Source organism: Rhododendron vialii, chromosome 9a (assembly GCF_030253575.1).
Source record: "Rhododendron vialii isolate Sample 1 chromosome 9a, ASM3025357v1".
Taxonomy (NCBI): domain Eukaryota; kingdom Viridiplantae; phylum Streptophyta; class Magnoliopsida; order Ericales; family Ericaceae; genus Rhododendron; species Rhododendron vialii.
The window spans coordinates 38571550-38632444 of record NC_080565.1 but is presented as its reverse complement, the minus strand read 5'-3'; the positions used below and the strand labels follow the sequence as shown (position 1 = coordinate 38632444).

The following is a 60895-nucleotide window of genomic DNA, read 5'->3' as shown; positions in this document are numbered from 1 at the left end:
GATGGGATAATCCCTCACCATTCTAATCCCAAACCAATATTGGCCCTTCCCTGTGACAGTGTTTTAACTTTTAACCTTAATTAAACGAGTAGGAGTATTCGTATAACCTTACTAGGGAGTGTTTCCACTAACAAAAAAATACTAAAAACTTAACGCATTTTACCATTTCGTTTTCACTGACAAAAAAAGTTGTCAACAAATTTTTTTTTTCTACAGTAACTCTATTCACAAACACATCAAGAATTTATCCACTATTACTAAAAACACTTAACAACTTCTCAAATATAAATAAAAATCTACAAATTTTTTACTGCCGAAACTCCCTAACTTGTCTAGAATCTTGAGAACAACAAGAGCCATGTGAATCTACGATGAGGTTAAGGGCCGTTTTCCAGTTGAGTGTAACTTCTCCATCATCAATCTAACTAAACTACCAAATCTTAACAAAACACGTTCCATGGGCTGCGACTAGTCTTGTCTTTGAACTAATCAAGGAAGACAGCAGCAGCCCTCCAAATCCCATTGTGGACTACAGTAGTAATTATTCTCGAAGAAAGGAATCTTGGCCAATGATATTCCACTCTCCTTATGTCTTTTAGTTAAATGAATTTACTAATTTACCCTTCAATGCAATAAATTTTTACAAAATGCATGGACTATTGTGTAAATTCATACACTACAAGATAAAAAGGGGAGTGGTATTGGTAAATGCACAGCACCGTGTTGTGCACCTCCGAGCTGTTGGATCGTGGATCCGACGGCTCAGATCCCATCTCGGCAACCAACGATTGAGAGTCGTTAATTGTCGAAATGAGATCCAAGCCGTTGGATGCACGATTCGACGGCTTAGAGGTGCGCAGCACGATGCTACGCCCATCACCACCTCCTAGTAGGTAAAAAAGGGTATGGCATTATCATTCCCCATCTTTAAATTGGGGGGATTGGATTCTCTCTCATATCTGAGACGCTGAAGTGACTAAACCGCATGGAACCAATTCTAATCCGTAGAGCTCATATTGTTCGAAAAAGTTGATATTAGTATAAAATTTCAAAATTTAAACCAGAATAATTCAAGTTAATTGAAGAATCGTAATCACGAGACATCTGTAAAGCAATAATTTGTGACAAATGTAATTTTTGAAAACAATTGAGATGACATACAATTCTCGAATTAACCTCTCTTTTTCACAATGATAAATTTGCACACGTGAGTTTATACAAATGAAATTTTTTTTATCATCAAATTGAAATTGGTGATGGCTACACAAATTTTGACTAGACTTTTCTCTGGTTTTAATTGGAACCTTCTTAAGTGGACAATATGATTGTGCGCGGCAGAATTGATCTGCCTAATTAGTCGATGCACACGTAAGCTAACCCGAACATCTGAATTGCTTAAAAAACAAAAACTCGAGTAGACCTTCTAGTCCGAATGCTGGACTTGAGATATTCTTTTGTCTCTGAAGGGAAATAGGTATCACTAATGGGTTCAAAGTTAGGAGAAGAATCTAAATGGGAGAAATTCCTTTTTGACTAAATTATTGTCTTTTTCCCACTAATTAAGCCATACTTTGATTTTGTCTCTTTTTGATTCTTCCCCACATAAAAAACTAAAAAGCCATTCCCATTACGTTTGTTGGGTGGGTAAGCAGCATTGCTATCCACACAAATGTGAAATAAGCATGTACTTGCAAGTACATATTCGGTTCGGACCCGTTTTGGGTCTCCAAAATACATATTCAGTTTGCACCCGTTTTGGGTCCCAAAAAAGATGATCCGAATTTTTCATTTTGGTTAAAATATTTTTTCTGGAGTTCTTGTAAGAATTCATCTAAATCGAAAATCGATAAGATTGTTTATGAAACATCCAACTTTAATTATCCCAAAATTCAAGTCTTTAAAGCAAAATTGGATGTACCATAAACAATTTTATCGATATCTAATTGAGTTAATTTTTAGTTAAAGCCTTAGATAAAATATTTTAAATAAAATGAGCGGCTCAGTTTTTTTTTTTTTTTTGGACCAGGAACGGGTTCAAACCGGATCTGTTCTTGCAGGCACAAATTCAACTCATATCCTTTCTAGAGGGGAAATGGGAAATATTTTTTTGTTAGCTCGTCGCACGTGCCGATTGATTGGAGGGGCTTTCCCACCGCGTGGCGTCTTTTTGCGGTCTGAACTGGAAACAGCCGTCGCAACTGGAGCCTACGATTACGAATGACTTGGACGGTGGATGATGATTGATGAAGTAATCGCGTGATTAACGATGACTCCCTTTGTGACTTTGTCCCAATTTAATTCTCTCTCGTTTTATTCTAACCGGTTCAAAAATTAGTATATCTTTAAATACATAATGAATTTCATATCGAATATAAACCTTATTTGATAGATCTTGATTAGTTCTATAATACAATGTTTTGGAAATTACATAAAACATTATAAATTATGAGATATAATCAATTTAAAAATGACACATACTCCCATAAAAGACAATTAAATTGAGATGGAGAGAGTAGTAATTTCATTAATTTGGTGACATCAATATCTATCAAGGGATATCTGGATCAACTTACACGCACCTCAATTAATTCTCTTATCGATCTGGTCAAAGGCAAGTCATCCACGCCGAAAATAAAAAAAAATTCACAAGAAATTATGTTCTGAATTCGATTGATTGTATGGGGAGCCCATTAAGCTTAGCTAGGTAGTCTTTGATATTTTGGTTGGAAAGGATGTCTTTTTACTGCTCTTTCCGTCCCATTTTCTTTGGATTTATTTATTTTTGATGTTTGTGCTGTTCTTTAAACAATTATATCTTTCAATACGAATCTCAAAAAATATGCAGTATGAATCTTGTTTGATAGTTCTCGATTAGATCTATAATATAAAGTTTTTAAAATTATGAAAAATGTTATAAATTAAAAGATATAAGAATTTAAAGAAAGGCACAAATATCGAAAAAGACCAAAAAAAATGGGACGGAGAAAGTATTTTTTTTGTATTCAAGAAAGGAGAGTAGGGGTTGAGATTTGAATCCTCACCAAAGCGTGTATCAGTTGGTTGATGTCTGATAGGGGTGATATCAGTTCGATCGGTTCGGTTTTTTTGGATTTTAAAAACCGAAATACCGGTTTGGTTCTCCATATTCAGCTACTGAAAACCGACCGAAAGGGATATCGATTTTTTCGGTTCTGTCGGTTTCTTTCGGTTTTGTATTGTGGGCCTCATTTGGGCCTCTAAAAATGAAACAAAGTAATGAAATAACAAACCCATTTGGGCTAAAAATGCAAGTTTTATAGTCTTAACTTGCCCTCATTTGGGCCAAAATTCAAACAAATTCCATACCTTTTAAGCACAGTATATAAATATCGGCTATGATTTCCCCCGACCTTTAGAGATGGACGGGTAGGGTTAAGAATCGAAGCACAGTACATAAATATCGGTTTGGTTTTTTCGGTTCAACAAACACGAAAATCAAACCGAAAAAAAATTACCTACAAAAACGAAACCGAACTGAAACCTATATCAAAATCGAACCGAACCGACTATTTCAGTCGGTTTTTTTTGTTTGTTCGGTTTTTAATATCAGCCCTAGTTGATGAACTAAGCTAGAGGCAACTTTGGCCTGAATAAAAGAAAATAAACGTTAAACAAGTATGGAAAATCAGATAACATATAATCCATTTGAGTAGATATTTGTTTGGTTGCTAATAACATGGAGTATATCAAACTTTTAGATTATGAATTTTTTCCTAGATTATAATGAGAATATTTAGAAGTGTTTGAATTATATGTTTAGAATAAATTTCGCTGAAGAGTTTTGTGAGCAAAGATACGATCAAAATTTAAAAAGCTCTTTTATGGATTGCCGAATGATTGGATGGTTGAGATTATGCAAGATATTGTGCAATCCGCAGTCCTTAGAATGTATTTTGACATAATGCCCCGCGGTCCTTAGAATTCTGCAATCTCCAGGTCATTTCTGAGCTAAGAATGTATTTTGACATACTGCCCCGCGGTCTATAGAATTCTGCAATCTCCAGTTCATTTCCAAGCTGAGAATGCAATTGGACATAATGCATTTTACAATCTGTAGCCAAATACCTAAAATGGAATTATGCACAAGACAACCACTTGCTTAAAAACATTATAGTTTAGAACTACCTGAATCTGATGAATTGCAAGTATGTCAGGCTTGCTAATAAAACAGCTATCGAGACAGCTGAGCTGAGTGTTGAATTATTCAAGTCCTGTTTTAAAAACTCATTCAAAATTAAGTTAATGTTTAAAACTTGGTGGGATATCTGACAAGATGATTTGAACTTGGTTTAATTCCCAAACAAGAAACAACCCCTATTGATAGCTCATTAAAACTATTTCCAGTTAACCCCTTAAGAGCATCCACAAAAAACAACCCCTACTGATAAGCTCTTTAGGATGAGTATCAAAACCCATCACAAAAAAAGGATTAGGCCAAAAGTCATTGGTCCTCCAAAACCAACCACCCCCTCAGCTACACAGAGACTTGCGCGAAGGAGCCAAATAATCAGGATACATTAAGGACTTGCGCGAAGTAGCCAAATAACCAGTTCCCCAGAAACTTCTTGAAAACAAACCAGTATCAAGTATAGAATCCAGACACAAACAAATCAGTTTCAATGTAACGACGGGAGCCAACTCTAAACACCTTTCTAGTCTTATAATCCCCTTACATTCAGAACCACAATCCTTTATAGCAACTACAAATTAAAAACAAACTAATACTTGACGTCTTCAGAAGCTTCTGTACTCGGTCACACCAGTCATAGTATGAATTTTGCAGATAGCAGCAACACATAATACATCCTTCAAGAACGAGATCTTTCCCGCTCCACAGGTGAACGACTGCATCAACAGTTGGGAAAGAAATACGTTGAGTACATAATAAAAGGAATAAAAATTAAGAAGATAACCAAACTCTAATTACTTTAGAAGTGAGTGCCACAGCAGAAAAATACAAACCTCCCATATCGCTCCTGCGTGGGGCTATCTTCTGCTTCATCAAATTTTGGACTATCCCTCATTTCATGCTTGGCATCCGGGCTTGGGCTACGCCGGTAGTCATCTGGACTTGCCTTCTCTCTTTGTGGGATTGGGCTACGCCGGTAGTCATCTGGACTGACCTTCTGTCTTTGTGGGCTTGGGCTACGCCGATAGTCATCAGGACTGATCCTCTCTCCTTTAGGGCTTCGGTTGTGGCCACGACCATAATCAGGACTAACAACCCTCTCCCTTGGGTTGGGTTCACGGCCATGATTATCAGGACTGGGTCTCACTCTTCGCGGGCTGCGGGTCCGACCATGATCATATTCGGAATCACCCCTTTCCCTTTTGCGTGGACTCGTAGTGGGTCCACCACGACCATAATCGGGACTAGCCCGGTCTTTGCGATAGGGACTTGGGCTACGGCCACGGCCATAATCTGGACTAGCCCTCTCTCTCCGATATGGGCTGGGTGATCGTCCCCTGTCTTGAGCCCTCCTTCCGGGCGACCTATCACGGCCTCTATCAGGACTGTATCCATTTCGCCTATCATCATCGTCTTTGATTGCAAACTCCACCGAAATAACACGATCCATCAGCTTGCTACACATCAGAGTAGCACACAAGTCACCCATAGCTACTTGGAAATTCAACAATAGATCCAATGGCAGAACATACATATCTAGTAGAAGTAGTTCCAAAAGATCAATCAAACCTCAACACTTCGTTTGGATTATGGAAACGGGGAGTCAAGGGAAGTGTTAAGACACAAGGGAAAGGGAAGGGAAGTCCCTTCTCTTGGTTGATTAACCAAGGGGGAAGAGAGAATTAGATTTACTTTCTTTAGTTTAGTCAAGCTAAACGAAAAAAGAAGGGGAGGTGCGTATATGCATTTTCACTATTGTATCCAAATAGATGACATTGCAAACCTTATTTACACTTCAAATGGGGGTATTCAAAAAGTAATTAAAAGAAAAACCTCACTTCCCTTCCCTTTCCTCCCAATTTTTTAGGGGAATAGAGACAGAAGTCAAGGCTTAAAATGCTTATTCTCTCTACCCCTCACAACCACTCCCCCTTCCCACCCTTCCCCTACGAAAAACGGAACTCCAAACATGCAAAAACTATTTCTTTCCATCCCAATCCTCCACTTTCCGCACCCTCCCTCAAATCCAAACGAAGTGTAAGGCAGAAAAGATCAAGTTACAAGATATTTACATACAGAGATGGTCGCAACAAGGAAATCTTAGATGTTTATAAAGATCAAAACACCTCATGTTTGTAGCCTCCAATGCCCGGCGGGCATCCTCCTCTGATTCAAATTGAATGAATGCAAAATTCTTTCTTATCCTCACGTTCAGTATCTTCCCGTATGGATCAAAGTGCTTTTCCAAGTCCCTTGTCCTAGTATGATATGGATCAAAATTAATCACAAACAAGGTCTTCGAGGGTCTCGAATTCGTCGAAGATCTTCTAGAATCCACAGGCCTCCTAATGCCGCGTTCTTGCTGGAACCAAAGAAAAATACAACAAGATGTGTAACAAAGATGATAAAACCATGTGTGTGTGTGAGCGCGCGCGTGCATATGTATTATGTACAGACACAGAGAGAATCCACAGGCCTCCTAATGCCGCGTTCTTGCAGGAACCAAAGAAAAATACAACAAGATATGTAACAAAGAAGATATAACCATATTGTGTGTGTGCATATGTATTATGTACACAACACACGCACACACAGAGAGAGAGCAACAAGAATGATCAACAATACTATTAGTGAAGATGCAATACCTTTGTCCATTCCACACGAAGACGGCGCCCCTTCCTACCAAATTCAAATCGGTCAAGACCTCGAATCGCATCCTCTGCATCTCTCTCATCCTCCATGTAAACGAAAGCAAATCCTATTCACAAATACACTATAAAAGTAAGAAAGAGTACTTCGATATTTGGCGGAGATAACAGGTTAAGGATCCCCAATTGCAGGGATTCTTTCATATGAGATCGAATTTCTTCTCCACAAAAGTGCAAATGACCTAGAATTGTACCAAAAATGATTTTGTACCCTTGTGAAATCTAGTCCCCCTCCCTCCAACCCCAAACTAATACCCAGAAACCATTAACCAGTAAAATCAGTGACGGACCTTCGCAATGATTTAATTGATGTCAAGAACAAGAATCCAAAGTGGATGTCACATGCTAGGCTAACGAATGAAAAGTGTGCCTTCTCCATCTATTCTGCTGCCTCTGCTTTGAGGACGGCATGGTTTTTACGTGGGAACATGTCTGAAAATGGAGACTGGGAAAATTCGTGAGGAAATGCAATGGTGTCTGAGGCAAATGTGGGATGGCGATGCCATAGAGGATCAGAGTGGCTCTTCTGTGGGGAAAAGAAGAGGAAGCTCGTCACAGCCAGAACATGGAATGCTGAAAAGCCATCCATCAGATAGAGGAAATGTATGAACTTTCCGAGGTGATCCTGCACCAAAGAGTTAGTTACGGGGGTTTAACACTTTTTAAAATATACTTCTCTTTCCGTCCTCAATATATATCTCCACACCCCTACAACATAGCAAGGGAAGAATGCGGTGCTGATGAGGTGGTCCGGATGATATCCCAATCATAGACATGGAAAGCAAGGAGAGCAATTTTTCCCAAGCAGAATGACATTGCTGCGACAGCATTCACGTCCTTGGATGATATACGTTAGATAACTTTATAAGGTAATTTTTTCTCATCAACGTGACCTCAGAAAAGCAAATAAATGGTTGAGCATATTACCTGTCAAATAGTAACCATGAACAAGGATTCAAAACTCTTACCCTAATATCACGGCCCATAAGTACAGCTTCATTTTAGCATCACACACAAAAGGTGAATTCTCATCTATCAAACCTTTGAACTTGAGATGAGACTACGTCGTACTATCTTGTTTTCCAACAAAATGATTCTTCTCTTGCCCACTACTCCAATAGATTTGGGGATCAGTTGCTATCTGTAGGCGAAGTCATAGTCATATGACCCACATGCACAAGGTAATCCTTTGGTTCCCAAAAGCTATTCTCTCCACAACTTATATCGACACGTCCTCATGAGTTACTACAGAGACCCATTCAAACATCAATGCTAAACTTTGTCGAGCCATATTTTTACTTAACTCATTAAAATGAGCATTAAATGGGAGGACCTTCGGCACTTTACTCACTTAGAATCAAAATACAACAATTACCTGATTACCACAAAACACAACCAGAATGTAAAACAATGTAGGTAACCATACAAGACAATACTTAACAAGTCACTAATAAACTTACTACAAAGCAAAGACAATCTAAGGGGGGGATTACAAGGATAAGGAAAAATTACCAGACTTCATATCAACTCTCTCAACCTTTCCATATTTCCTAAAGAGTCGCTCCAGATCAGACTGCCGTGCCTCAAAGTCAAAGTTTCCACAGAAAACGGGCCTCATTTCACCTACACAATGAGAGGAAGCATTTTGTAAACTTTGAATCACATCGAATAATGCACGAGTAAAAATCATTAAAAAATTAACAGGTCTGCCAAACTAGGATTATAAATGCAAGGGGTTTTGTTTCATATGAACATGAAGATTGAAAACTAAAACGAGTGGCATATGAAAGCAATACAATAAGAATCAGCAACAGCACCGGCCCCACAAAAATTCTATTCTGCATCCTTGTCTCATACCGCAACCAGTATAGGACTGAATGAGTATAGAAGGTACCATCACCCTTTCAACAAAACTTAGGCCACGTTGAAGATAGTGCTCTGGCTGTGCCTTAATGCTCTCAGGCAAGGGCATAACTTTTACCCTTCACCCAACAGAAAATGTAAAAGTCACAGCCGCAATATGTTGCTCATTGCCATCGATCTTTTGGAATTTTTTGAGGTAAAACCCAAAACCAAACCCAATAAATGAAATGTTTTATCTTTCAAATCTAACTTCAGAAACATGGACACCATATTATTCAATACATCCACCTAGTCAAACCCAATCAAACTAGGCCTCAAAAACTGTCTTTCAACTAGTTTCCCCCAAATTGAATTGAATATTTTCCGGGGCTTTGAATCTTTTGAACCCAATGCTAATCCACCTTAAACCAACGAAAACAAGACCCAAATCAACAAATTTACGTCACCAGACCTAGATTGCAACCCTCAACGTTCACACAAACAATAAGCAGCCCTATAATCACCGAAACTAGAAATGGAAACAAGAGATTAATTCACATAACTATGCACCCCAATAAAGCAAAGATCAAAGCTAAGTAAACAATGCACCCCAATAAAGCTCGAGCGTAAATAGGAACAACAAGGAAAATCAACAGATAAGAAACAATAACCTACGAATTAGAAACGGGATAACCCTAATTTTTAAGCTCAACCAATTTTAAGATCTCAATTTCTCTTTATTAATTCGTCATGTTTTCCAAAAAAAAAAAAAAACACAGATCTGGAAGGTTATCAAACAGAATTAACAAATACGGAGTAATTAAGATCAAATGAGCAAAAAAATAGTCAGATCTGGGGTTTACCTCGGGAAAAATGCGCTCTTTACCTTCGCTGAAACCCTAAGAGCGAGAGTTGAACAAAACGCTACGAGGAGAAAGTGACTGCAAGTGCAACCAAAAACTCGTCGGTCAAATTTATACTATTACGAGAAGCCGGTGCTCTGTACTGCACCCTCTTACAGCACCTCCCGAAAACTACACTTTTGCTCCCTAAATTTTAGTAGTCATCCACTTAGGTCGTATTCCGCTGAGATTCTTATTTTTTAAGTACTTATTGATTATTTTCCACTTTACTAAAAATTTCATTCTCTCCCTATACTTTACCTTTAATTCAAAAATTAAATATTTATTTAAAGAATAAGTACTTATTTCCATAAAGAAACAAGGCCTAGGCTATTGGTACATTTAAAAGTTGTCTAATTCAATTCGTAGTTTTTGTTTTTTAGAGTAGTCAAAGTTCCCTAAATTTTATTAGTCATCCACTTAAGTTCATACTAGTACATTTAAAAGGTTTTAATTTTGTTCTTTTACTAGTTACTCCTAGTTTTTATGTTAAGGATATGCCATGTTCCATCGACCAAAAATTTAACTAACCTTCTTATCAATAATAGTTCTTCTTATATCTTTTTAGGGGAATTTTTTTTTGTTATATTCCTTCGACTTTACACAAAAATTCAGTTTGGTCCTTTTAGTTTCAATTTGGACAATTCAAACCTTCGATTTAGGATTACGTTTTAATGTCAATCTTCTGTTGCATTCCGTCTATTTTTTGGACAGAAAACATGCATGTGCCTTTCTCATGACCAAATGGGAAGGACATATTTGTCCATTCCTTCTTTCAGCCATTTCCCTTTCCTCTCTCAAAATCCATGTCCTCAGCAAAAATTATCCCCTCCCAAATCAATATCAAACCTCCCAATGAAGACAAATTCATTTCAGAAGCCCCTATCCCCTACCTGATAAGCACCTAATAATGCATATTCTTGGTGCTTAAGTCCTCTAGTATGTTGTGTTTGTACATATATATTGTCGTTTTTATGCGATATTGCACGTAAGGTACGTTTTTGTGTATTTCAGGTAAAACGTGCTAATAAGGCGATTTTGATGCCGATAAACGTTCCGGGATGAACCAAGTGTCCAAATGCCCGCCGGTACTCATTTCATTGTCACCGAAGCCTAACGGTGCCATAAGAAGCCTCGGAGATTGGCCGGAGCTCAAGGTTGGCGAGGAGTGAGCCAAAGTGGTTCAAGCGAGCCTAATGCATCGAGGAGTGAGCCAAAGTGTATCAAATGAGGCAAACGCATCAATGATGGTTCCGAGGACATCCGTGGGACCAAGGCCACATGGCATACCTCCGCCAAGTCCCGTTGATCATGTAATGAAGCATCGGAAGGCCGTCGGGGCACGACAAGGCATGATGGCCCAAGCTGACCCTGTTCTGCAGTTTTCACACAGAGGTACCAATACCTCATTTTTTAGGTATTGGTACCATCATGCCGAATTAGAAGACAGTTGGATTGGTACCAATACCTCATTTTTTAGGTATTGGTACCAATGCCCTTCGGCCAGCACCTTTTTTGCTGAATATTTCAACCTTCCATAAATGGAAAGTTTCTACTTCTAGTATGTTTTTGGGATATTTTGGGGGCCTTTTTGTCCATTGTAAGGCTGATTTTGTAAGGCCTATAAATAGTCTTGTATGCCATTTATGGAAGATATGGCCATTAGTTAGTTTTTTTTAGGCCTAAGTCTTTTCTTTCTTCCTAGGACTCCATTGTTAGTCTTTCAAGCTTTTATTTGTGTTTCCTTCAAGAACTCCTTAAGGTAATTGTCTTATGTTAAATTCTCGTTTATTAATGTTGTAGCTATTGTATAGATCTCTATATAAATCAAGTTTGTTTTCAATTCTATCGGTTAATCATGTTTTCCTTTCTTAGCATGCTTTCTAGTCTTTTTATTATGAGTGAGTAGTTAATCGGTTCAGGCATGGGGTGAGGTTCACCCTATGGATTAGTCCATTAAATGGTTTCTCTTAACTTTAGCTTAATCTCAAGGTTTTGAATGAATTAAACCCATGATTTCTAGCTTTGATCATGGGGATTGGTGGCTTCTTTGATCAATGAAGTCTATCGCCTTGTGCTACGTGCTTGATAATCCTACGCGTGCGAACGATCTTTTTTCGTCTCTCACTTGCGTTAAATGAGTTCAATTTGAATTAGAGCTTTGAATTAAGTTATAAGTAGTCTTCAGCTTTTAATTCGTCTAGTGGATCCGGACGGTTTCGGTTCACTCATGAGTTAGATGAAGGAACCGTTTGATGGCTAAGTCGTGGGTAAATCAATCCCTTTGACTCGACCATTTTTAACTTAGTTTATTTCCAAGTTTAATTTCGTCAATCGAATCCAAACACCAAAGTTGGCTGCTTGAACGCCGCAATCTATAAGCAACTTCTATTCCAAATTCGCTAAAGAAGATTTCTCTGTGGGAATGATTCCGGTCTTACCGGTTATTATGCTTTCAACGACCTAGCCCTACGCTTGGGGTGTAAACCTTTCTAAGAGGTTAGGTTGCGACGAGAAGCATTTTTGGCGCCGTTGCCGGGGAAGTCTTATTATAGCTTATTTGGAGGTTCGACAAACCACTGTAAGTACTCCGTTTATTTTTCCTTTGTGTAATTTGAACTCGACTTAACGGATACCTCTAACCGAGCCACCAATTCGACTTGAGGTGTAACGAAGCTAGATTGAGCATCAATTGCCTTTTCTTTTGTTGTGTATATATGTGGCGGTGGCTTAACCCCACGAAACCATTTTGAGAAAGAGGTGAAGGCATAGCCCCTCTGGCCTGTTTACTTTATATTTTTATCTTTGTAATAGAATGGCGGCGGCAAATGAGGAAATAGTCCCCAATACTATGCGGGAGTACCTTTATCCCAATCAAATTTTTACACCCTCTTGCATAGTCACCCCTTCTGCCAATGTTTTAAATGTTAAGTCGGGCATGCTTCAAGTGTTACCCCATTTTCATGGCTTAGCCTCTGACAATCCATGTGCACACATCATAGAACTCGAGGAGCTTTGCATGAACGATAAAGAGGTCTTATTAAAGATATTTCCATCATCTTTGAAAGACATGGCTAAAAGTTGGTTTTATTCCTTGAACTCAAGATCAATACTTAGATGGCAAGATATGGAAGAACAATTTTTCAAAGAGTTTTCCCCAATGTATGAGACTCATATGCTACTATGTGAAATCGTAAATTTTTATCAATTTGATGAAGAGTCTTTTGCATGTTGTTGGTGGCGCTTTAGATCTCTCATGCTTTATTGGTCGCAACATAGCTATGAAACAAGACACCTTATTCTCATTTTCTATAAGAGTTTAAATTCTACAACGCGTCAGCTTGTAGAAAGGATGTTTGATGGTGCCTTTTTGGATAGAACCGCTAATGAGAGTTGGGATTACTTTGATAAATTAGCTGAAAATTCAGAATCTTGTCTTTATGATGTCAATGTTGAAGATGCCACCTTAAATGTTGGGGAAAAGAAAATAGAGCCACATATCTTTGTTGAAAATGTTAGTTTAGCTTATGAAAGCTCTGCAAAGTCTGAATGGAGTGACGAGCCGTATGTTGAACTTATTGTCCAGTGTTCTCCCTCTATGGATCCCTTTTTGTGTGACGATCCGAGGGAGAAATTTCTCATTTTTGAGGAAACGAATGCGGAGGTAGACTTCTTGAATGCTCTGCTGAATGAGCAGGATGGGAAGAATGTGAATAGACCTGAGAGTTTGTCTCCTTCCTTTGAGGAGATACCTTCAATAGAAATTTTGAACCATTCAATACTCTCAGGTCTAGACGATGCCACCCCTCCTATCGAGTCTCCACCAGTGCAAGAGCTTTTAAAAGTCGAATTGATTGATTTTGTAGGTGTTGATGAATTTGATTTGATTTACCATCCTTACATTGTAGATTTTGTCAACTCGTTGAAAATCAATCTAGTTTGGAATGCGCACTTGGTTGAACTTAAGTTTTTAAAACGAATTCGACAATTGCTATACTCTAAGTATCTTATCTTGTGGCATGGTCGAATTCAATTCTTGACAAAGAGTTTAGAGTTGGGTGGTATGTTCATTGTGATAACTTTTGATGATGTGATATATGTTCGGGGCCCACGTGTGGCTGAACACTCTTTCTTTCTCTCCCTCTCTTTATCTCTTTTCTTTTGCTCTTTTGATGGTCCGGTATAGCCACCCGTTTCGAACTTGAAGTTGTTGCATGACTTGCTCTACGATGCTTTGAGTGAGAAATGGGGAGAAAAGTAGTACCCGTTCAATCACGTGACGATTTGGTGGATTTAATTTTACTTGTCAGTTTTTGAGCCCGGATAACATGAGCCGGGTGGTACTAATGTCTTTTGCTTCTTAGTAGGTAGTTGGTTCTTAAGTTTTCTGCAGGGTAAGCATGCTACCACACCAGCCTTGGTGGTTTAGGTCTAAAAGCTATGGTGAGTGAGGCATTCAGGAGCCCTAAGCATGGGTGCGATTACGTGTCGCGGTTGTAAGACCAAGAAAGCCTCGGCGATGACCTTGTGTGACTAGCTGTGGTTCCGATGGAGGAGCCGAAAGAGTGAGCCTTGGAAGCAGTTCCAATGATGAAGGGAAGCAATGACAAGAAAGCCTCCAACTTGGTCGAGGTATATGGGGGTTGACATTCCCTCCGGAGGTACAATCTTTTGTTCTTTCCCCTCAATACTGTTGTTCTCCATGCTATGAGGACATAGCATCGTTTAAGTTGGGGGGAGGGATATATATGTTCATGAGACTTGTCTCATTTTTCTGTTTTTGGTAAAATTTTCAATTTTTTTGTGCAATACTCCCTTGTTAGTAGTAATTTCGCTTGTTAGATACTTTAATTATGCTCAATTGTGTCAATATGGCAAGAGTTGTGTATCCCATCGAATTTGGTTATATGCTTGAATTCATGTCATATGCATATACATGAACGTTGATGAACAAGTTAAGCCTAAAAGTCAAGTCAAGTGTTATGCATCACTAGAGTGGAGATTCGTTTCATAAGCATCCCATGCTTTTTGCTTTCATTTCCCGCACTTGCGTAAATAATACCTTTTGTTCATGCTTGAGTAGTGTTTATATCTTTCATGCATCTTGTTGGAGTTGCTAGCGTACTTAGGAAATGATTCAAGGCATTTTTGTTTGATTAAACCACATAAGAGTCTCATCGTCCTTGTTTTGAACCACAGTCCGAGTTTCTTCCATTGTTCAAACCTAGGCAACCGGATGTTTGGAGGGTTGTGTGTCAATAGTTTTCAATGTTTCAAGGAAGTTTGGAGTGGGGTGAAGATGATAGAAGTGGTTGGGATGAAAAATGCGAAAAAATGGTACGTGATTTCTTATATCTCCTCTCCCTCTCCAAAGCCCTAAAAATTGGCCCCTCAATCTCTCTCACTACAAATCTCAATTCAAATGACCCTATTCCTCAAAGAAAAGAAAAATCAAAGAAATGCTATGAAAGAGCAAAATCATATTCGAAAGAGGGTTGAATATTATGATGAGAGGATTGGTGTGACCTCTGGGTTAGCTTACATTCCGGATGAGGAAGAGTTCGATAGAAAGGGGGAGCTCGAGGCTCAATACTATGAGGAGCTGGATGAAGATGACGACTATGTGTTGTTGAGTCGGTGGTAGTAGTTTTTCTTTATTTCTTTTTCATAACTTTGTTTGGTGTTTGGCCGATATGTGGCCATGCCTTGGGTAGTTTAGGGTTGGTAGTGGCCAAGGGTAGATGAACCGTGCAAGTATATGGCCACTACATTTTTGTAGTCCCTTTCCCTTTGTATCCAAGGTCGTTATAAGCTAATAAAGTCCTCCGTTGATCTTTTGTACGCTAATTAACTCCGTTTGATGCATGGTCGATATCTATTATTACTTAAGTTGTGATATTCCTAGTTTTCCCATACTTGTCAATAATTAGCTTTCCTTTCGTTCTTAGCGCTCTTTTGATAGCATGCATAGCTTTTTATCTCTGGCTATTGCATTTACTCACTAGCGCTTGTCATGAGATGTATCTTGTATCTCACTGTGTGAAAAGTCGAATAAGAGCGTTATCCTTGTGAGTTTTGGAGTTGAAACTCATTGTGGTGCATGCATGCTTGACTATTCTAATATGGCATAACTTGTTCGTCTTAGTTCATGGCATGTTTGTGCGTGGATTGCATATGATCGGATTTGAAGGGGTGTTTTGGACTCTTGCCTAGTTGTAGTAGTTGAGCATAGTTTTTATATCTTGAATCTCGGGAAGATTGCATAGTTTAGTTAAATACATTTTGTTTTAGTTTGCTAGGGACTAGCAAAGTTCAAGTTGAGGGGTGTGATAAGCACCTAATAATGCATATTCTTGGTGCTTAAGTCCTCTAGTATGTTGTGTTTGTACATATATATTGTCGTTTTTATGCGATATTGCACGTAAGGTACGTTTTTGTGTATTTCAGGTAAAACGTGCTAATAAGGCGATTTTGATGCCGATAAACGTTCCGGGATGAACCAAGTGTCCAAATGCCCGCCGGTACTCATTTCATTGTCACCGAAGCCTAACGGTGCCATAAGAAGCCTCGGAGATTGGCCGGAGCTCAAGGTTGGCGAGGAGTGAGCCAAAGTGGTTCAAGCGAGCCTAATGCATCGAGGAGTGAGCCAAAGTGTATCAAATGAGGCAAACGCATCAATGATGGTTCCGAGGACATCCGTGGGACCAAGGCCACATGGCATACCTCCGCCAAGTCCCGTTGATCATGTAATGAAGCATCGGAAGGCCGTCGGGGCACGACAAGGCATGATGGCCCAAGCTGACCCTGTTCTGCAGTTTTCACACAGAGGTACCAATACCTCATTTTTTAGGTATTGGTACCATCATGCCGAATTAGAAGACAGTTGGATTGGTACCAATACCTCATTTTTTAGGTATTGGTACCAATGCCCTTCGGCCAGCACCTTTTTTGCTGAATATTTCAACCTTCCATAAATGGAAAGTTTCTACTTCTAGTATGTTTTTGGGATATTTTGGGGGCCTTTTTGTCCATTGTAAGGCTAATTTTGTAAGGCCTATAAATAGTCTTGTATGCCATTTATGGAAGATATGGCCATTAGTTAGTTTTTTTTAGGCCTAAGTCTTTTCTTTCTTCCTAGGACTCCATTGTTAGTCTTTCAAGCTTTTGTTTGTGTTTCCTTCAAGAACTCCTTAAGGTAATTGTCTTATGTTAAATTCTCGTTTATTAATGTTGTAGCTATTGTATAGATCTCTATATAAATCAAGTTTGTTTTCAATTCTATCGGTTAATCATGTTTTCCTTTCTTAGCATGCTTTCTAGTCTTTTTATTATGAGTGAGTAGTTAATCGGTTCAGTCATGGGGTGAGGTTCACCCTATGGATTAGTCCATTAAATGGTTTCTCTTAACTTTAGCTTAATCTCAAGGTTTTGAATGAATTAAACCCATGATTTCTAGCTTTGATCATGGGGATTGGTGGCTTCTTTGATCAATGAAGTCTATCGCCTTGTGCTACGTGCTTGATAATCCTACGCGTGCGAACGATCTTTTTTCGTCTCTCACTTGCGTTAAATGAGTTCAATTTGAATTAGAGCTTTGAATTAAGTTATAAGTAGTCTTCAGCTTTTAATTCGTCTAGTGGATCCGGACGGTTTCGGTTCACTCATGAGTTAGATGAAGGAACCGTTTGATGGCTAAGTCGTGGGTAAATCAATCCCTTTGACTCGACCATTTTTAACTTAGTTTATTTCCAAGTTTAATTTCGTCAATCGAATCCAAACACCAAAGTTGGCTGCTTGAACGCCGCAATCTATAAGCAACTTCTATTCCAAATTCGCTAAAGAAGATTTCTCTGTGGGAACGATTCCGGTCTTACCGGTTATTATGCTTTCAACGACCTAGCCCTACGCTTGGGGTGTAAACCTTTCTAAGAGGTTAGGTTGTGACGAGAAGCACTACCACTGCCCATATTAGAGTAACCGAAAATCAAAAATCAGAGCAAATCATTCAGCTTCCACATTCAGAGTTCACATTTCTTATCCTAATACTGAAAGCTCCGTGTAGCGTTCTTATTCTTAATGAACAGGAGTAGTCAATTGTAGAAGTAGAATAAACAACTCCTCTTTCGTTTGTTTTCTAAGCAATCAAGACGATTAAAAAGGTGATAGAAAATGGACGGAACGAAATCACACGTTCTTGTTTCCTATTATCCTCCTCTCTGCTTCCCTAACGCACTCAAGCACCACGGGTTTCCCGTTGTCATCTTGGTATGTAGCCTTTTTTTTGAATCACAAAATCTAGATCAGTTTCAGAGAGAGAGAGAGAGAAATCCATAAGAAACTTTTTTATCTTTCAACTGAAATAGCTTTTAAAATCAAAAGGAAAATGAAATTCCTATGGAGTGAGTTCTTTTCCGAAATAATAGCAGAAAACAAGTTTTGTAAACAGTCAACTACACGAATTTTTGGAAAACTATTCCAAACTGTGTAAAAGTAGTCCAGAGAGAAGAAAGCTTCAATCTAGTAACATTTCATTGTTTAGCCGAAATAGATTTTGAAAATCCTGCAAATTGGGTTCTTTGATCCGATTGGAAAAGGTGAATTTGCACATTTGAAGCTCTAAATTGGAGACTTATGCAATTTTTTTAGTTTTGATTCTGGTTTAAGTTATATGGTAGTGGTGGTGGTGGTAGGAAAGAAAGTAGGGAAAGGGTTTAATTTGATGGGGAGGTGGGTGGTGGCGGCTTTGGTGATGGGAGATTGTGGTCATGGTTGGAAATGGGTTTGGGTCGGAGACTTCGGGAGGGATTTGTCCCTCCGAGGGAATCTGGGGTGAGGGAGGGGAGAGGAGACAGGAGAGGGAAGGAGGGAATTGGCAATTATACCCCTCCCATTTTGTCATGTGAGAGGTACATGCATGTTTTCTGTCCAAAAAAGAAACAGAATGCAAAAAAAAAGAAACGGAATGCAACGGAGGGTTCACATTGAAACGTAATCCTAAGTCAAAGGTTTGATTTGTCCAAATTAAAACTAGAAGGATCAAACTGAATTTTCGTGTAAAGTCGAATGGATATAACAACAATTTTCCCTTTCTTTTAATATTGAATTGAGTATTCAATACTTATTAAGAAGCGTGTGTAAACCTCAATTAATTGTGGGGTCAAGCACATAAAAACAAGTGATTTGTTGTTGCTCTCCTTTGATTTTTTTAAGGGAAATTTTTATAAATGGTCCCTCTAGTTTGCATGAATTTTTATTTTCGTCCTTCTAGTATCAATTGTGTTACTTTTAGTCCTATAATTTGCATTCTATCTCAATTTCATCCCTCTTGCTTACGGCGTTAATGAAACAAACGGAATTGGAGGACAAAATTGTCATTTCTCCTCACAGAGAGACTAAATTGAGATTTCATGTAAACTAGAGGGGCTATTTCTATAATTTTGTTTTTTTCTTTTGTTTTTGTAAATAAATTTAAAATACATCATATATAATATATTTCTCATCTCATTTTATATTGAATAATAAAAAATATGTTGAAATTTTGTAAAGTTTTTATTATATACATCACAAAAAATATGAGAAAATTCGAAAAACAACCCTTATGATAATTGTCTTGGTCTTGTATTTTTTTTTTCAATTGAATTTTCACTATCGTTATTTTTTTGTCACATGATTCAAAAGAAAAAGTTGTTCAGTAGTATTTAGAAATCTTGTAATTGTGTTTAATTAAGCAATGAAACACTATTAAATATTAAGAGATCAAATACATTAAAATATGGGTATAAGTGTATTTATTTTGGGACTTACTCATAAGATCACTCATATAACAAATAAACACGGATTTTAAATATTTTTTTATTGGGTGAAAAAATAAGAAGATTACAAGAACATGATACAAAGACATTAGCTAAGGGGTTGATTTGTGCATTTTCTAATATTTTTGTAATGTGTAATGAAATATAAAATTTTCAATATAGTTTGATTACCCAATAAAAAATAATTCAGTTGTCAAATACATTACTTATGGTCTTTTTTATTTTATTTGCAAAAAACGAAAGTAAAATGTAAAATTTTAAAAATAATCCCTCTGGTTTGCATAAAATTTCAATTTGATCTCTCTATGAGAGAAAATGACAATTTTGCCCTTCAATTCCGTTTGTTTCATGGATGGCGTCAGGGAGAAGGACGAAATTGAGATGGAATGAAAACTAAGGGTTAAAATTGATACAATTAATAGTAGAGGGACGAAAATGAAAACTTGTGCAAACTAGAGGAATCATTTTTAAAAATTTCCCTTTTTTTAATCCTAATGGACCTAACCGAAGGTTTTTATCATTTAGTATACAAAATATCCTTGCGTCGGTCGGTTGCTTGCTTTTTGTGGATTCCTATTATGTAGACTTTATTAAGCACAGTCTCGTTGCATGCAGTTGAGTAGTTCGCTTTTTTATTGTCAAGTGTTGAATTGTTGGTTTAGTTAGGTATATTTACCTTGTAGTAGTTGTTGATTTCTTAGGTAATCAGAATAGGGATATTGGCTTGTCCGCTTTCGGCTGCAAAGCAGCAGTACAAGTGATCGTAACCGTCGCTTAGTGTTTTCAATAGTTCAGATTTGTTTTGAGACTTTTACCGGTAATAATATACTTTTACTGGTAAAAGATTCAACCGATCTGAACTATTAATTGTCAATATGAACGATCGAGATTGGATTGTACACACTTTCTCTGCAGTCAACTACAAAGAAGCCGGATCCAGTTAATAGTTACAAATTCAATCTTCTATTCGCATTTTAGATATTGAGATACAATTGGAGTTATCCGACCCCAAGGGGTTCACCTAGTGGTGAAGTTGTAAGATTTAGGAGTTTGATCCCAATATCCCATATTCTATCTCAGGTTCGAAACCGTCCATGAACTATTGACTCATTTAGAGCTAGTCTACACGGAGCATTTGTTTCAACTTTAAGTGGGGGCTCTCGCTAGTTATTGGTGGGTTTATGATCCTCAATATTAGTCGATACGTGTATAAGCGTTGGCTCAATAACTGGTTATTAAAAAAAGAACATTGGAGTTATCCGATGGGAAGGCTGATAAAAAAAGAAGAAGTTCCAATGACAGGGTATTAACGCCTTCTTTGTTTTTTCACTCGGCTAAAGCTATTAGTTGTAGTTAATTAGATTTGACCCCCTGTTAAATACTGCATGGGACTACAAGCCACCACTTGGCTACTACTGACTTTTTATTATGGTATCTTTTTAAGAGAAGGCAAATTCTAGTTCGCTACTAATATAAAGGAGAGGGGACGGAGGTGGTGGGGGGTTTTGAACCCTCACGTTATGCAAGGAGTGCATGTCTACAGCGCGTACCACTTGCCTGCGACTGTGCTGAGTCCATTTGTACACCACATATTAACAGAGAGAGAAAATTGCAAATCAACCCCGGCCACAGAAATGAAAAGAAGGAAAGAAAAAATGACTCACACCACACAACTGGCCCAGGTAACAGCCAGTATATGCTTAGCTTGCAATCGCACCCAAACCGCGTGCGTGCCAACCCCCCAGAGTCAGAGAGACCTCGCTTTCCAAAACACCCTTTTTTACGACCCGCCGAGAATAGGCTTCCAGACTCCTACCCAAAAAAGCAAAAAAATATCCACACGCACCCCCAAAAGCGGGGTACCCACGCTATTTCCCCATTGGGTTTTCTTTTCCCCTCTCCCTTAAAAGGCCCCAAAAAACAACCATTTTTATTACCCAATGCAAATGGCTGATCTTTCAGCTAATAACAACGCCCACCAAATTGACCAACAAACGCCCGCTCCTTCGACATCACATTCTGACCCTTCAAACCCCCCTCCACCCCTCTCTCTCTTCCCCCCACCTGACCCACAACCCAGTTTCCCAATTTCTTGCGAAAACCCATCTCCTACCCACCTCCTTCACCCGCCCGTTACCTCGCCGTCGAAAGGCGGCGGAGCGTCGGGGGAGCACCCGACTCCGAATTTGGCAGTTGCTGTTGAAAACCCATCTCCACAACTCCAACTGCCCGTAGCCACTGTTAGTGAGCAAGACTCGACTCCCAGTTTTTTTGATAATTCGAGTGTCCTGTCCAACTTACCCGCGGCTGCTCGGCTGAACCCGGGTCCCAATTTGACGGTAACTTGCGAAAACCCATCTCCCAAGCACCGTCAACCAGCCTTGGCTCCCGTTACCTCGCCGACGAAAGGGAAGCACCCGAGTTTTCGAGGGATACGGTGCCGTAGCGGGAAATGGGTGTCCGAGATACGCGAGCCACGCAAGGCGAACCGGATATGGCTGGGGACCCACCCGAGTCCTGAAATGGCGGCCGCTGCGTATGACGTGGCGGCGCTGGCACTTAAAGGCCCCGACGCCGTTTTGAACTTCCCCGAGTCGGTCCTGTCGTATCCCGTCCCGGCCTCTCCGTCCCCGTCTGATGTGCGCGCCGCGGCCGCTGCTGCGGCGCGAGCGGTGCGACATCGGAGGGCGGGAAGGGTGGAGAAGTCGGAACAGAGTGAAGAGGTGAAGAATGAGGAGATGGGTTGTGACGATACGTCGTCGTCTGGGCAGGAGTTTATAGACGAGGAGGCGATTTTCGGTCTGCCGAATATGCTGGTGGATATGGCGGAGGGAATGCTGTTAAGTCCGCCGAGGATCAAGGTGCCGCCGTCTGTTGACTCCGGGGAAAATTCAGATGTAGAAGGTGATCTATGGAGTTGATTAGGTGACTCTGTATAGGGAGAATGATTTTATAAACAGGATTATTGTTTACGAAATATGATTAAATGGATGTGGTTGCCATTTATGAAATTTTGATTTACAAAAGGGTGTTCTATTTGGAAACGATGAAACCTGGGATAGTAAGATGATCGTGATTACTACAGTAGTTTTTTCCTAATTTGGTTAAGTTTATGATAAATCATGAATTGTATGCCGTAAAACAAAACCACTCGATATGCAGCGGTCATTTTCGAGGCCACATCTTTGCGAAAAATTGCATCCACCTCTGTTTCCGTGCAATTTCAGCAGCAGGATTACACGATAGTCTCTTTCTGAAAAAAAGTGTTATGGACAATCCTGCGGCTGACGTTACAGGAAAACACAGGTGGCTTGAGGTGGTTATCTTCAAAAGACGCAATAGTTTGAAGGTTTTTTGTGTCTGAGTGGTAGCGGTATTTGGTTTTTTTTTATCATGTTTCTTTCTTCAGCTTCACTATCTTGAATTCTGAAGCTCATTAGAATGCTTAGATTGTGGTGAGTAATGATAATGTTTGTAATGAAGACCTGAAGACTGTGGTGATATGGAGTGTGAGTGATAGAAGAGGAAAGAATTCCGAATTTGTACTGCTGCTGCTTTTGGTTGGAATGAAAATAGTGGAGTACTACTGTATTATATTTCTTGTCTCTATTTAACCGACGTACGACAATAATTCAAAAGCCAAAAAGAAACAGGGGACGTGGGCTAAGCATATGCGAGAGTGCCAAGTGTGACAATTCTAGTGTTTTGGATTTGGATAGCCCAAATTCCTCTTGGTGGAAAAGGGTGACACGTGGGTAATTTACTACTCCGTATATGGGAAAGTGGCAAGTGTTATGATTTCGATTAATAAGGTAGTCAAAATGCCTCTTCTGGCAAACAATATTATTTCACTTTTTTCCCTTGTTGAGGAAACGGTCGATTCGGCACCAGACGAGAATAGTTTTCTTGGGACAATAGTAGTACTAAACAAACACCCACCACAAAGTGCTGCTTTTGACTTTCCTCCATCCCGTCAATCATGGTTCTGCCTGCCCAAAAGCCCTTACCTGAGGAACAAGGAACAGAATTTCGATTAATTTATAACCACATACCTTAAGCCGAAGAGCCCTTTCGAGAAATAAAAAAAAAGTCTTTATTTTTAAAAAAAATAATTTCAAGCTAAAAAATTATGAGTTTATTGAAATTTAAAAATATACAATATGAATTTTGTTTGTAAGATCTTTTATATGATGCAAAAAAATTAAAAATTTATTTTTTATTTACATCATTTTTGAGTTTAAAAATGTGAAATAAATAATTTATTTTTTAAAAAGATTTTTGGAATGGGGCCTAATAAACAAAGCTCTCGTTCCATTAAGAAAAAATAAGTACTTATTTAAATTTTTTAAATTAAATATGATGTATTATGAGAGAATGACATGTCTCGTAAAAAGAAAAATAAGTATTTAAAAAATAAAAAACCTCAAAGGAATGGGATCAAACTCCTTTCACATGAGGAATGGAATCCCAGACCGCATTTCTCATGTGAGAGGAGTTTGTGTAAGTGTGATGAGTGGTTGTAAAAGAGCAAGGGACATTTTATTCTGCTTTTTATTGGAGCTGTGAGGTTTCCTTTTCCTTTTCCTTTTCTTGCCCTTTACTATTTTTGTCGGGGTAGACAAGGGATAGTTTTGTTTGACAAATGGTGATGGTGATCAACTAGTAACACCCTTGGAAATGTGAAACTACGAGATTGTCTGAATAAGACAAGACATTCGCGGAGGCACGCGATCTGTGCCGTCCGTTTCAACTTTTGGACGGTCCGAATTTAAATGAATTTTTTTGGGGAAAGAGTTGAACTCTTTTTCTGAAAAAGTTTTATTTAAATCTGGACAGCCCAAAGCCGTAACAAACACACGTGATTTGCCTCCGTAAATTCCTATTCACAGAAAACATATTGTATAAAATGCTGCGCATCTCATACTACTCGTCCCTGTACGACATGTCAATAGCTATATTGGAGTAGTAGTATATTTGAATCACTCCAAAACCTCCCATTAGTCTCGTACCAGCAACCATCCAGTATGAGATAGTTCAAAGACCACAAGGGAGACAGCAACCATCCGGTATGAGATAGTTCAAAGACCACAAGGGAGACTGGATTATGGGATTCTATGGCATGAGATACTTCACTTCGAGCTTGGAAGCGGAGATATGGAGTATTCACAAGGGATTGGAAATCATCCAAGAAAGGAAGCTGGCGAATGTAACAATCGAATCAGACTTCCTTACAGCAGTAGACCTGATCACGGAAGGCAATCCGAACCATCACCCTCAAAGTGTGATGCACCTCGATTGGCCATACTTACTGCTTGGCCAACCAATGTGCAGACCACCTTGCAAGAATGAGAGTTGAACATACAGACGAGCTTGTGTTTGTCATGAACATGCCAATTGCTATTAGAGAATTTGTCCTGCGAGACAGTCTGAACATTCGGCAAGTGTTAGACTAGTGCTAGATTTTCTGCCTTATTTGTAAGACTATTAGCTATGTGTGTACTCCGTATGTCGTACTCTGTTTCGGAATCCTTTTATGAATTTCCGTTTGACCCAAAAAAAAAAAAAAAGAATCACTCTGCTAAGCATATTTAGATATTATTGGTTGGATTTTCTCCTTAACTTGATAACCCATCCTAGACAAGACTACATGTAATGGTCCCAGCATACTTTTACATTTTCCTCATTTGTTGAACTTTTTTTTTTTTGTCTTTCTAATGAAGGTTAAAGTATTAGGACTCATGTACAATTTTTTTGGGTATCAAATGAGACTCAATGCAGGTCTTTCTCTTAAAAATTCCTCTCCTAAATAAAGTTAGACTTGTATCTAAGATGATGACTATGGCATATTATGCAAGTTCCTAGACCTTATTCGGTTTTCATTATCTACAAATCTAAATCTAAAATCCCAAAACGAACGGGGTCACTGTTGGAGATTTTCAAAATAAAAGAGTCGTCGTTTTTGGTTTTGGAAAATTCCTTTGTTTCCTTAGAATGCTTGTTTTTCCTCTTTGTGAGCTTTGTCCCACATTGGTAAGCTGAGAGATGTTGGAGTGGTATATATTAGGAAACATTCCTAATGTAAGTAACTAATGATCTAGTGTGGTGCAGCCCTTTGGTGCTTTGCACCATACCGGTAGAGCCGGTACACACACGCGCGTGCGCGCGCGCGCGGCGTGGGCTGTGGTGCATTGTGGCGCCATTTCTTATTGCGAGTTGGCAGTAAGGTGGCGCTGACGTGGATGCCGCGTGTCACACGCGTGGCAGGTGAGTCACACGGAGCGGTTCCGATCGGGTGCAACTCGAGCCTACGGGTGCGTTGGTTCGTAGAGTTGCGATCTTAGCCGTCGGCTGCGAATGGGCTCGATCCAACGGATTGGATCAAATCCGATTGGGTGTGAGTGAAACAACACACCAGTTCGGTGTGACTGGGTGTGACTGATCGATCTGGACCATAGGATCTGATCCAACGGTCAGATTAGATCGGGTGCATACCCATTCTCAATGGGTGCGTAGTGGCCTATAAATAGACCACTACTTAGCAGAATCCAGTGCTGATAATTACACACATAATCCGAATTTCTCCCACATCTCTCTCTATATTTTCTAGCATTCATTCTGCGTTCTGTTTTGCTGCAGAAAATAGAACACAGTGGTTCTCGGTTCCTATATTCGTTCAAGCAGATATTCTGTCCGTTTCGTTAGTGTAAACGAAAACGGAAAGAACATCAAGTTCGGGCTTCGATTTATCTTGAAGGCTGGTTTGTTGTAACCTTTTGCATACCGGATTTGGTGGGGGCAAATACTGTCTTTAGGAAAGCGACATAGTCGTGACTCGAAGTGTATTTCAGCATTTGTGGAGGTTTCGCCAACAGTTCAGAATTGCAGCGGCCAATATTTCCAACAGTCACAATGTTTTCCCCATATCATTCTCTGTTTTCCCCTTGAAGTTGCCCTTCTATTTTCAGCTCTAGATAAAGGGGACTCATTACTCAACCAACCAATCCCTAGCAGGCTACCGAGCAGTGTGGTGTGGTCCAAACCACTGTCCACGGACGTCTGACTAGTCGTCTCCACCAGTTTCTAGTTTGGAGACCTTAAAATCTGAAAGAAAAGTCCACCTAACACGGAGGTATTGGGTATGACGTTGTAGTTTTTTTATTTATTTATATAACTCAAGTGTTTGGGTCAGTTTACGAGCACCAATCCTAGGGACCAATCTCACTGCCCACTTGCGGGAGTCCCAATTAAAGCCGAACAAAGTTTTGTATGGACTCGTCCCAAATGAATTGATAACACCTAAGAGGTTTTGAACCCGAGATCTTAGCTAGGAGGGAGCAAACCCCTAAGTCTTAATGAGGCCTACCCTGCCAATCCTCTTAGCTGTATGCATGACGTGGACACTTAGCAGTTCCACATCTTAGGATAGTACTGCAAGTGTTGATCAAAAAGAGCTGGCAAGTCTCCATCAGCTCTTGGCAGTTGCAACTATTAACTGTCTAACCGGTTTCCCCCCATAAGTTATTATTCAAGGGTCCCAAATGAAGGGTCATGGAGTTTTATAACCATATAAATGTGCATGAGTCTTGAGACCTCTCATAGTCTCATTGAGTTTGTAGGACTCACAGACATTGTGGGGTTACTTTTGGAATAGGGCTTTTGTGCCTTGGTCTCATTGAATTTGCAGGACTCAGAACTGTGGGGTTCCTATAGTATTGGTAGCCTGTGATGCCTACTAAATGGGCCTCATTTCGCATCCAAAAAGGTAAACACATAACTTCGCAGAGCTCAATTCTTAGAATTACCCTTAAAAAACTGAAGATTATCGGATAGTCAAGAACATGAAAGAAAAAAAAAATTTGCATTTTTCAAAATATTTTCAGTCGTTCATTTACTGTAGACAATTGATTCGTTGACTGAGTTATCCATGTCCAATTAGCTTGACTTTGTACAAGATTATCCATGTCCAATTAGAAAGTGAATTGTTTTGATCAAGGGTGTTGATGTTAGTAAATTTTAATCCTTGGGGTCTTTTGTGACTATTCAAGAATCTTGAACTCTGCTGTGACTTCCACATTTCAATTTCTTGGCCTCCTCTATACTCTCCCTCCGCTCTTTTCCTGCCATTGTGGCATCAACTCCGTGGGTGATTGAAGAACTCAGCCACTTCTTCCTCTAACAGAACGGGCCAACCTGATGATCCACAGCAAAACTTGCAAAAATCGTCACATAATGTGATAAGTTGGGCTCTTGTTGTTGGATGTCCTGCTTTGACGCAATCCACTTTTCTCATTCTCACTCTGGACACCTGCACCACTTTGCCATTGCTCAATGCCCTTCTATTTGGTGAAACCAATGAAGATCCATTCAATTTCTTTCACGGCACCCCTTTTGGTCAGTTAGAATTTAGAAAAGAAGTGAAATGCCAATGGGAATTTCTTTTGCTTTGTTTGCCTTTTGAGTTTGGAAAAGTTATGCAAAGTGATTTTGTTCATCCATTCCTTAGTTGGCACTCAGAGGCTTGTGTAAGTGCCTTCTGATTGTTACTGTTATTAATTTTATTTTATTTTCCTTTTGACAAGTGCATTTTGATTGTTACTTAAATTCCTTGATGCTTGATTGTTGATGTTATCGTTTGTTGTGAACAAATGGGAGGACAGTGAGGTGAGGTGACATACATGTGATTCACAAAGTTTTCCATTCGTTCTCTGCAGGGAATAAGTGCGGGAGTGCTTAATCTTCATGACATGATATGATTTCTATGTTTTTCTATTTGTACATGTACACCACATGAGAAGGTCAATTTCCTAGAAGCCAGAAGTCTTGATCTTTATCATCTTATTGAACAAGAACTTGTCTGCCATTTTCAATGTAACGGATGACCTTGCTTAAAAAAATTAACACGAAGAATCCATTTCGTGTAGTGAACAGTGATCAAGACAAGCTGTTAAGTTGTGTTTTTATCATATTTGGTTGTAAAACATCCTAACAGAAATATGTATAAAATGATTCAGATATCGTTTACTAAGGATTGAAACGAGAGGTTCAAATATCGAAAGCAGATTTCCAGCTAAGGAGGATGTAGGATTCTTTCAGTTGTTCTCCTTCTGTCATTTAGACAACAATAATCAGATAGTGATTCTATAGGAACTTCCAAAGTAACAAGGTCTTGTAACTTTTTCAAACAACCCATAGTCGTAATTTTCAGAAAATTTTCTGGCATCTATGCTTTTTGTCCACTACAGATGAACTCAACTCATAGTACCTCTACGCTGTGTTTGGATCATCAATCTTTTGTGGGATTTACCAAGGGAAAGGAAATGACAAGCTTCTTTTCTTTCCTTCCATAAGTCGCTCTACAAACCATTGATCCAAACACCGTCTTCAAGTACCATAAACTTGTCTGCGGTGTATTTCTTCTCGCCATTCTGGTACAATGTAGGGCATGTCCTCCATCTTATACATTCCTTTCTCTTTCCCAATTAAAGCGATCGAGCAAGATTTGAAGTGGTATATACGGTATGTTGAAGCTATTTAAGAACTAGAGAAGGAGATTGTGGCATTCAGGATGGCAAGACATTCCGTAGGAAGGCCAAGGAAGGAGTCCATAAGGAAATCATCAATGGGTTCGACGGTTGCCACTCCCACCAACCTGCACTTCCCTTCTTCATTCAACCTCTCCCCTCTCCCACTTCTCAATGTCCCCTTTGACTCCTCTGATGTCAACACTGTCTCCACCATAAGGGGTGGGGCTTTATAGATACTCCCGATGGAAAACCAGAACTTTGCCTTGAATTGAAGATCGACCTGCAAATCCAGCAAAACCATTAGTTCCCACAAGAACATCAATGTAAGTGTATTTGGGAATCTAGTTTGGAAAAAAGGATGGCTTCTACTTCTGGTGATTTGCCAACAATTAATGTCTTTTAAAGTAGTCTTGTTGTATGACTATATGTGAGAATGATCATCACTTAGTATCTTTTACAGATGTTCTGAAAGTAACAAATTAGTTGCGACTTAGGTTATGTGGACTCGAGGCAGCCCTTGTGAGTGCATATTTAGGGATTGAATGAACCAACCTCCAATAAAAAGACACGCGGAATTCGCAAAATTTGATCAAACTTTTTACATTGGAGGAGAAAATGGTGCTCTATAAGAATAGAGTGTCAAGAAGGGTACAATTTTTTTCCCGGTAACTCAAGAAGGGCACTTTACTTGTCCTATACGAAGAATGCAAGAAAACCTACTTGATAGTTTTAGTTTCACTGCAATTCTATGACAAGCAGTAAGGTAGTTCACTGTTTTGAAGGGTTCATGTAACATAGGTTGCCAGGTTGGTACAGTGGTGTAATTACAGTAGCATTCTTTTCAGAACAGATAAATGAGCCTCTGGAAAGCAGTTGAGTTTTCTTACTAGTAGCAACTTTGCTAACTTGAATAGGCCTTATGTATTTTAGCTTATTCGAGGACTAAAGTAAGACTCTTTGGTGAAGTTGTTCTTTCAATACGATCAAACGTTCAAATGTTCAAGTAAAATGATGGAAGTAAAAGAAACTTGTATGGCCTACCTTGCCAGATTTTCGGTTGATGATCCCTTCAAAAAGCTCAGGAACAATGTCAATTTTCAGGAACGGCGGTAATGGCAATCCCAAGAACCTAGTTGTTGTACTCATCAACGGAGGAATGTAGAGTCTTTTGACATCAAAACCAATAGAAAATTCACCATTTGAGTCGTCATCGCCTATTTTGCGCCCAGTCCCTTTACCCCCATCAGCATTGTATTCGAAGTCTGGATACCTTGATATTCCAAGCTTGCAGCCACCCAGTGTCTTGAATTTAACACTGGACGCATCAGTTTCTGGTACTTCCCTTTGGGTCATTGTACTTGTGGTGGAGGAAGATAAGATTGCTGTTTGGATTCTCAGCTTCGGTTGAACTGAAGAAAATGAGGGTAATTGTGTTGGTCTCTTTATGGGTAATCTGCTAAGTAGCTGGGGATTTGAGGAGTGCAGCTGACATCCCATTTGTGAGTAGCTTGTTTTTACTATTTTCTACTATTAGGAAAGAGGAGAAGAATTATTTGGGTGGTTTTGAGGTGATTATGGTGAGAGAGTTGGAGATTATGGGTTTCATGAGACTGACAGATTGCAAAATATGAGGCTGGTATGCATTGGCAAGTAAGGACCTTATCATTTCCCCCTAAAGAGGTGGGCTTATCCTTTGTAGAGCACCTTGGAGGATTTTATTCCAGCAGTAAGTGGTAGAAGCCCAAGATTTCAATGCCAGTTTTTCAAAACCTTTTGCCACCACTGGTTTTCACATTGTAGTGTCTTTCTTTTTCCATCAAAATTGCTTGTGAAATTGTTTTCACGTTGTAGTTAGGTTCCGTTTCGCTAAAGTTCTTATTTTTTAAGTATTTATTTTCTGTTTTACGATACATGTCATTTTATCACAATAAATCACCTTTAATTCAAAAAATAAGTATCGTATATGTGTTTAGTTTGATAAACTGAGTTTTGTAAGAATTTGAAGTTTTGTTGCTAATGGAGGAGGTCCAGTTAAAGTTAAAGGTCCAAATTTTTTGGGTACATCATTTGCAATTCATCAATTGGAAAACAAAAAAGAGAAGGCAGCTGATAATGCCAAAATAAAAAATGTTAGCTGCCAAAACTCATTCATGTGAATTTACTTCTTTGCCCTCCTCCCAATCTCACCTTACTTTCTCTCTCCTGAACAAACCCAAACCCAAACCTAGTTTCTCCACACCACCGCCTCCAAGTCGACTAGCAAATTGCCCATCCCTTTGACGCCAACAGACCGTGCCGTCTCCACACGGCGCCCACCTCGCTGTCGCCTCTCACAGACCTTTCCACCACTGCTTTCTCCGGAGTCGACGAGGAGATTGATTTTCGAGCATGTTCCTGGAGTTGGATCCCGTGGATTCCATCGCAGAGCTTTTTCGTACTGGAGCCCTCGAGCTATCTCGAAAATGACAGCGGCGATGGAAACTCCGGCGATCGAGACCTCGAGCTCGGCAAAACCGAAGAAAAGCCCAAATTACCACCGGTGATGGAGGAGAAATTACCAGGGGAGTGGGTTGGATCAGTTTTGTAGAAATTACCACCTTGATCCCATCCGCATTCCCAAACCCAAAACGCCAATCACACTCTCACGGTTGGCCAAAAATAAAGAAGAAGAAGAACAAATCCCACCCACCAGATCTGCTCGCCCCATGAGCCTCTGGCAGCGCCCGCCGCCGGTGCAACCCCAAACCCCCGGCCCAACCCGCCCGCCGGAAGAAGACACCCCGTACAACATCATCCCCATCCACAAGCTCCTCGCCGACCACCCCTCCCTCCGTTACCCGGAGGTCCGCGGCACCGCCGCCGCCCTCCGCTCTGTCGGCGAGCTCCGCAAGCCCCCCTTCACCCCATGGCCCCGCGACGGAAGATGATCCATGTGTATATCAATGGAAGATGAGTTTTTCCACAGCATTTTCTCTTTGCTTGCCTGTCATTTGGAATTATGCAGTATTTGGTGGGGTTGAGCCATGAAACTCGATTATTGTGTTTTGCCCTCCGATAATGAGATCGTTTGGTGGCAGAGAAATTGGGTTTGGGTTTTGTTCAGGGGGGCGAGAGAGAAATAGGGTGAGATTGGGAGGAGGGCAAAGAAGTAAATTCGTCTGGATGAGTTTTGGCAACATTTTTAGTTTTGGCATTATCAGCTTCCAAAAATAAAACCGCAACTTTTCGCACGCATCTTTTTCTCTCTCTCTCCCCCCTCAAAATTTCATAAGCCTGAATCATCATGAAGAGTGAAATAGAGCCGACGATGGTTCCAGACTTATAGGTAAGATCAAACTTTTAAACTGTAAAATCTATTGATTTGGGTATCATTGGGGTTAGTCGACCCTATTTCAGCCATTGATGCTTTATCTTGATCTCTCTTCACTTCAGTAATTGATACATATTTTGACTACAGTTGCTTTATCTCTTCCTTCCTTTGTTCATTCAATGATTTGTTCTGCATCTTTCATGCTGAATCTGTCAGCTCAATGCAATTAGGACTTCGTCCAGCGGTCACGGGTGTCTTGGCTAGCTTATGCACACCTCACCTAATTCCCTCCCTGATCCGATCAAAGGTAGGCTATTCAGGTCGGGACTAGGGAACCAAGAATCGAACCCGGTCAATTGTGTGTGGGGAGCAAACTCACGAATCAACCGGATTAACCTTGGGGAGATGCAATTAGAACTTTGTTCACAAAATATTCTCTCTTTGGGAATTACCAAAATATAGATAAAATACGGTCTCTGGCTTAGATGAACACACTGATTGTGCTTGATTTTACGCCTTTTCTGTTATTGTGGCTTCCTATGTTAATACCCTCCTTTTGGCACACTTTTTAAGATTAATTTGTGCATCAAAACCAAGGAAAGCCCTCATCTTGGAGGGCACCGGGTCACCGGTACCGTAAGAAACATTTGCACAATCCTGGAAATTGCACTGTAAAGGAGGTATGGAGGCACTTCGGTGCTGGTCATTTGACATCCATCTTGGAGCACTCTAAGATGGATGTGAGCATTAGAAGAAAGAAAAGATGATTTTCATCACTGCTTAGCTTTTATGACATTTATATGTTACATATCAGGTCATTAGTGGCACTAATAGCTGTGTTTTTGCATAGACAATATCTCGCAGATATTTTGGTTTATTTATCCACATTATAAATTTTGTGTGTGCATTGAATGTGCATAACATGGTTTGCCCTACTATATCGTACATGTATGTCGCCTATATGATTGTGTTGTCATTGCGCTGTTATGTTCTGGGAGATATATGAAGGTTGTGCTTAAGAAAAGAGAAAAATATGACCCTCTGCGGTTTTCAACTGTGACAAACTTTAATTTATGTAGCTATCTACTCGATTTGATTTCTAAGGAAGTAGAAATCTGGAAACCCATGATTTGCACGTGCCCAAGAATGTCAAAATAGCAGCATTTTGATTTTAAAATGCATATCATGTTGTTTTGTAACTCCAGAATATCTGTTTACCCTAGAAAAGTAGAAAGTGACGATAAAATATGATGTTCTACTTCCTGTTGTCACTTAGTTGTAGATTATATCTCTGAAGTCTGATCGTTGATGAATCAGAAGCGTTTGTTTGCTGAGTCTACTGCTGACTGCTGAACACAAATTTTGAAGCTTAGTCTCTCCTTCCACCCTTGCCTTGCCTGTACTTATTATAGAAGAGAGTTCAAAAGCTGAATTCCGTAGGGATGAACTACAACCTAATCCTAAAATCATTATTTTGAATGGTAGGGCGAGCAGCATTTGCATTAGATTGATTTTTACATGCTTTATGGAATTGTGAAGATGGTTTTGTGTCAATTTACACCTATTCCGCTTGGAGTTGTAAGAGCCAGGCTATGGATTTGACACTTTTAAGTTTCTTAATGTCGTCATCAATTTCTTGTTGACATTCTGGACTCTCAATCACTTCCCATCTGTTGTGGCATATCATGCTCAGTCAAGAGCAGTAAATGTTTGATCTTAATCATAGTTTAGATGTCAAATAAATAATGGCGTGCAATAAGGGTCTTTTCTTTGCGCTCAGCATGGTTGGCTGCACAATGGGGTGCCCCTTGCACAACCTGTAATCCCCCTAACTTGGGTGAAGACATGATCCAATTCCCAAGTCTTTGGACTTTACCAGACATGGATTTGTGGTCACAGTAAGCAGCGACTCACTGAACATTAGTTGATTGCAATTCTTTTCCTGGAGAGTAGAGACATCGTAACAAGGTTATTTTTATGCAAGTCATTCTCTATCTATTCAGCTGGCATTGACAAAACCGATGTTCATTTCTTTCTCCCAGGAAATCAGTTCAGAATCACTAATTGACACCCATCCACTGCACACAGACTTGAATGGCACATCCACTGAGTTTAACTTCCACTTGCCTCCTCAAATTTGGGTTGATTCCAAGAACCATGATTCCTCCGAGAATAGGTGGGACACGTGTTTCGAGATCCTCAATTGGGTTATTTCGTATCCGAGCTGTGCAAGATAATGATAGGCCCCGGCGTCTAGTTGACATTATTCGGTTAGTGCCGGAGATATCAAGGAATTACTTTAGAAGTCCTTCAAGGAGGGCGCTTTTTGGGGGAATCTCCTTGTTGGGTGGATTTTATGTGGCGCAGACAATCTCTCTGTCGTTTGGAGCTTTGGGAGTCAATGATGTAATTGCTGCAATCGTGTGCGTTCTCCTTACTGAGTATGTGACAAGGTTCTATTATAGCCGGCCGAAGGTGACGTTCCCTGTTGCTCTCCTGAATAATTTCAAGATGGGTTTCACTTATGGTCTCTTCATTGATGCTTTTAAACTTGCTAGTTAGATTGGATTTTTAGAACAGTATCTTCTTTTGTTGCTCTTACCCTTTTGGAAACATGCTTGTAGAATTATACTGAGATGGCACCAAATGAGTTTGATGAGTTCCTTGGTTCAATTTCAATTTTGCCCCCTCTACCTTCTTACACATTGCTGACATTTCTATTACTACCTGAATAGTTTTTCTGTAGTGGCCTATTTCCCAGATCCTAGAAATAATGCTATTGGGATTTTCTTTACCTATAATCCTTCTTTTTTAGAGCAAATGCTGCGACAACTATTGTCATATTCCCAAATGGAAGAGACGAGGAATAGAAGTATCGCCAGTATGGAAAAGTTTCACAAGATCAAAATCTGCATTCGTTTTTGAAGGATAATTGTTTACTTAATTATGAGCACTTTCTATGTAATATAAATTAAGATTTTCCATAATCTTAATATAGACTTGAGATTCTTGTCCCGTGAAGTAAGTTCGATAGAGCGAGGGCCAAATACAAAACTATGAGAGTTTGGATGATTAAGGTAAAAATTAATCTTAATCCAAATCTATGGGTGCAGATTGAAATTATGAAGATTTCAATGAGGCCAAAACACTAGATTTTGTTATAAATGCCAGAATAAACAACAGCACCAACGGAACCCATTTGATCCCCAACCATTGGGTGTATGGACGAAGAGAGATTGGAGATAGACCTAACATTTTGTAATATATGCACAAAGTATGGCTACTCTCAGAATACCACTGAAACAGTAACCCCCCTATATCTCCAAGAACCGAGGAGCGAAAGTGACGTATGACTACAGAACTATGCCCCCAAATCAAAGCCGAAAGGCATCAGAGGGGTTAGGCCTAAAAATCCAAATGAATTTTTGTTCACATTATTATGCTTCTTTCATTTATATCCAGAGCATCGAAAAGCACAACAAAAAAAAAAATTGCCAGAATAAACATGATTTTTTTTTTTTTTTTTTTTGAGTGTCTAGGTTTTGGAGGTGTCGTGGCTCCAGCCCACACCCCTCCCCACTCCGTCCACCCCTGGGGTGGGTATAGATCGAGAAAGTATTTGGTGAAAAGGTGGCACCACAAGCTAGCGTCAGACGCGCAACCGAACACGAATGGATCGGTGACACTACGACAGCACCCACTTGGTGCCTCCGTTTCACAAGATACTTTCGCATGGCTATAATGATTCATAGCAAAAGAAACACTGCAGCAAAACGTTCTCTCCGAAATATACCAGTCTATATCTCAGCAAAAGAAAGAGTAGGATAGTGATGAAGAGTTGATTAACATTACTGCAATAGCAGAACAAGAAAGGCTTCTAGCTGAATTTGTAAACATTATAGGATATTTTATAAGATACGAAGGTTTGAAACCTTGAATACATGTAATTCGAGATACAAACTTCACTCTCTTATTTTTTCACAATCAGTATTTTCAACAAAAAAAAAAAAAAAACCAGACTGCTTATAGTCTCTCAAGAGTCAAGATATATTTTACAGATTAAACATGACCTTAATGGCAGTACCACCTCGAGCACTGGTTTCAAAGGCTTCTTCAACCTCCTTTTGAGAAAACCCAAACCTATGGGTTATCAAGGGCTTCACATCAATCTTACCACTCCTAAGAAATTCGATACATAAAGGCCATGTGTTCTTGTAGCGGAAGATTCCAATCACATCGACCTCCCTGAAATTAGCACCATAAAAAATGAAAAAACAAAAACCCGTTGGTATTACAATATAATAAAAACATGCAAGCAATATTTTCTCAAGTTTCACCAATTCTGAACGATTTCCAAGGCCAAGCTGAGGACTATAATAAGGTAATTTTGAGGCAAGTACCGTGCGGCAGCTGGAGTGAGAGGGACAGTCATTTCATTATGACCCATACCCACGAGGCAAACTTTGCCACCAGGACCAGTAGCACTGAGAGCTGTTGACATGGTTTTGCTAAAGCCAGCACAGTCAAATGTTACATCCACTCCAGTCCCCATAGCCTCATGAATCTTTACTACTTCTTCAGCCACATCCTGGAGAGCAATTCATTTAAGAAATGAAAAATCGGGAAGCACAAGCATCCACAGTTGCTACAAGCCTACACGTGCACGAATCATCTAATGTCTACTGGAGAAGCTATTCTTTTCCATTATGACTTGACTTGTCTTAGAATAAGGAACAAGAAAACTCATTTCAGTTATCAGATTTATGTTTTTATTTTCCATATGTTAAATTTACTCTTTAATTATGTGGAAGGAGTAAACTTTCTAGTTCCCTTGTGAAAGACTAAAGATGGTACTAGGTAAATGTCGTCAAGTTCGTATATGACTGAAAAAATTATCGATATTATCAGCATCTCAAACTTACAGTATATGCTAAATAACAGTGAGACGGGCTTTTAGGAGAAACTTCTAGTGAAATTTACCATTGTTCAGCACTTAAATGGCTACTGATGCCAGGGCTTGATATTGCCAAACTTCTATATAAGCAAATATTCTCGGTTTTTCAATGGAAAATATATGTTTGAAGAAGTATACCTGCATAACTGTGGAAACTTTGACAATTTCATCTGCACCAAGTTCCTTGGCAACTGAGAGGCGGTAGTCATCTACATCCACAATGACAATTCTGGGAACTCCAAAAGCACGTGCAGAGAGCAATGCAACCAGACCTATGGGTCCTGCTCCCATGATTAATACGTTGGTCTCTGGACCAACATTGGCACGACGACAAGCATGGACACCAACACTGAGGGGCTCACACATTGCCCCTTCTTCCAAACTCACATTGTCAGGCAGCTTAAAACATAGGTCTGCTGGATGCACCACCTGTTTGAGGAAGCTCTACCTTTTAGTTGTTGAATCCAATAGGGGTAATGCTAAACAAATAAAACTTCTCGCATAAGTTCAGTGCACACCCTCAAACACAGCTATTACATATCCCTCTCGCATGAAATGGAGCCCATGGTGTTGTAGGACTCGGCCTAGAAGGGTGTAAAAGGTGTGTTTAAGAGGTGTGTATGTATTAGTGCTTAAAATGTCCCTGTACAGAATGTAAATGAAGTGGCCTATTGTGCTTTTTAATGCCACAACAAAATACCCACTATTGTGCCACATAACATAAAAATACTCTGCAGACATTTCTGTACAAAAAAAACTGCTTCAGAATCGTTTTCATTGAATGATTGACCTTAAAATTGAACTAGTATCTTTTAGTAACTGGGGAAGAAAATACTAGGCAACTAGCAGAAATTATAAATAAGGAGTCAGCACTCATCCATTACGAAAGTATTATTTGCATGACTCTGGCCAGAGTTAGCAACACTCAGTGTTAAATAACACAAGAATGTAATTTAGGTTTGACTGAAACTGAAAGAACTCTATGTCAGTTCAGAAACCTGATTGGCAAGAGAACCATGGACAGGAGGAGTTGCGAAAAACTTCATGTCAGGGCACAGATTGTATCGACCTTCTTTGCAGTAACCACATTGCCAGCAACTGATGCCAGGCTCCAAGGCTACCCGGTCGCCAGGCACCAGTGATTTCACCTCATTCCCAACCTCTTCTATGACCCCTGCACACTCGTGCCCCATAACCATTGGTTCTTTGACAACAAAGTGCGCACATTGTAAGGTCTGAAATTTCACAAAACATGAATTACAAGGAATCAGTGAGACATTTCTGCAAACACTTTATACTACTATTCTTTTGCCTCTCAATTTTGAATAAACCCAATTGGTGGGTCTTCACCTTGAGGTAGTGAACATCGCTTCCACAGATACCAACAGCTTTCATCCTGACTCTGACATCATGTGGACCTAAAAATTATGAAAAATAACACCATGAGGGATTAACAGATTAGAAACCCCTGAAGGGCAAGTTAGTACAAACAATGATCAGATTAGATAACTGTCTGACTCAATATATTAAGTGCCAAAAGTGCAACATAGATTAGTTAAAACACACAAAGATCAATCTATGCAAACAGGTAAAAGGTTTCCTTCATCACAATTGGAAATCTGTCATGGGTTAAATTAGAAGGGTGGCCTGAGCACAATAAGTTAAGTTTGCCCCAATGTGATTTCGTGGTCACAAGTTCTAGTTGCAGAAACAATCTCTCCGCTTGCAATGTAAGGCTGCGTTCACACAACCCGAGCATCATCCCCTAGGGAGCCCTTTTCTATAGGATTTCTTTATTTCTTCATAGTCCTCTTGTGAAGAGGAAATACTAGTACAGTAGTACTAGAAAACAAGTAGAGATCCATCTTAGTTAACAAATACCAGGTGCCCTAAATACAACATATAGTAAGGAGATTAACAGCTCGTTTGGATTGTGACGAAGGGTGTTATAAGAAAGGAGAGCCCTTTCTGACCAAATCTCACCATTTTGGTAGGATTTGTTGAGAAAGGGAAAGAAGCCAATAAAAAATATCATTTTTGTACATTTTTCTCCATTTCCCACCAAATTACTCGATCCAAGTGATTTGGCAAGAAACTCAATCCTTTCTTTCCTTTGATATAGTATGATTTTTCTTTATAGTCCTCTTATGAAGAGGAAATACTAGAAACCCAATAAGAGATCAATCTAATCAAACAAATACCAGGTTCCCTAATACAACATATAGTTTGGAGGTTGAGAGTTTGAAGCACATCAAGCAACCTACAACAAAGGCCAATTAAATGAAGGGAAAAAAAAGGAAGGGCTTAGCTTTTAAGAGTCAATCAAGAACAAAAATGACTAGAAAATATAGAGAAATTGAAGTTACGTACCAAGAGGAGGGAGGTTGAAAGGCTGGATTTTGAGGGTATTGATACCCACAAGCCAAGCTGCCAAGTTCTCCTCTCCACCATCTTTCACTTCCTCTCCAACAGACATCCCTCCCTTGCCCATTTGCTCTTTCTCTCTCTAATATATATAGACTGAATTTCTGTTTCTGAAGCTGCTCAATTTGAGTATCACCACTGAGAGCTATATCACCTTTTGTACCCCCTTAAACTTTGCTCCAAAACACCGGTTTTTGTTTTACCAAAACAGCGGCTCATTCACTGTTGAGAAAGATTCGAAGACAGCCGGATAAGCTAACTTTTGATGGGAAGAGAATCGGATGAAGGAACCGGAATGGGACAGGAAGGGCAGGTGTTGGGCGCGGATAAGCATTACGTTTTATATTCGTAGGACGATTGATTCTCATCCGAATTACAATCACCAACTGTGCTAGTGTTGTTTATTACTCCACCTGTCCAATTTGTCTGTCCGAGTTAAGAGCAGAAAACTTTTTCACTGAGGATACGTAAATAAATTTTATGGAGGTCAATTTTGCACATTTAAAAATATTTTGGTCGATTCGAATTAAAAACTAACTATTATTGATTATAAATATTTATTATCGGTCAAAATTTAAAAATATATTTCAAATATTGATTGCCAAAACGAACTAATGTGATTGCACGGTTCTGTAAATAATTTATTCTCCAAGAGCATAAATTAGAGGTTTTATTGTTAGTTTTGAAAACAATTATTGCAAAACTATGAACCACATAAAATAGGACTTTTATTCATGTATTTTGTTAATTGCTTTAGACGGAGTAAAAAGGGCCAAACGAAATCTGGTGGGTGAACTGGAGAAGGGACAAGAGTTGGTTTAAGGGTAGAAGACTGCAGTAAACAACAGACGCTGAAGACAACCTTTTATTGAAGAAAACCCATTGATGATCAAGCCAATCACACACACACACACACACACAACAGAGAGAGAGAGAGAGAGAGAGAGAGAGAGAGAGAGAGAGAGAGAGAGATGTCACATGCTGGTGAGGAAGGCAAGGATGGAGGAGAAGAAGAGAACAAGGCAGCTTGGCTTCTTGGTGTCAAGACCCTTAGAATTCAACCTTACAATCTCCCTCCTCTTGGTATTATTCTTTCCCTTTTTACTCTTTCTTGTTGCTTCTTCCTAAAATTGTGCACTTGCCAAGAGAAACTTCCTTCGTTAGCGGATGATTGTTCATTACTATCTTACAAAATTGAATGTTTGATTAATAGACATTTCTAGAAGCAAAATCTGCCAACAGTGAGGTTATTGATGTTTCTGTAACGATCAAGAACACGATTGGAGAGAAAATCCCATCAAAAAATGAGACAGGAGATTTTTTCTGCAAATTTCTTCTTAATCTCTCCCAGAGAGAGAGAGAGAGAGAGAGAGAGAGAGAGAGAGAGATTATCTACCAAAAGAACTTCAAATATATGTTGTGGAATCGCCCAAACCAACAGACATACACAATAGCACGAAGAATAAATCAAGCAAAGAACGCAAACAGAAAAGCATGGCAGTTTGGCACATAGATCTTACGTTGTTCCAAATGGACAATTGGGTACATCAACGGCTTACGCCAATTTCTGGTATATACTGATGAAGGAGAACATACAGTTAATCGACTGCGTATTGCGCATTAGTATATCCTAGTGTTTAAATGAGAAGAAAAACCAAACACAGTCAATGAAGTGGCAAACCAAGACAGTTGATGCGCAAGACAAAACGATTGATTGTTGCAGATGAGGAGGAAAAACAAAGCTTGATCCTTAACTTTAAAGTGACAAAAAAGGTCTACACCCGCTGGAATTTTCAAGAAATTTTGTCAAATTAGGCTGTCATCATATCAGTTAACTGATCTTATTAGCACCAGTGAGACCTAATTTTACGTGATTTCTCTGAGAAACTTCTTGTAATTTTAGGTCCCCATGGTGTTAAAGTGAGGATGAAAGCTGTTGGCATATGTGGAAGTGATGTTCATCACTTCAAGGTAATAACAAACACATGCTCATTAACTCTCTAATACTTCAACCTCTGATTTTCTCAATCTGATTTCTTGCTTTGTCATGCACATTTCCAGCACATGAGATGTGGAAATTTCATCGTTAAGAAGCCTATGGTAATCGGGCACGAGTGTGCTGGTATCGTAGAGGAAATCGGGAGTGAAGTGAAATCTCTGCAAGTAGGCGATCGTGTGGCGTTGGAGCCCGGTATTAGTTGCAGACAATGTCAACTTTGCAAGGATGGTCGCTATAATTTGTGCCGCCAAATGAAGTTTTTCGGCTCTCCCCCCAATAATGGTGCTCTAGCCAATCTGGTATTAAAAGCATTGCACTTTGTTGGGTGGTTGTTTTCCGAATCAGTTTTAGAAAACTGAAAACTCTTTTCAGTAATAATTTTCAACAATTAAAACACTTATCATTCTTACATCTTCTTCATTGTTGAGTGCAAACATGTCCTTTTTTCAAAGAAAAGGAAAGAACATGAATCGAACAAAACGAATCAAATTTCCGGAAAACAGAAAACGAGTTTAAAAAATCATCAACCAATCAAATTTCTGGAAAACATTGAGCACAACATGAATCGAACAGAACGAAGTTTTGGTTACAAAGTGAGCTTCTTTGCAACAGAGACAGAGTAAAAAGAAAAGCTAAGGGAACATAACCAAGAGCAAAATGTATGTACAAGCATTTCTCCTGATAATTGAAGCTTGGTTAGACATGATGACAAGTTCTGACTAAGAAACTGGGATATTTCTTCTTGAACCAGGTGGTGCATCCTGAAAATCTATGTTTTAAGCTCCCCGACAATGTGAGTTTGGAAGAAGGGGCAATGTGTGAACCCTTGAGTGTAGGAGTGCATGCTTGTCGTCGTGCTAAAGTCAGCCCACTGACAAGAGTTTTGATCGTGGGAGCAGGGCCTATAGGCCTTGTAACAATGCTTGCAGCTCGAGCTTTTGGAGCTCCAAAGATTGTCATCGTCGACATTGATGATCACCGTTTATCATTTGCCGAAGGTCTTGGTGCTGATGAGACCATTCAAGTTTCAGCAGATATTCAGGTCCTTGTCTATTCAGTTATACTAGTTTTCCTCCATTTCATTCCAAGGAAATCTCTTATATTCAATCTTTGGAGCTTATCTCTTTGGAGGGGCTTAGCTAATCGCATCCCCACCCTAAGATAAGCTAATCCGGGTGGAGAGAAAGACCAAATTGCTCCTCAAACCTTTTTTGTATTCTCAACATTATAATTTAATGAAGGCAACCGAGTAATTTTGTACATCATCCACCTACTCTTATCCACTCACATCAATTATTACTCAAACCGAGTTCTATACTAATTTCCCTCTTTAACTGCCTGACAAAATGAGCCGGTTGCGAACAATATCCCATGAGCTCCGTGCCAAACTTTCAGAAAGTCTGTTTGCAGTACATACCTTTCAACACATATCTTGCACAGTTTTTTTTTTTTGTGGGGCCCATTTTGGGTCCCACAAAACCGCTCATTTTTCTTAAAATGATTCTGCAAAGGTCTCCATAAAAAATCAAGTCAATCCAATCTTGGTGAGTGCTTTTTCAAAATTCGTAGGTCGAACCGGAGTAATTCTTTGCATTTGAGGAGTAATTCTTTGCGGCCAAAAGTAATTCTTTGAGGCCATGAGTAATCCTTCGCGGCCAAACGTAATTCTTTGCCACCAAGAGTAATTTTTTGAGGCCAAACGTAATTCTTTGCGGCCAAGAGTAATCTCCAACCAGCACTTCTCTGGAAAAAAAATCTTCTGAGGCCATGATCAAACTGACATAAATATATCGGGTTTCAGTCTATCATGTAATTTGTTTTGTTCTACAGGATGTGTGTGAGGAGGTGGTAAAGATACAGAATGCTATGGGGGCCAATGTTGATCTGAGCTTCGATTGTGTTGGCTTTAGCAAAACCATGTCCGTAGCTTTGAATGCCACTCGAGCTGGAGGAAAACTTTGCCTCGTGGGAATGGGCCAGAGCGAGATGACAATCCCTCTTACACCAGCTGCTGCAAGGTACCACATTCTGCGCAAGAGTTTTGCACATACCTTCAAAATGAGATTACGATTCTGTACCTGAAAAAATTACTACTGTATGCGTTTGTGGTCTTTCGTTTTGCCGGATTGCAGGGAGGTCGACATAGTTGGCATATTCAGGTATACAAATACGTGGCCGCTCTGCATCGAGTTTATGGAATCTGGGAAGATTGATGTGAAGCCCCTAATAACACACCGGTTCGAGTTTAGACAAGAGCAGGTTGAGGAAGCATTCGAAACGAGTGCTCGCGGTGGCAATGCCATCAAGGTCATGTTCAGTTTGTAAGCGTTGCCCAGATGAACTTGGGAGCGGGGGGACTTTTACTGAAATGCTATTAGCTATAATATACGATCATAGTTGGATCAGGTTTTCGGGAATGGCACGAAACTCAAGGCAAGGCTGACTTTGGACATACTTGTTCACCAACTTTTTTTTTTCCTTTTTTTTTTAGCAAACCAAAAGACCAAATGTGTAGACTACTTGTCCGGATGTCATACCTGCCATGTTTTAACATGATCACAATAAAGCTAATGAATTTAACTCAAACAACTTGTCTTCTGCTCAGAGATAACTTTTGTCTATCTTTCCATTCATTACTCTAAAAAAATATTTTTCAAAATTCAAACCGAAAATGGTCTTAAGCTTTTGGTCAACATAAAAAAATTTAAGCTTGACTAGAATTGAAAATTTATGGAAAAATGATTAATTCCATGTGATTCCTCAAAAGAAAGACTTGTTCCCCTCATTTCATTTTTTATTTTTTCAAGCGTTGACTTGTTTTGCAAGTTTAACTCTCTCTCTCTCTCTCTCTCTCTCTCTCTCTCTCAGCCGCTGGACAACAAAGATTGCAGTCTTCACCCCACAAAATGTGAGGGGAGATCTCTCTCAGCCGCTGGACAACAAAGATTGCAGTCTTCACCCCACAAAATGTGAGGGGAGATCTCTCTCAGCCGCTGGACAACAAAGATTGCAGTCTTCACCCCACAAAATGTGAGGGGAGAAAATATTTAGGATTGGACTGGGTCAGCTGGGCCCAGGCCTTTAAGCACGCGAAGAGGCCGACTCCCAAAGGCCTTCATTATGGTCCCATAGGTCTCACGAAAGCGTGGGTAGTGCATAGCATGCGTGTTGTGCACAGTCCGAGTCGTCGGATTGTGAATTCGATGGTTCAGATTTCATCTCAGTAATAAATGATCAAAAATCGTTCATAACTAAGATGAGATTTGAACCGTCGAATGCACAATTCGATGACCGATATTGTGCACAACTACATAGCAATCCCCCCGGGTTCAGGCCTCATCCAGCTCTATTAATTGTTTTTCTTAGGGACTTGGGTTTGTTTGATGGTTACAGAGATTTTTAAAGGTCGGTTACACTACATAGTTACACTACACGTTACACTACATTTTATGTGGAGCTTATTTCAGGTTTCAAAAAAATCCAGAAAAATATTCATAAATTCTAAAATATTATTTTATGGAGCTTTATAAAAAATTAGCTTCAACGGATATTGGTAAGTATTATTTCTAGATTTGTAGTGGCAAAACTGCACAATTAAGCAATTTCACACCTATGAATCCAAAAGTAGTCCTTACCGACATTCATTGGAACTAATTTTTTATAGGACCCCATAAAATAATATTTTAAAATTTATCGGTATTTTTTTGGAACTCAAAATAGGTTCCACATAAAATGTAGTATAACTATGTAGTGTAAAAAGGTAGTGTACTTATCTTCAGTTTTTTAAAATGATGTTGTCAGAATCTATTCCAAAATTAAGATAATATTGACTCGGTATCCCCTTCCGAAATTCCTCCATCAGCAGCTCTCTCCCATCCACTACTACTTAAAAGCTGCCCATTTAATGATACCCCACTTCCCTCCCCTTTTCCTTGCATCCCAACCCTTCCTCCAACTACCATGGAAATGTTTTTCTATTTTATTTTTAATAATTAGATATTCAGGCCAATTTACACGCATTTTGACTAATTCTGAAAAATCATGAACCAACCATCCAATAATGGAGGTATCATTTAAAGCCGAAACAAATACTCTGTATAAACCGAGGGAAAAGTTGCAAGTTGGAGGACATAATCATGGCGTCTATACATGCATTTGAGATTATAGTAAATACAATAAATAATGCCAAAGTTTTTTTTTTTTGTTTTTGTTTTTAATAAGAAATGGTATCTAAATACTATATAGGATCATTTATGGGTTGCCAATTTTCCTCAATTATTTATTTATTGGTAGAGCGGCAGAGAGATACTTTATTGCCGGTTGACTTTCTTAGAATTAATAATAATAATAATAATAATAATAATAATAAAACCTTCTGTTACAAACTACTCCCAATAATGAATGGCCCAGAACGCGGAGTATAACATCACCACACAGTGATTGCAAAAATACTTTTTACATTAGGAAATTGATTTTAACATTTCAAAATTGATACAGGGGCTCCAAAACGATATCGTTTTGTGTAAATATCAAAATCAATGAATTTATAATAGAGCAGAACATTCCCTAATTTGATGATTGTACACTTTTTTAGTCTATTATGAGATGAAGTTACATAAAAAAATTTAAAAAAAAAACCTCAAATAAAAATTGTACTATTTGTTCTCTTTTCTAGAATGTATATTGTAACTATTTAAAGAGGGTCTTTACGTGCCTTCACCTACGCAGAGATGAAAAGATGAGTGCATTCATCCGGAGCGTCAAAACTATTAATTTTTTTTTTTTAAACAAACGACAAAAGCCCTTTTATGTAATTTTAGAAAAAGAAAGTTGACTCATGAAAAGAAAGGGGTTGACTTATTAAACTCTGACTGCTACTGTAATTAAAAGCTAAAAGTGGCTAACCGTGGAACCAACTTTCCCCCGTAACATTAATATGCCAAGGAGAAAGTCTTCCTCCCAATTTCCATATATAAACTCCACAATCCCTCTGTTTTGTAACTAAACAAAAACCATTCTCTCTCTCTCTCTCTCTCTCTCTCTCTCATGGCTGGATCTCCCAGACACAAGTCCACCAGTGAACCAGTGTCTTTAGAGGATGCAGCCTCATGGTACTGTGTTATCTTTCTAGTAGGCCTCATTTTGTTGGGGACGATTAAAGGAAATTCTCTCACTCATGATGCTGGTCCGCCAATTGTTAGATCAGGAAACCAGCTCTTGGACCGACCTCCCTGTGATGAAATATATGTTGTAGGAGAAGGCGAAACCGTCCAAACGATCAGCGACAAGTGCGGCGACCCGTTCATCGTCGAAAACAATCCGCATATCCACGATCCGGATGATGTTTTCCCCGGACTTGTCATCAAGATCACTCAATCGTAGCACAGGAAATTGTCTCGGTAGTTAATTTGAGGGATTTCTACACATCAAATTGATCATACGAGTTGGCTCAAAATGAATATTCAGTTACATTTGCGTGTCATTTGAACTCAAGTCATTTTTTCAAGTAAAGGGCTTTCTATTTGTATTAGGCCATGAACTTATGTTGAATGGATCTTGTTGCTATATACTTTGGATTAGTGTCCTAAAGGGCTTTTGTACTATTAAATGCTCCATTGTAACATATGAAGATGCTAATTTTCAAAAGAAGTTCAGAACTCTTTTGTTCCCTCGTGGAACTATGTTAATTAGATTAATACCGGATTCTAATCTTCTTCTTTTTTAATCAGAAAAAAGGAGTTAGTATAATACTATTATCTTGGATGAGGTCATTACAAAAAAATTAGTATCAGGGTACAAGCAAATTAGTATTGTCAAACAATCATATCTTAATTAGGTTGGCACATACATTCGCTAATACATACAGGGTGTAGTGCATCTTGGTACGCTTCATGGATCGGAGCTCATATAATTGTGATCTAAATCGTTCAATTTATAGAGTTTGCTAAATTCTATATTGCATGTTGACCAAAAATCAAGTTAATCGGGCATTGGTAACTACATGATCAAAATAGATTTACCTTGCAATTTGTTTTTATAATTGACTAACCATCCATTATAGCATACTGAATATTGACTGATCAAGAAGCTAATGATATCCGCGCTATTTAATTTTTTTCCTGAATTATTTACTCAAAAAAAATTACAAACTTAGGACCCTTTTATTAAGTGGAGAAGGGAGGAAGTAGGAGAAGGAATCTCATGTTCGATCACGAGCCGTCAATGGTTTCGGATCATAATGATAGGATCTCGACAAAGCATATCGAGACGCAAGACACTCCCGTAGTGTATTAGCGCAATACTGGGACCCTTTCTCTGTAGACAAATACAAGTTGTGTACCATGTAATGCAAGTTTTGGGGGAAGGAAATTGAATACATGATTGGAAAAATTCCATGATTGAAGTTAAGGAGCGAAGTATGAACTTCATTACAAGAAACTCCGTTATAGATATGATATTTTTTGTCTTTCTTTAAATTGTTTTCGCTTTTGTTAGTTTCGCGTTAATTTTTTTTAGAATTATTAGTTCGTCTTGATAAAATGAATCTGAAATATAAAAATTAAAGTTATGATTTCAAAACCTTTTTAAAAAAAATTACTAAAGACAATAAATACAAACCAGACAGAAACTTTTGGATTATTTTTGTTTTTATTCAAAGTTTTGAAGTCCTTTGTTATAGTATTATATACATATAAATTTTCCTCATTGCGAAAAATTAATAATCTACAAGAAAAATTAATGCAAAACTAACAAATGCGAAAAAACTTTGAATGAAGATTAAGAACCCAAAACACCAACCTTGGATGGCATGAAGAACTTCATTACAATTTACAAGAAACTCCCTTATTGTAATTAAATTTTTTTGAAGGTCTAATATAGGACGAAGCAAAAAAAAAAAAAAAAATTTGTACAAAAACTTCACCATTTTATAGTATTTGATTATCTATATTAGAAGGGTTCTTCTTGCGGGCCATTACATTGTGGTCAGTAAGGGTCATCATCGGGCCGGGCCGGGCCGGGCCAGCCAGCCAATTCGCTGCCAAGTCCGCCCACGGGCCGGGCCGGGCCGGGCCGCCAGCCAATTCGCTGCCAAGTCAGCCCACGGGCCGGGCCGACCGGGCTTTTTCTTTTTGGCGGGCCGGGCTACCTACCATAAATTGAAGCCCAAGCCTGGCCCACAGGCTAGCCCAATTGGCGGGCCGACAGGCCAAAAGCCGGGCGGGCTTAAATTTCCTTGGGCAAAACTAAACCAAGAGAAAAAAGAAAGGGTTTTGTGGGATTTTGGGCTAATAGGCGGGTCCGTTGGCGGGCTTTTGGGCTGGTACCACGGGCGGGCTGCCGGGCGGACTCACGGGCTGGGCCGGGTAAAAATTCATAGGCCCGAGCCGTTCCATTACAAACTACGAGCCGGGCGGGCTTTGGGCGGGTCGCGGGTCATCTGGCTAAATGATGACCCTTAGTGGTTAGTGGCCAAATCGAGTTGAATGTGATACGGAGAGTTAAAATTCGCCTAATTTTAAATAGTATCCATTGTCTATTTGTTTATAGTCGTATTGGTTCGAAACGAATCTTTGTCAAGTTCATGATCATGAAAAGAACTCTTAATAAGTAACTTGAAAAGAGCTCTTAGTAGTAATTAGGTGTTGTAGCATTGTTTGAAGACAGGACGAGTTCTAACAATATATATGTAGTATTAATTTTAAGTTTGAAATCTACCTAACAAAACACAAAGGTGTGGGCCTCCACACAAGACAAGTTGATCCAAGAGTTGAGATTGATTTGATCCAAGGGTTAATGTGTGCTCTCCAATTCTCTTAAGAAAACGCCCACACTTTTACAAATATATTACAAAAATGCCATCGGTTCTTTTTATCTATTGTTTATATGACAAAAATGCCCGCACCTATGGCACTACATGAGTGAGTGCGTAGTGTCGTAGGCACGGGTAAACACTAGTTCTTATATATGGAACAAGTTAATCGCATTTTAAGTTTTAATGGATCGAGCATGAGTCGAATTCGAGTAATTTGATTCGTTTATCAGGCTCGCGTGAACGTGAATTGTGAGCCATACAACAAAATGGGAAACGTAGCTTTTTCACCATCATTGATATTTGATGTGCTTCAAAGTCTACTCCATTGAGACAAGCAACTGATCAACCGGAAACAAACCTCACACGGCACTTTTGAAAACCACTCCATTAATAAAGCCTTGTTAGGTCTCTACCAATGAGAGGACATTAAATTTGCATAGCAATTCGGAGTAAACGCCATAATTTACATGTGGAAATTGACATCAAATTTCAACTTTATGGCGAGACAGTGGCTGGCCGTCTGTGACTAGGAGCATTATCAAGACTTAGAATCACAGAAGTGGATATCGACCTAAATGCGATATGGTAACAAAATTGACTGGTTGATGCTTCAATCCACACCCCCCCCACCCCCCCCCCGCCCCCCCCCCCCCCCCCCCGAACTATGTCAAGTTGATAAATAAACCAAGCTACTGAATTTGGCTCGTTAAAAGCTTATTCGAGATTGGTTGGCAACAAAGTACAAAATATTATTGAGTTTTCAGATCAAAATTGAACAAGCTATGCAACTCGACTTCTTGAGTTTATAATTTCACCAAACTTTGAGTTACATGAGAGAGCCTAGATTAGGGCTGTAAATGAACTGAGTAACTCGCGAGCTTGGCTCGGCTCGGCTCGTTTAGTAAATGAGCCGAGCTCGAGTTCGAGTTTTTGGCTCATTTAGTAAATGAGCCGTGATCGGCTCGGGTCGTTAAGGGTGGCTCGGCTTGATTAAAGAGATATGGTATCAGAGTTAAGTCTTAGGTAGCCTCACCTCTTGTAGGAAAGTCTCTGTCATCTCCATCACCCGAGAAAAAACGCTCAGCTCCTGGTCTCCTGGTCTGTCACCTCCACGTGCATCTGGGCTGCACGTGAGGGAGAGTGTTAAAACTTGTCCCACATCGCTCATCTAAACTACCGAAACTTGGTTAATATATTCTAGAAGCTACTCCACTTATAGTCAATTGGTTTTAGGTTGTAACTCTCCAAGAAATCTAACATAGTAAATGACTAAGCTCAGCTCAACAAGGGCTTGGCTCGTTAAGGCTTGAGCTCAAATTTTTGGCTCGTTTGAGCTCGAGCCAGGCTTTGGGTGGTTCGGCTCGATTAAATAGGCTCGTTTAATAAATGACTTAGCTCACCTCAATAAGGGCTTGACTGATCGTTCGACTCGAACTCAAATTTTTGGCTTGTTCAGTAAACGAGCCGAGCTCGAACTCAGCAAAGCTTGTCTCAGCTCGTTTACAGCCCTAACCCAAATTACCCTCGTTTGCAATCAGCTCACCTAATAATTAATAAACCAAGCTTCAATAGATTGTTAAAAGGTCAAATTACACGGACACCCCCTCATCTATCTGATTTGGACACGGACACCCTCTAATCTTTAAAAACGCCGATACACACCCCCTCATCTACTGAAAAGGAAAAAAAACCTCAACGCCGTTAACGGAATGAATGAAATGTCAAATATACCCTTGGTGAAATTAAACGGACACCCCTTCATCTATCTTGTTTGGACACGGACACCCTATAACCTTTAAAACGCCCATACACACCCCCTCATCTACTGAAAAGGAAAAAAAACCTCAACGCCGTTAACGGAATGAACGAAATGTCAAATATACCCTTTGTTATGAAATGAAGCAACAAGCATACGCCACACTTCATTCGATCAAAAAATTCTCTCCACCCTACTCGATCATGGCGCCTCTGTCTCTCTTCCTCCCCCTCTTCAACTTGCATTCTAGATCATGGCTAACCCTAGATCGTGAGGAAAACCTAAGTTTCAAAGAACATCGGATCGTGTATACTGTAGAAAAGCTGTAGATCGTGGCAAACCCTACTTTGGAAGATATGTTTTATATGTAAAAAAATCCTAGATTTTCTTATTAAATGACGCAAATGTAGATGTATATGTTCATATTATATGATATATGAATACATTAGGGTTTTTGTTTGGGAATAGTAGGGTTTTTTGAAAGGTGTTGTACAGTGGTGATTTCGATAACCTTTAAAAATTGAGGCTTTTGTTGTTTTGCATTTGCTTGTCATCCATTTTGTATTTGAAGTCCTCAAGGGGGCTTTTCCTCCACAACGGCAGTAGGAATCAATCGAGTTTTGACTTTGGTTGGAGTTGTAGCTCTAACTGCAGCTATTAGATCTGTTGTTGGTGTGGCTATGGTGGCTACTATAGCTATTGTTGCCACTTGCCACCTTCCATGGCTGCCGTAGGAGAGAGAGAGAGAGAGAGAGAGAGAGAGAGAGAGAGAGAGAGAGAGAGAGAGAGAGAGAGAGAGAGAGAGAGAGAGAATCTCTTATATAAAGTAAGAATGAGGAATGAGTTATGAAAGGCAACCGATTATATGTTGCCGTTAAAGGGCATTTTTGTCTAAAATTTGGCAAAAGTATTGACATGTGCCTTGCAACAAACAGTACTCAAACGGAAGGGTGCTCCTTGGGTAACGGTAGAAGATGAGGGGGTGTGTATGGGCGTTTTTAAAGGTTATGAGGTGTCCGTGTCTAAACTGAATAGATGAGGGGGTGTTCGTGTAATTTCACCTTGTTAAAATTATACTAGTTGAGTTTTCAAATTAAGTTTAAAAGTCTACTACTCTCTCGTTTGGCCCGTTTATATCTGTTACTACATAATTATCCATATTTGCCAAGTGCATGTTCTGTATTCACGGGATAACTTCTTGGTATGGTGGATGGATATTGGATATCGAGTCATTTTCATGAGTATTTATTTTTAATTATAGTTGATTTGTCAAATACAGTAGTTATTATTATCCTATTATCACATTCTTTTCCGAGTTTAGCTCTCAAGATGTCATAGGGATAATAATCTCCATCTCTTATAATTACTTGTAAGTTACGGTGACAAATACTATGTGATTGGCAATTCCATGGTCATCACTACTTTCTGAATCATTGGAGTATTATTATTTTTAAATAATGTAGCTAGATGTTTCTGCTGTTATAACCAACCAGTTTAAATAAAAACTTGAAATTGTATTAATTACTTGTCTAATAACCACAAGAATCTGCTATAAAGAGAATTGAACATTTTATCAAATCTCATACGTACGCCTAATATGGGACTTGGGTTTTGCTGTCTTTTAAAGTCTCAGGATCAATTCTCCTAACCAGCGACTCTCGGGGCCATCTCAACCCCACGCATAAACATGTGAAACAGTTGCGGAAGGATCTATAGCAATTAGGCCGAATTAAGTACGTGCAAGTTGACCATGACGTTGCCAAAAAGCAAAATTGGAAGCCTCTATATACATCTTGTTATCATTAACACACCACCTCTCTTTCTCTGAGTGTTAATGCAAATAGCTACACCTCACAAATGCATTTCCACTCTTAGATAACACAACTGCTAGAGTTAGGCCCCGTTTCGAAACGTAAAATAAGTACTTATTTTTTAAGAAGGCAATTTCAAGCTAAAAAATAATGTGTTTACGCAAATAATTATCCTACCAATATGGATCTTGTTTAATAGATCTCATCAAGATCTTTAATACGGTGCAAAAAAAATTAAAAAATTAATTTTCATTTACATTATTTTTGAGTTTGAAAATGTGAAATAAACTGCTTATTTTTGAAGGCTTCTGGAACGGGACCTTAGATATATACGTACTAGGTTGGCACCATTGTATTTGAGTATCCTCAGAGCAACCCCAATGGGGATGGAAAAGGGGTTGTCATAGTTATTATCCAGCCCTAAATAAAAAATCAGCTTTCCAATGGGGATGGATCCGGGGATGGAAAATAGCTTTGAGTTATATGGGGATGGATATATCCATCCCTAGATGCATCTTTCCATCCCCTCCAGGTCAGCAAATCAACTAATTTACCAGAACAATGGACGACCGGAGTATACCTGAGTCGCCGGAAAAACTTGAACTTCACCGGAATCTGCAAATCTTGAATCTGGAGGTGAGGAAGCAGGAGATGAGGGGGTCCGTGAGGTGGATGACGCTGGCGGGAGTTGGGGTCGAATCTGGAGGTGAATCGGGATGCAAGGGTTTGGATCGGCAAGGGATGGATGATCGAGAGAGAGAGAGATCGTGTGTGTGTGTGTGTGTGTGTGGGTGGGGGGGGGGGCGGGGCGTTGGAGTGATTTGGGTTTCCGATCAAAACCCCTTATTTCTACGTTTCTTCTCTGACTGTGAGAGACACAGTGAGAGAGAGAGAGAGAGAGAGAGAGAGAGAGAATAGGGATGAAAAGGCATTGGGGTGGGCCGGGCTGCCCGTTGGAGTTTTTTTTTTTTTTAAATCTTAATTGAAGTGGATGAGAAGTAAAAAAAATTGGAACAGAAGTAAATTTTTTTTTTTGCGGAATTAATTTTTCTCAATTATCAGATACCAAAATTATTTTTCAACAGTACTTAAATTAGGATTAAGAAAGTCCGAGAAAATTAAGGACGAGGAAAATTTTGTTAATTATCCATCATTTTTTTACATTTCACCATTGGAGAGAGGTGAGTTCTATTTTACATCCAACTAACTTTTAACCACTTTTTTCATCTAAAATAACTATCCATCCTGTTCCAAAATACATCCCCAATGGGGATGCTCTCATGTGCATAGAACAACAAACGGGAACAATATACACGGATCATATATACGCATAACATAGATGTGTTATACATTGGAATATGCCCTCTTTAACGTCATTAAGGGTGTTTCTGGCAGTGAAAACTTTGTAAATTTTTATTTGTGGTTGAAAAATTATGAGGTGTTTTCGGTAATGAATAAGTTGTTGAGAAATATCAAGTTATTTCCGATAGTTAATAAGTTGTTGATGGGTTTGTGAGTAAAGTTATTATAGCAAAAATAGTTTTTGTTGATAACTTTTTTTAGTGAAAATGAGATAGCAAAATGCTAAAAAAAATTTGTTAGTGAAAACGGGATAGTAAAATGAGTTAAATTTTTTGTGTTTTCTGTTGGGTGAAACGGGGCCTTAAAGTATTATGTTTATCAAAATCAGAGCCTATTATTTTTTTCCATAAAGCAATAGGGACTGACCAATCCTCTACCGAAATCGCACCGATGGCCGCGCTGGGCTATCTCCAGCCAGCGGACGGCCGATCCGAGCCTTTCAAAAATTCTATATATATATTCACGAAAAATAGAGTTTTTGGATTAAGCACCCTACACATATTGGATACCGTTGATTCCCGCGAAACCCCCTCGTTTTTTTTTTCTAAAATTTTTGAACGGCTCGAATTGGCTGTCCGGTGACCGGAGACGACCCGTCGTGACCGTCGGTACAATTTCGATAGGAAACCGGTTGGTCCCTAGAGCAGGACTCTGTAGACACCCCATTCTGGACTGTCCAGATAACGTAATTTGTCGATCTTATATTTCCCCAATGATGATTTTAGTCGAAAACAGTTTAAGGACAAAGGTGTGGTCGAGCTTTGAGCGTCCCGAACCTCTCTCAAACACCTTTCAAAACCCTTCAAACCAGAGCCAAACAGCCCCAGCAAAACCCAATTGGCATACGCCAGTGTCCTGGAGGCGTACGCCAGTTATCTGCCACGTGTCAGTCATCGACCAGTGGCTTAGCTTTTACTGGCGCACGCCATTTACAAGTGGCGCACGCCAGTCAAACCCAGTCAAATCAACTTTATTCAGCAACTTGGGCGGGACTTTTGTGCCACCCTGACGTCGGCTACAGCGTCCCTGATGATTACTTTCGGCAGAGACGTTCCCTCTCTCTCCTACACCCCCCATCAAGGCAAGTCCCATGCATTTAATGCATGGGAGGCTCCAACCTTGCCTTAGCCAGCCAAACAGGCCTTAGCACCTAACTGATCTCAGTCTTCCCCCCCTATAAATACCCCCCTTGCATTCATTTGCAAGGGGTTGGCCTCATTAAGAAGTAGAAGCTCTCTCCTTCCTCCTTTCTTGCTCTCTATCCCTTTTTCTTCCATTGAAAGAGAAAAGAAAACAGCCCACTTCCACACACCCTGCTGACATCCAGCCACCATCTAAGCTTCCATCTCCAAGCTTTAAAGTTCAATACCACCTTCAATCCTCAAACAAAAAGGTATACCACCTTTGTGTCCCTTTCTGTTTTTGGCCCCTGAGGGGAACCAGTGAGGCCCAGGCTAGTAAGTAATACTAGTCCTGGCCTCAAACTGGCAAAATACGACAAACGTATGAGGTGATACATGGCGCACGCCAGTAACCATATGCCGTACGCCAGTCATGGTAGAACGAGCACTACTGGCGTGGGGATCATGGATCGTCATTCCTCTTATTTTATCTTTCTGTCAGTCACCCTTGCATGCTAAATAACCAGTTTACCGCTTTCTGTATATTTAGAACTGTTTAGATGTAGTAGTTAATACTCGCTTCTTATCTGCTCAAAAGGCCCCTGGGATCCTTCTGGTCATGCTCCAGAGCCCAGATGATGCAAAAGCCAAGCACTGGATTAGGGTCCAACGTGCGTACGACAGTCCATGACTGGCGTACGGCAGTTAAAGCTAGGATCCAGTGGCTGGCCCTTTGCATCTTAGTTCAATCCTGGCCTCCTTTCTGTCCCCACATTGTTTAGGGGGTTTCCTGTCTATTTTCATGGCTTCAAGCCATCTCATCTGTCTGTAAATGTATATATCCTGCTTATTTAACTGCATGGTTTGTCCTGGGTGTGCGCTGGTCCCTTTCCAGAGCCCAGAGGATTGCAAATAGGGACTGTGAAGCTTAACAAGTGGAGTACGCCAGTTATGAGGTGGCGTGCGCATGTACAATCAGCATGCAGTGGCTCGGCCAGTGCATGCTGACGGAACCTGCTTACGTTCCTTCAGGGCAGCGTACTTCAGTTTATTCAAGCTACTCAGTACTTGTTCTCAATCTATGTTTAGCATTGCAATCAAAATCATCCATAAACATTTTGTCGCCTAATTGCAACTTGTTAAAGTTTTAACCCCCCCATTAACTGTTCCCCCGCCCTAACTGGCTAAAAAATGATCAAATGAGAGAAAAATGCAAATGTTTTATAAAACGCCCGAGTAGAGACCGATCTCCGGATTGGGCGAGAGGGGTGCCATAAAACCCTTCCCCTCTCGTAACATGGCTCCCGAACCTCAGATATCGAAGGTGACGACGGACCGGTCTACGCCTTTTCAAAATCAAACAAACGTGGCAAACGTTTTTCGAGTTCGGTTCCTTGGGTGCTCCTACCGCTAAAACCCGAGTGGCGACTCCGAATCGAGGCGTTTCGCCGCGCTCTTCCAACAAAAAGGGCCGCGCCCAATTTTACGAATAAAATTCCCGGGGGCGCGTGCCCACAGACTCTAATTTTTTTTGCCTATCGAGATCTATTAGCTTCGGACGATGTGAGGGATTTGACAAAATTAAAGGTTATGTCACATATGGTATCGAAATTGGCTTTGCTAGCTACTTTACGACAATGACTTGGACTTTCCAGCTTCAGCCCGTTTTGGACTCCATCCAGGCTCGCGTTAATTATCCAAATTGTGTGCTTTTATTTTCTTGACACGTTTACGAGGTGAATGGTTTCGATCATTGACGTGGGTCTTGAAATAGCCCAAAACATGACAAAATGAAACCATCCAGTCTATTTATAGTACCAAAGATGAACCAAATCCTTATATTATTTGTGGAATTTTAGTTTTGGCAATTTAAATAACTCGTGGGCTGTGGAGGTCCCACGAGTAATTTTTAGGTTAAATAAGAAAAAATCTATGAAATTGGCTCCTACAAGTCTTTTAAGTGAAGAATTTTTTTTAAGTATCTATATATCTTGGGTAAAAATTCCTTAATTTTTAAGTTATTAATCTTTTTTAGTTTGTATGTATAAAATTAAACGGGATCTACGCACATATATAAAATATCGTTACTTTTTCGGTCCTCGCAAATAGCAATATATATTTATAAATTATATCTTTTCTTTATAAAAATAAAAATACACATGACTCAGCTCTTATTGGACACAAATTCTCCGTCCGCCATTACTTGGGTAGATTCTCTTAAAAATAGCAGCCGTATGCAATATTGAAACCGTCAATTCGCGGACTAATTTGCTACGCGCCACCTTCCGTGACCGTTCGTGACCTAGACCATGACTCCCACCTCCCCAAATATATCTCTCCCTCCCACAACATATAATCTCTCACACACGAATACAATCAAAACCCACCTCTCTCTCTCTCTATCTCTCTCTCTCTCTCCAAAAAAAAGAAACATGAGTTCCTCAGCCACAAAGGCCATAGCTGATGCAGCCGCAAGGAACCGCGCAACAGCACTACTAGTTGCTCTTATATTGCTAATAACTTGTGTTAGAGAGAGCAGTTCTTCAACAACCGACGAAACGGCGGTACGAGGGGACCGTTTCATGGAGCGGCGTTGTGATGAGATATACGTAGTCGGAGAAGGGGAGACTCTCCACACCATCAGCGACAAGTGCGGCGACCCGTTCATCGTCGAGGAGAACCCGCATATCCAAGACCCGGATGATGTTTACCCCGGACTCGTTATCAAGATCAGTACTCCTTTTCTAAGGCCCAGAAAGTTGCTTTGATACATACATATACATATATATATATATATATATATATAATTCTAATTCTAATTCTGCGTACAGGGGAATTATGGATGTTCTCTTTTCATTTGTTTTCTTTCGTTTTCTTGTTTAAGAGATACAGGGAATTGGGTCTCCTCGATACAATATATATATACGTAAAGATTTTTCTCTTTTGTTCTGTTTTCTTGTTGGGGAGTAAATATACAGAATTCTTGGTGTGTAAAAAGGAGCATACACGATCAGGTTGTATAACTCTCTGTATCGTTCAAATTTTATCGAGAGGATGTCCCCCGAAGGAACGATGAAGTCGTATATACGTCAACAAGTGTTCATTAGTTTTGCTTCCGGGAAATTATCTAACTATGCTTTGTTCAATTCAATGGAGTGGAAATTTAAACACGAGAAATGTCGCTATTGATGCCAAGGACCAGTTGCAAGCGGAGTGGTAGTTGAGTTGGTCAAGTGGTCTCAAGTTTAAATTTGCTTGCAAAAGTAGTAATCATTACATAGTCGTGTGTGTACGTAGGCCCTTTAATTTGTTCAACTCGTATCTTAAGAGATTGTGGTAACGGATTGTTTCCTTCTAAGATAGCAGTAGTTGCCCGCCGCAAGAGCACCTTTTAAGCGAACACGAACATTCCACAGCGGTTACGAATTCAGAGAATCAATATTTTTTTTTTTCCTTTCTCCTTTTCATGTTTGGCAAAATAAAGGGATTATCAAATATGAATTGTCGGGAACATAAAGATTCTGAATTTTACTTTAATTACGTATATATTAGATGCACCTTCTGGTTTTTCTGTGACTATTAAATTGGATAAAAAATTAGCAAGAATAACTTACGAAAATAAATCATAAATATGGTGGCAGTTGTTAGGGGGTATCAATGCGAAGTTAATCAAAGGTTAATAACAGCAACCGAATTGGTTAAGACAGCTAATAAACCTGTGTTCTAGAGGATAATAAAAGAAAAAAGAAAAAAAACTGTGTTGTAGTGTCATTGTCGTCTACCAAACGGACCAAGTAATCTTCGCACCCAATATTCCGATTTTCCAAAAATAGAGTAATGCCCCATTTGTATCTGTCAGCGTTAGGTTAATTATTTGACTGATTTACAAAAATCACTTTTTTTTAATATACCTAGTTGTTCGGGTCAATTTGTGAGCACTTTGAATAATCCAGGGACCATGAAGTTAACGACCGTGCAAATTTTCAGTGGACCCAAAAGAGTTGATAGCACATGACAGATTTTGAACTTGAAACCTTTTTATTTATTATTATTATTATCGACGAAAGTCAGCATTCGTAGAATAGAAGGATTAGCGCCTTGAATGAGGAGTTGATCTTCTTACCTCCTTTCTTATGGCACTTAAAGTGCGCCCCTGATGCCGTTGAGCCAAAGGTTAGCTTTGAACATGAGATCTAAGTAGAAAACAAATTCTTAAATGTCAAGTCATGACCACCAAGCTGTTGCAAGGTATTTATGATTATTACCGGTTATAAATACCTCTACAAGTGTATTCCGAATAATTTTCGGATAATACTTTTTCTTTGTTCCTAGCACTTATCAAGAATTTTTTTTGTAATTTCTCATACGTGAAGAGTGTTCGGAGTACGATACAATCCTTTTTTCCATTTGATAAATGTAAGATTCAATCCTTCCCATATGTTTCCAAGAAAGAGGATTATCTGTCATGAATGAAAACCTTAGGATGTGTGACATGTGTCAAGTGAAATAAATTGAAACTTTGTTCTTTTATTCAGAAGCACCTTACAAAAAAAACCTTAGGACGTGTCAGTATCGATCGCAATCCAATTCTATTGTCCAACTTGTTATGTAGACAAAATTTGATGCGGTTTTTTGTCTTCAAGTTTCTTGCGTTCGGTTTGCAATTCGAAAAATAATATAGTGCTAATATTCTAGGACCAGTCACCTGTTCAATTTTTCTTCGATCCAGGTCCAGTATTGGGCCTTTGTGTGCCCCTCTCGGGATCACAATAATGATCGAAATCATTCGTTTCATAGAACTAGTGAGAATGTCGTCCACATAGAATATTAACTTGATTGAACACCGATAAGTACATAAACAAAATGGATTTTTTTCCGCACAAATCTGTTTTGTTAGCCTTCTACTTTGTGTCGAAATGAATCCCCGGTTCACTGTTTTACCTCTTTAGTGGGCTCTTCAAGGCCTGAGGCCCTGAACATATAGCAAGGGCCAGACCCAAAACCAAAACGAAGATGGCCCATTTTTGTTTTTGGTGCCCCAACACGTCAGTGGTGGGATCCACATCCACATCCGATTCACCACTAACAAATACTACATTAACGCACTCACAATACAGCAATGTTGCCCCACTGCTATGTTTCATCGCTCGTTCGCAGCAGAGCTCGATTTTATCGTCCGTCTTAGTAATTAATAGTTTGGATTTTAATAAATTTCTTTCAGGAAAAAGTTAAATTTTTCGCTGGAAAAGTCTTTTAGTAAAATTCAGACAGTCCAAAATATTTTTTGACGGTAAGATTTAGAGTGGTGGGAGAAGCGGCGAAACAAAACAGTAAAGAGTAGACTTTCTGATCACAATATATATGGGCCCCACAAATATGCGTGTGAAAT

The 60895-nt window shown here is 39.5% G+C and overlaps 8 protein-coding genes and 1 non-coding gene across 13 annotated transcripts; 5 read left to right on the top strand and 4 right to left on the bottom strand.

Moving 5' to 3' along the window:
- Window positions 1–4535: 4535 nt before the first annotated feature.
- LOC131300082 (serine/arginine-rich splicing factor RS41-like) lies at window positions 4536–9737 on the bottom strand. Of its 3 annotated transcripts, none has more exons than XM_058325749.1 (6): window positions 9582–9737; window positions 8389–8499; window positions 6814–6926; window positions 6295–6530; window positions 5002–5625; window positions 4536–4884 (listed from the first exon to the last, which is right to left on the bottom strand). In XM_058325749.1, exons 2-6 carry the CDS (start codon window positions 8492–8494, stop codon window positions 4848–4850), a joined length of 1116 nt encoding a protein of 371 aa, XP_058181732.1. In that variant the 5' UTR covers window positions 8495–8499; window positions 9582–9737; the 3' UTR covers window positions 4536–4847. The 3 variants fall into 3 exon arrangements, with proteins under 3 accessions (XP_058181732.1, XP_058181733.1, XP_058181734.1); XM_058325750.1 differs by lacking the exon at window positions 9582–9737 and adding an exon at window positions 7167–7501 and having other exon boundaries at window positions 8389–8488; XM_058325751.1 differs by lacking the exon at window positions 9582–9737 and adding an exon at window positions 7167–7402 and having other exon boundaries at window positions 8389–8488.
- Window positions 9738–21322: 11585 nt separating this feature from the next.
- LOC131300630 (ethylene-responsive transcription factor ERF027-like) lies at window positions 21323–22458 on the top strand. Its single transcript, XM_058326562.1, has one exon. It carries the CDS (start codon window positions 21373–21375, stop codon window positions 22351–22353), a length of 981 nt encoding a protein of 326 aa, XP_058182545.1. The 5' UTR covers window positions 21323–21372; the 3' UTR covers window positions 22354–22458.
- A 5913-nt stretch (window positions 22459–28371) lies between these two features.
- On the bottom strand, window positions 28372–30637 carry LOC131301555 (uncharacterized). Its single transcript, XM_058327919.1, has 2 exons — window positions 29998–30637; window positions 28372–29236 (listed from the first exon to the last, which is right to left on the bottom strand). Exons 1-2 carry the CDS (start codon window positions 30451–30453, stop codon window positions 28964–28966), a joined length of 729 nt encoding a protein of 242 aa, XP_058183902.1. The 5' UTR covers window positions 30454–30637; the 3' UTR covers window positions 28372–28963.
- Window positions 30638–31178: 541 nt separating this feature from the next.
- On the top strand, window positions 31179–34945 carry LOC131299412 (uncharacterized). Of its 3 annotated transcripts, none has more exons than XM_058324945.1 (2): window positions 31179–32281; window positions 34309–34945. In XM_058324945.1, the coding sequence occupies exon 2, from the start codon at window positions 34361–34363 to the stop codon at window positions 34826–34828; it is 468 nt and encodes a 155-aa protein (XP_058180928.1). In that variant the 5' UTR covers window positions 31179–32281; window positions 34309–34360; the 3' UTR covers window positions 34829–34945. The 3 variants fall into 3 exon arrangements, with proteins under 3 accessions (XP_058180928.1, XP_058180929.1, XP_058180926.1); XM_058324946.1 differs by lacking the exon at window positions 31179–32281 and adding an exon at window positions 32591–33747; XM_058324943.1 differs by lacking the exon at window positions 31179–32281 and adding an exon at window positions 32592–34164.
- Window positions 34946–35611: 666 nt separating this feature from the next.
- LOC131302172 (small nucleolar RNA snoR100) lies at window positions 35612–35720 on the bottom strand. Its single transcript, XR_009191644.1, has one exon. It is a non-coding gene; the product is annotated as a small nucleolar RNA snoR100 (small nucleolar RNA).
- Window positions 35721–36148: 428 nt separating this feature from the next.
- On the bottom strand, window positions 36149–40076 carry LOC131299410 (sorbitol dehydrogenase-like). The gene is made up of 6 exons (XM_058324941.1): window positions 39591–40076; window positions 38571–38638; window positions 38219–38455; window positions 37359–37649; window positions 36667–36854; window positions 36149–36511 (listed from the first exon to the last, which is right to left on the bottom strand). The coding sequence occupies exons 1-6, from the start codon at window positions 39709–39711 to the stop codon at window positions 36319–36321; spliced, it is 1098 nt and encodes a 365-aa protein (XP_058180924.1). The 5' UTR covers window positions 39712–40076; the 3' UTR covers window positions 36149–36318.
- A 360-nt stretch (window positions 40077–40436) lies between these two features.
- LOC131299411 (L-idonate 5-dehydrogenase-like) lies at window positions 40437–44229 on the top strand. Its single transcript, XM_058324942.1, has 6 exons — window positions 40437–40727; window positions 41548–41615; window positions 41706–41942; window positions 42395–42685; window positions 43474–43661; window positions 43776–44229. Exons 1-6 carry the CDS (start codon window positions 40616–40618, stop codon window positions 43966–43968), a joined length of 1089 nt encoding a protein of 362 aa, XP_058180925.1. The 5' UTR covers window positions 40437–40615; the 3' UTR covers window positions 43969–44229.
- A 2460-nt stretch (window positions 44230–46689) lies between these two features.
- On the top strand, window positions 46690–47025 carry LOC131299878 (uncharacterized). Its single transcript, XM_058325450.1, has one exon. The coding sequence runs from the start codon at window positions 46690–46692 to the stop codon at window positions 47023–47025; it is 336 nt and encodes a 111-aa protein (XP_058181433.1).
- Window positions 47026–57938: 10913 nt separating this feature from the next.
- On the top strand, window positions 57939–58274 carry LOC131299877 (uncharacterized). The gene has a single exon (XM_058325449.1). It carries the CDS (start codon window positions 57939–57941, stop codon window positions 58272–58274), a length of 336 nt encoding a protein of 111 aa, XP_058181432.1.
- Window positions 58275–60895: the final 2621 nt, after the last annotated feature.

Bases quoted from the DNA above. Each gene is read 5' to 3' on its own strand.
- LOC131299877 (XM_058325449.1), top strand. From the start codon at position 57,939: ATGAGTTCCTCAGCCACAAAGGCCATAGCTGATGCAGCCGCAAGGAAC.
- LOC131300082 (XM_058325749.1), bottom strand. From the start codon at position 8,494: ATGAGGCCCGTTTTCTGTGGAAACTTTGACTTTGAGGCACGGCAGTCT. The intron at 6,927-8,388 runs GTAATTTTTCCT...ATTTGTGAATAG, and splicing joins GAGAGTTGATATGAAGTCTG to GATTTGCTTTCGTTTACATG. The intron at 6,531-6,813 runs GTATTGCATCTT...CTTTGGTTCCAG, and splicing joins TTCGTGTGGAATGGACAAAG to CAAGAACGCGGCATTAGGAG.
- LOC131299878 (XM_058325450.1), top strand. From the start codon at position 46,690: ATGGCTGGATCTCCCAGACACAAGTCCACCAGTGAACCAGTGTCTTTA.
- LOC131300630 (XM_058326562.1), top strand. From the start codon at position 21,373: ATGCAAATGGCTGATCTTTCAGCTAATAACAACGCCCACCAAATTGAC.
- LOC131299410 (XM_058324941.1), bottom strand. From the start codon at position 39,711: ATGGGCAAGGGAGGGATGTCTGTTGGAGAGGAAGTGAAAGATGGTGGA. The intron at 38,639-39,590 runs GTACGTAACTTC...CATAATTTTTAG, and splicing joins TTTCAACCTCCCTCCTCTTG to GTCCACATGATGTCAGAGTC. The intron at 36,512-36,666 runs GTACTTGCCTCA...TGCTAATTTCAG, and splicing joins CTCACTCCAGCTGCCGCACG to GGAGGTCGATGTGATTGGAA.
- LOC131301555 (XM_058327919.1), bottom strand. From the start codon at position 30,453: ATGGGATGTCAGCTGCACTCCTCAAATCCCCAGCTACTTAGCAGATTA. The intron at 29,237-29,997 runs GTAGGCCATACA...CTGGATTTGCAG, and splicing joins TCAACCGAAAATCTGGCAAG to GTCGATCTTCAATTCAAGGC.
- LOC131299411 (XM_058324942.1), top strand. From the start codon at position 40,616: ATGTCACATGCTGGTGAGGAAGGCAAGGATGGAGGAGAAGAAGAGAAC. The intron at 40,728-41,547 runs GTATTATTCTTT...TTGTAATTTTAG, and splicing joins TTACAATCTCCCTCCTCTTG to GTCCCCATGGTGTTAAAGTG. The intron at 41,616-41,705 runs GTAATAACAAAC...GCACATTTCCAG, and splicing joins GTGATGTTCATCACTTCAAG to CACATGAGATGTGGAAATTT.
- LOC131299412 (XM_058324945.1), top strand. From the start codon at position 34,361: ATGGCACATCCACTGAGTTTAACTTCCACTTGCCTCCTCAAATTTGGG.